This window comes from Rhinatrema bivittatum, chromosome 2, assembly GCF_901001135.1.
Source record: "Rhinatrema bivittatum chromosome 2, aRhiBiv1.1, whole genome shotgun sequence".
In the NCBI taxonomy this organism is placed as follows: Eukaryota; Metazoa; Chordata; class Amphibia; order Gymnophiona; family Rhinatrematidae; genus Rhinatrema; species Rhinatrema bivittatum.
In genome coordinates, this window is record NC_042616.1 from 608,429,005 (window position 1) to 608,501,093 (window position 72,089).

The window sequence follows — 72,089 nt, forward strand, 5'->3', positions numbered from 1 at the left end:
CTGATAAAATACCAAAAAAAGACATTGGATAAAGGTATAGTGTTCCAAAAATAGTATTTAATGAAATGTGTGAAAATGGAAAAATTACAGTTGGAATAGCATTTGTTTGATAAGTTCCAATACATGTATAAAAAAAAGTATAGTTAGTTACTGTCTCTTGCCAAGTTACCCTCCTGTGTTCCCCTCAGTCCATTAGTGTTTAAGGATTCCCATGCAAATTGGTGGGCTCCCTGCTTCCCAAGGACCCTTGTTGTACCGATTTGCTCTGATGCTTGAATGAATTCTTTATTTCTACTCCTCACCTCCACCTTGCCTCCAATAGAATCCTGGATTTCTAGAAATAGAGCAATGGATGGGTGGTTCACTTCTTCTCCCACATGTCTGTTCACTTCTACATGTTAGGGTTTTGAGGTGCTGGAGTGGATTCTTGAGTACTGCGGTGATGGCCACTCCCAAAGGGAGGAGCCCCGTGAGGAACCGCAGTACTAGGCTAGACTCAATGCACAGAAACACAGTGAATTCGTATTTATTGTACAGCTTGGTGGTACTGCCCAGGGGTGGCAGCAGTGAGGTAACCCAGGAGGTAGTCCAGGTTCGTGTAGATAGTAAGCAGTGCAGAGTAGAAGAGAGAGCCCGGATGTAGACTCCCAGCACTGAAGCTGTAGATGACACAAGCTGAGAAGTTAAGTTACTCACTGAAGTAGATAGCTGTATTGATGATAATCCTGGCAGGCAGAAGTAGTAGAGCTGTAGGTACCAAGGTAAGGAGAGCAGGCCCTCAAGGAGCGAGTACCCGGTATCCCAGATAGGTACCTGAAAGAAAGCACAAGGGCCTCCAAGGAGCGGGTACCCAGGTTAGAGTTGACCCCGAAGGGTAGAGAGCTTCCAGCGGCAGCTGGGAGTGGCAGAGCAGCTTAGACCGGTGCAAGACTAGTCTGAATCCAAGTCCTTGCTAACTTGATTTGTTAGCAATGAAGGAAAGGCTAAATACACAGATGGCGTGGCGTCACTCAGAGGGGACGCCCCTGAGGTTCCCGCCATGATGTGGATAATGATGTGGGTGATGTGCACGCACGTGAGCACCCTAGGAGGCCCTCAGGAAATCCATGGTGAACACCGTTGCCTTTGCCGTTGCAGGGATACCAGAGACAGCAGCTTGAAGACGCAGCAGCAGCAGCCATCTTCCCAAGGCTTGAGGAGAGAGAATGAAGAAAAGTGAGGCACACAGGTCGAAGCCGTCTGAGACCGACGGACGCAACACTACATGGGCACCTAACACTTTCTCACTGGCTTTTGTAGAGATCTTTTCTCACCATGAACTTGGATCATGGTCTTTTTCCTCCAATAGGGTGAGAGATTTATCACCTCAAAATATGGATATACTCCACCACACAGGTGAAAACAATAAGAACAATTACCTTCAGACGCACCATCATAGTGATCAATCTGTGTGGTCTTTTTCCTTACTAAAGAGACTATGGAACATACTAGGATAAAGGAAGCTTTTACCCCTTCTCAAACTCCATACTGCTACAGAGAGGTAAGAGACTGACTTTCTTTCTACAACTGCTGTTACCTATCTGAATAGAATATCCTTGGCTTGCTCTAACCAAACTCAATACTACACCACCATAGCCATACCTAGAGGGCACTGCCATAGAAAATGATTTGGTCCATCATATTACTCTGACATTCACAATATGTTCTCCACTGAGAGGACCATATAACTAGTGAAGGGGCCTGTTAAGGAGTGAGTGCCCACATCACTACTACCCATCCTTAACCTGTGTGACCAGACTAGATGTCTAGTACATCTTAAATAACTTACAGGCCGATACAGTACAGTGCGCTCCGGTGAAGCACACTGTTAACCCGCGATTGGGCGCACGTTTTCGATGTGCTAGCTTTACCCCTTATTCAGTATGGGGTAGTAGCGCATCAAAAACACGCGTCCAAACCACCCGAACCTAATAGCACCTGCAACATGCAAATGCATGTTGATGGCCCTATTAGGTATTCCCGCGCGATACAGTAAGTAAAATGTGCAGCCAAGCCGCAAATTTTGATTTAAGAAATTAGCACCTACCCAAAGGTAGGCGGTAATTTCTGCCGGCACCGGGGAAGTGCACAGAAAAGAAGTAAAAACTGCTTTTCTGTGCACCCTCCGACTTAATATCATGGTGATATTAAGTCAGAGGCCCCAAAGGTTAAAAAATGTAAAAAAAAAAAAAATGTTAAATGGGCCCGCGGCTTGCGGGTTGAAAACCGGACGCTCAATTTTGCTGGCGTCCGGTTTCTGAACCCGTGGCTGTCAGCGCCTCTTTTTGCTGCGGACCCTAATTTAAATAAATTATTTTACTGTATTGCGCGCACAGGAGAGTGTCCTGTGCACGCGCAGGGAGAGCGGGCACTCGCCCGCTCTCCTGCGATTTTTACTGTATCAGCCCGTTAAAGGGCAAGAGCTTTTTGAGTGGGATCCTGCTGGGCAGGTTAAGTGGCAGAGCCCACCTCAGAACAGGAGGCCCCGTGTCTCCAGAAGATGCTAGCTCCTGATCCATCTCTGGTAGAAGCTAATAGAGTGACTACACTACTGGAAGGTAGGCAGTCCACTATTGTATATGTTGATATGTATAATAAAGCTGAAAGTTGCAAGAAGAAAGGCTGGAGTCAGTGTGGTTCCTGCCTGTAGCCTATGAAAGTTACTCGGCTATCCCACATATAGGGGCAGATTTTTAAAAAGTATGCCGGATTTTAAAAGATACATGCGTAGCGGCGGCTGTCAGCGAGTTTGACAGCCAATGCTTAATTTTGCCGGCATCGGTTCTCAAACCCGCTGCAGCCACGGGTTCAGAAACCGGACGCCTACAAAATTGAGCGTCCGGTTTTCAACCTGAGATCCGTGGGCCGATTTGAAATTTTTATTTTTTTTTAAATTATTTTAAACTTTTAGGACCTCCAACTTAATATTGCCATGATATTAAGTCGGAGGGTGCACAGAAAAGCAGTTTTTACTGGAGCACACTGTACTGTATTGGCCAGAGAGTTAGTTAGTTGCTGGGAAGCAGGGTATTTTTTTTTCCTTTTACCTTTTTCACAGAGAAAAAAATAGGGGTAAATAGTTGTTCAGACTGTACTGGAACAGAAGTAGCACCTGCAGAAATGTAAAGCTGCCAGAATTGCTAAGTGTTTGAACAAGGAATGGCCCTCACAAAGCAAGCAAGTTGCTTTGCACTAGTGCTCAAGAAAGTCAGCTTTGTCTGTGGAAAAGCATGACTGAGCAAGAAATGCAAACTGATATTCAAATCCTCCTGGTAGGACAAAGACAGCTGTAAAAGTATGCTATGAAGTTCCTAAAAAGAACAGGAAGCAAGCTGGGCACTTATAACTGCCAGTCTGGCAGAAGTAAAGCTGGAAGCAGAGGAAGCACAACAGTAATATGAATCACAGGATTGGTGCTTTACCCTCCAAACATACAAACGTGCAGAGAAAGTTAATAGAAGCAAGTATGCTGAAGCAAGAGCAGACCCTGTGGATGGTGTAACAGGAAAATCTGGCATGGAACCAGTAAACACACTGCTAAAACAGGTAACAAAAGAAAAGCCTGAGTTGTAAGGACAGGCAAAGCTTAGTGAGAGAAAGGAGATTGGAACCCTGGTGAATGAAACTACAATGACTGTGACTGAAATGCAAGAGAGATCATGGTAGAGCTTTATAGCCTGCCTTAAAGGGTCGGCACACGCAGGGGGGTGCACAATTGTGCAACCTGCGCACCAAGCCGAGCAGCCTGCCTCCGTTCCCTCTGAGGCCGCTCCGAAATTGGAGCAGCCTCGGAGGGAACTTTTTTCCTGGCCCCCCCACCTTCCCCTACCTAACCCACCCCCCAGCCCTACCCTAACTCCCACCCCCCCCCCCCCCCCCCACACACCTTTGTTCAGAAAGCTACGCCTGCCCAAGGCAGGCATAACTTGTGCGCACCAGCCAGCTGCTGGCCGCCATTCCCCGACCCGGGTGATGGTTCGGAGGCCTCGGCCATGCACCCGGAATGCCCCCAGGCCGGCACCACGTCCATGGCCCCGCCCCCAGAACACCCCCAAATGCCGCACCACCCCCGACACGCCCCCCAGCACGCCCCCGACACCTCCCCCCGAGCAAAGCCCCGGGACTTACGCGCATCCCGGGGTTAGCGCGCGCCGGCGGCCTATGCAAAATAGGTGCACCGGCGCGCAGGGCTTTTAAAATCTGCCCCTTAAAGTTTAACAGGATACATGCTGTCACAGGTGCTTGTCACATTAAGGGTGTGAATGGGCTCACTGATCTTCAGCCTCTGTCCCTTGAGTATGGCCAGCAAAAATGACTTTCCCAAAGAAACAGGGTGAAGACAGTTCCTTCCAAAAACAGAACTTTCTAGCCTTCAAAATTTCTTGCAGCAGGATCCATCACTGCTGCTTGCCTACCTAGAGTTTAGAGATATCAGGCTCAAAAATCTATCTCTCTATAACTTAATATAAAAAGAACCCTCTGGCAGAGAGTGCAAAATGAGGTATCCCCCTCAAGCAAAACTCCTTAGGGCAACGCCAGGAGGCCCTACCAGAGTCTGGAGAAAATATATCTTTACTCTCTGACTGCTTCCTCAAACTGAACCCACGGTGTCTTAAAATGGCTGGCCTAATAGCAATAAAGCATCCAATCCAGAAGGACTGAGGGATATGGATGGCTTCTTTTAAAAAACGTATTAAGGGAGGGTCTGCCACATATGTTACTGAAGAATTGCAATTTGTTCCCCTGAAGAAGCTTGATTAAGTGAAACATATTCCGGCGGATTTTAAATGCCCTGCGCGCGTAAATCCGGCCAGATTTATGCGCGCCGGCGGCCTATTTTGCATAGGCTGCCGGCGCGCGCAGAGCCCCGGGACGCGCGTAAGTCCCGGGGCTTCCTGAAAGGGGCATGTCGGGGCGTGTCAGGGGCGTCGCCGAATGATGCGGCGTTTGGAGGGGCGTGACGCCGCATTTGGGGGGCGGGCCCGGGGGCGTGGCACCAGCCCGGGGGCACGGTCGAGGCCTCCGGACCAGCCCCCGGGTCGGATGATGGCGCGCCAGCAGTCCGCTGGCGCGTGTCGATTTACGTCTGCTTTAGGCAGGCGTAAATCGTGAAATAAAGGTAGGGGGGGTTTAGATAGGGCCGGGGGGGTGGGTTAGGCAGGGGAAGGCAGAGGAAGGGGAGGGGAGGCGAAAAGAAAGTTCCCTCCGAGGCCGCTCCGATTTCGGAGCGGCCTCGGAGGGAACCGAGGCAGGCTGCGCGGCTCGGCGCGCACAGGCTGCCCAAAATCGTCAGCCTTGCGCGCGCCGATCCCGGATTTTATAAGATACGCGCGTATCTTATAAAATCCAGCGTACTTTTGTTTGTGCCTGGTGCGCGAACAAAAGTACGCGATCGCTCTATTTTTTAAAATCTACCCCATTGGGAATAATGATATTTTAAGGAATAGGAGTGGTTTAGTGAATGTTAGGTCCTTATGGATATGAATGTGTTACAGTGATTATATAAGATCTGTGAATGTGTGATGTGTTTTATCATATTTTATTGATAAGATGTGGTGATTTATGTAATGGTAGGTACATTATTTTGGAATAAATCTTTATTGATTTTTTATTTAAGTTTGTTAATGTGTCATTTATTTTTTGATGTATTAGTTTGTTGATATATTATTTGCCATTTTGTATTTATCTGTAGTACATTCTAAATTGGTATGATATACTGTATGAGGTCTATATTCAGCCACTTGCTGAATAAACTTAGGTTAATTTAGCTGGGATATTCGGCATCAAGGGCCTTCTGTTGAATATAACCAGCTATCTTAAAGTTTGCTGGATAAGTTTATTGCGCTAACTTTAGGACAGTTCTTCAGCTGTCTTAAATTTATCGGGTTACCTTATCCGGATAACACAGAAAATCAGGGTTATTTGGCTAACTTACCTGGATAACAGCACTCTGCCACAGAATACTCCTAATCAGCCCCTGACATAGCCAGCCAGGTTTTTAGATAACAAGTTACCCAGTTTTGTCAGGGGTAGTCAGACCAGCAGGATGTTTAAATTCCAGCATTTGCCCAGCTAAGTACAAAGCTTAGATAGATATATGTACCAAATATGGATCTCCATTTTATATTCTAAGATCCCTTGATCTGAGTGAACCAGAGTTTAACAAGTGAAAAGCAATTTTGAAATGGCAGCTTTCTGGAATTAAATCAAATGTGGATCAGATATGTTCAGTTTTCCTGCAAGTGATCGTGACATTCACCTTTTAACTGCTGGGCCTACCTTAGCACCTCCATTTCCCTGTACAACTTGTAAACCATATCTATTATCCTCACAGAAGTATACTTCCACATCCATTCACTGGCATGTTCAGGTCCCTAGGTCTCTCATGAGTCTGCGGTTAGCAAGGGCCACAAAATCCACCCAGCCCTTCACTTGGAATTGACTGGTGTCCACAGAATAAGAGCAGAACAGGAGTCAGGTCAGTCAGGGTTGGTTTAGATCATGGGGCAACAGCTTCCCAATCCTATGTGCACTTCTCACACCATTTCCTTTACTCTGCTAGTCTTTCCCCCACACCTATCTCCCTGCTCCTATCACCTGGCAGTAGGAAGAGGTGAATGGTGGGGCATGAAGCCATGATCTCTTCCGCTGCTGCCCAACTCAGAATTTGAACTGAAGGCAGTATGGTATCCTTCACTGTTTAAACCACATGTTGAGCCCTGGGTGGCAGAGGAGGAGAATGAGACTTAAATGATCACTGCTGTCCTACTACTACCATCTGATCAATCAAGTTATTTTGGCAAGATTTTCCCCTTATGACTATAATCCTTTAACCCATTGATTTCATGGTGCTGCACTATGCTATCCTTCAGAGATTCGTCTATTGTCTTGCCCACCACTAATATTTAATTATCTGTAGTTTTCTGCCTCTTTCTTGTTCTGATCCTGGTGGACAAGTTCTGTATCTGATTTCATCCGGCCTCTTGGAACCTCTCTTGTTTCAAGTGATAAGATGCCACCATTATTTTCAGAAAAATCCATGAACAGTCATCATAAATCTGATATTCATAACACAGAGATAAAGTCATCAAAGCCTGCTAATACAGAATGAACATGATTCGGTGGTATTTATTTATATTCTGCTTTTTGGCCCTTCAAAGTGGATTACATATAGGTACTATAGGTATTTCCCTATCCAAAGAGCCCTAAGGGCCTGATTTATTAAGGCTTTTCTCCTATTTTTTTTCTTATGGGAAAACTGGTTAGTAAATGAGTCCCTAGGTTTGTACCTGAGGCAATTGAGTGTAAAGTGACTTGCCCAAGGCCAAGAGGATCAATAGTGGGAGTTTCCCTGATGTGTAGCTCACTGCTCTAACCACTAGACTAATTTGTGACTCTTAGTGAAAGTAAGAGCAATTAGAGAAAGACTATATATTTAATCTATACCTATCTATATCTGTATCTATATATCTATTTCTATATTTACACACTTAAAATTGGGTTTTACACATGTAAATGCACTTTACCATGTGAGTGGGCTTTTGAAAAGTGCTACCATATATGCCATTGAATTATCAAAGGTTATACACATAAATGTGCATGTTACATGTGTAAATGTTTTTTTTTTTTAATTGCTACAATAATATGCCACATTTATGTGCATAACTCCTTTTAAAATTACCTCCATACACATTGAAGGTAATTTTAAAAGTAGTCACACATATGAAACCCCCTCCCAAGGAAGGGTGTAAAGAACATGATACCATTTAAGTGAACTACAGCAAAGAAAAAAAGAGGACAATGCAGCTATGTAATATGAGCCACCAGCCCAGATAACTCAAAATGAAAATGAAAAGGCTGCCAGACCTCTTACTGTGAAGGTGCTTAAATGACCACTGAATAGATAATCAGAGACTCAGATAGGGGAATTTCATGCCACAGACCCCTGGACTACTAAAAAAGGCCTGCATTGGATAATTCTGAATGAGAGAGGGATTTGTGAGAGAAATGTAGTGAAAACCATTCCTAGAAATCAAACAGATATTTACCCTAACAAGGAAAATCATACCCTTGGGTACACAGTTCTCAGAAAACAAAGAAAAAGTCCAGGTAGGATGGAAGAATGTGCACATATTCTCTTTCCATGGTCATGCCTGGGTCTTGGCTTTTTAGCTGAGAGAAAGTGATCTAGCCAGTTTGGGTAACAGCAAATGACTGGCCATGAGCATAGTGGAGCTAAATTCACTGAAAGCTGAGACTGCAGAGGGCCTGAATGATCGAATGTTAAACAAGCCATGAGCCTAGTGGAGCCAGGGAAAACCCTCCTACTGACGAAGAAGAACTGAAGGACATCGGCAGCTCCTGAGGTAGAGTTGGGTCCCCCATGAGGAAGGGGTTCCCAGTGGCAAATTGGGAGATGACTCTGGTTCCCCCTTGAGCAAGGGGACATCAGCAGCAGATTGAACAGTCCCCCAGGAGGAAGGGGACCCAGTGGCAGATTGAGTGGCCCTCAGAAGGCTGTAGGCCCCGGCAGCAGACTGAGAGTTGACCCCAGGTCCCCTTTCAGCAAGGGAACCCTAGCGGCAGATGGTGCAGACCCCCAAAAGTAAGAGGAAACCCACAGTAGATCAAGCTGACCCTCAGGAGGGTATGGACCCTATCAGAAGATTAAGTGGTCCCCCAGGATGGTGTGGACCCCAGTGGTAGACTGAGAGGTGACCCCAGGTCCTCCTTTATGTGATGGGTGGTGAAAGGCTAATGCACATGGACTGGAGAGGGACCTTGGTATGATAGTGCTGATGATCTAAAGGCTGCAAAGCAAAATGACAAGGCACTAGCTAAAGCCAGAAGAATACCGGGTTGCATAGAGCGAGGAATAACTAGTGAGAAAAAATAGGTGATAATGCCCTTCTACAGGTTGTTGGTGATGCCTCACCTGGAGTACTGCATTCAGTAGTGGTGCCCATATCTCAAAAAGGAAAAAGACAGGATAGAGGTAGTACAAAGAAGAATGAACAAAATAGTGAGGGGTCAGCATTGGAAGACTAATGAAGAGATGTTGAAGGATCTGAATATGTATACCCTGGAAGAGAGGAGGTGCAGGGGAGATATGATACAGACCTTCAGATAATTGAAAGGTTTTAATTATGCACAAGTCAAACTTTTTCCATTGGAAAGAAATCAATAGAACTAGAGGTCATGAAATGAAACTCCAGGGAGGATGACTGAGAACCAGTTTCAGGAAATATTTTTTCACAGAGAGGGTGGTGAATGGCTGGAATGCCCTTCTGAAAGAGGTAGTGAAGACAAAAGCAGTGAAGGAATTCAAAGGCATGGGATAAACACTGTGGATCCCTAAAGGCTAGAGGTTGGAAATAAAGAAAGGTTTACATGAGTGCAACTGGGGGTAACTTGCTGGTGTGGCAGTTGCTAGCCTTAACAAATAAGCCATGATAGTTTTAATGTAACTCTATCAATGCTCTCTGCTTTTATATCAGTGGGAATAGGAGAACTGGATTCAGCCAGCGACCGAGGGCTCTGACTTTTATGGTTTGGGAAACAAGTAAATGTGGGTGTAACTTTCTGAAGAGGTGCTTATTATTAATCACTAAGCCTGACACTTTTGATACAACTTTAACATTGCTCTCTGCTTCTACAGCAAAGGTAAAGAAAAACGTGTTTCAAAATCATCTGAGTGCCCTGATTTTTACAGTCTGGGAAACTGATAAGCATGGGGGTAACCTGCACAATGCAGCAGATACTGGCATAAGCTTGCTGGATCTTTTGGTCCTTTTCTGTTGTCATTTCTATGTTTCTATATTTCTATGATGTGAAAGAGGAACAAAGCATCAGAATGAGCGGTCCCTCAGGAGGAAGGGGACCAAGGCGGCAGATCGAGTGGTCCCCCAGGAGGGTATGTACACCAGTGGCAGATCAAGTGGTATCCCAGGTGGGTGTGGGATACAGCAGCAGACTGAGAGGTGACCCTGGAACTCTCACATGGAAGAGGACCCCAGAGGCAGACTCAGAGGTCATGGACCCCAGTGGAATTTTGTCAGGTGAAGTCAGGTCCAGCAGGAGGGTGGGGACCCCATCGTTGGATAGGGAGTTGGAGTCAAGACCTCTAAAGCGGACATGGACCTTTCAGTGGAGTGAAAGTGGTACAGAGATGATGGCAGCGGTTTAGACAGAACGGACTCCCCAGACCAGCACTTCGTGCTAGCCTAGTCACATTTTTTTGCATGGGTGAGACTTGGGATAAATGGGGAGTATAATAATCATATTTAATTAAGCAAGAATGTAAGATGTCCCTTCTATTCTATATGGTGGTATACTGTGGGGGCAAACAATCCCAATTTGCCAAATATTAAATATTCTTGCTATCTTGTAGAAATATATATTGTTGCATTGCCTGAGACTACTAGCCACAAGTAGATAAGTGTGCTGCTGATACCCTATTAGTGATGTACATAGTCATGTAGAAATGTATATACTTATATAGTCTAATAAAACTATATAAATTTGTACATACTGCCAGCCTTGTTCACAGTCCCATTTGTTTTCCTGTGGTAGAGGGAGGGAAATCCCACCCACTAATACCTTCTTCCCCAGGTGGAGGCACCAGGCACAAAGAATGTGAGGACCAATGGAGTCTGCCCTGGGGGGGGGCTCCGGCCAGGTCGGTCCTGGGCCCAGGAACACCTCACAAGTTAAGCAGTCAAGGGGGCATTACATGAATAAATATAACAATTTTTAAAATATTTTAAAAGGGCTGTGCATGCACTCATCTCACCGTGTGCATTGATACATACTATTTTATAAACTATACATGTAGGTTATGAGAGAGGGAGAGAGAAACCTTTTATAAGGCTCAGTCCGATACTCTATATATGGACCATTGTAAGGGGGCACTTTTATTCGGGCTGAGTTTTCAGGAGGTGGGTTGGGGGGTGGTGTTACAGACACATTCAGAGATATTCATTGTAAAATTGGCATCATTAAATAATTTTAGACCTTATAAGTGATGAAAAGGAGTTGATTTGTAGAATGCAGCTGGCAGAGACTGTGGTATACAAATCAACTGCTAGCCTAACCTCTGGAATGCCTATGCCCTACCCCTTTTACACCTACTTATTCTGTACATCGATGTACAAGCACCCTTCCCAGTTATTTAAAATTTGTATAGCTCCCCTGTGGCCTACTTTTGCGCACAAGGCTTTTAAAATCTATCTCACAAAGTGCTCTTAGACATGGATATCCTATGGATAATTCAATAGCAAATATTGTAGCTATTTTCAAAAGCCCATTTACATGGGTAAAGTGCATTTACATTTTACTTTTGTAAAACCCAATTTTAAGCAGGTAAATGCTTTTTAAATTCAGGTCCTTTATGAATATTAATTGTGGATATCTGAAAATTCAAACCAGTTGATTGGTTAGTTGGTCCTATCTTTACAAAACTTGATAAAAATATGTTCCCCCAACTTGAAACTTAATGTAAACCATAACTATGGGTTTACATATTAAATCTTGAAAGAAATCATAAATCTCTAGGTAAAAGGCTCACAGAGATATGATTATGGATTGCGGGTCTTGAATTTTAGTTTGGCCCTTCTCTCCCATGCATTTTCACACCTTTAAAGTGAAAAATATTGTGAGGACTAAGAGATAATAAAATCAAAATCCTTCCTGGCTCACAAAACAATACTTTCATGAATCTTGCATCATTCCTTCAAATGATAACAAACACAATTCATTCCTGCATTACCAGTAATAAAACTTTAATGCCTAATGTACTATTGTCCCATGAATTTTCCAAATTTGTAATTGAAAATGATTTTATCCAACATCCAGCCTGCACCTCTGATTCTTTAATGTAATGAAATTTTAGCTTGTTCTTGATTCTGATTCCATTAGACACAAATCTTTAAGCTTTTGACACTTCTTTTTTTCCTCAGACTTTATTATCCATTTTACAAAGATTCTGCCTGATTCACTAAAGCGTTTCTGCCATGCTGGGTTTATGAGAAAAATACCTTGATCAATCAGGCCCCATATTTGCAATTTCCAGATTTTCTATATTCCCTTATTTCTTTAGGTTGCTTCTCTGTCATCTGGATATTTCTCACACTGTCAGTTGAATAATTGCATTGCCTAGTTGTTGGAACTATTTTATTTTTTAGTTATTAGGAGGACTATTTTCAAAGGGTTCTAGGTAACAGCTAATTTAATTTAATATAAAACTTATTTTCAGCAGAATCCAAAGAGACACAGTCATTTTGGGAGTAAATTTCAAAGGAGTTACGCATGTAAATATAATATACCATCGTAGCAATTTTCGAAAGCCATTTATTCAAGTAACATGCACTTACTCAAGTAAATCCAATGGATAATTCAATGCAATATATTGTATCAGGCCCTACATGAGGAGTACAATAGTACAATATTATATTATATACTTTGCATCCTTTAAAACCAATTTAACAATATACCCCATCTACCCAAAAGATAAGAAAAACACATAGGTTTCATCAAATATCCCTCATTTGTTACAATATGTAAACAAATTCATTAAATACCAATCTTCCTTTTCTTGCCTCCACCCTGTGCCCTTTACTCAACCACAACTAAAATAAATGCCTATTCCTATCCATACCCTAGATTATCCTATGTCACTTCCCACTCAAGATAATTATATTTTTCCACTCTGGCCTCCCAATTATCTAAAAAATGTCACAGATTAAACCACATTGCAAACAGAAGCACTACTGCACGCAGATAATCACAGCAACCAACGAAAAATGTGCAGAATAAATTCAATGTCCACACAGACTTCTTTGTGGTATCATAACTTTCATTTTATACGGCAACTCCACAGTGTATAAATAGCAGCAGTTACAAAGGGGTCCCCCGACACGGACCCATGTTTCACTGCCAGGCTGCGTCAGGAGGGACAGGCAGAGAATTTTTGTTGTTCTTAGTGCGATTCAAACAATGGCATCCCAGATTAAACCACCACATGGTTTTTTCAATATGAGGGGTTAGAGAGGAACTGTGGCCTGCATCATATTTTTAATTCTTTTGGGGGGCTTAGAGGAAGAGGGGTACTGGATGCTAGGCCCCATCATCATCTTTACTTACTATGGGTGTTGAGGCCTGCTGTTCTGGAGGGCTATTTGTTTTTTTGTACATAGCCAGTGTGATGAGGTGCATAGTGTATCTAAGTCGAAAAACCCAGACCGGATCACTTCCAGAAAAGCCCAGGGCAGAGCCAAGAAACAGAGACTACAGGGGAAGACTACATTTCCCAGGTTCTTTGAGCCAAGGACAAGCCAATGGGAGAAAGGAAAGAGGCTTGATTATACACCTGGGAATGGCACCCAGGAAATGCACACACCTGAACCCATGATGACGGAGGAGGAAGGCACTGGGGATACGTTGGAGTTTAAAAGGGAGCTCAGCTCCTCAGAGGAGGAGGAAGCCATGGAAGTGGAGGTCCCTGCAGTGGAAACTACTAGCACCGACATGGAAACAGAGACAGAGCTCACATGGACCTGCTATGGGGGACATTAAAGCAATTGGCTGAACGTGTGTGAACGCACCAGAGGACACTTTTGAGCTGGAGGACCTTAGTGTAGGCGTGGAGTCCTACAGGGTGAAACTGCCTGGGGAAGTTTGATCAGTGGACGGCTGAGCTGAGGATTACCCCCTGATCGGTGCCTCAGGACACCAGCTATATTTTGAATATAACTTTAGAATTGATCTGAGGCAGTCCTAAACATTAGGGATGTGAATCGTGTCCTCGATCGTCTTAACGATCGATTTCGGCTGGGAGGGGGAGGGAATCGTATTGTTGCCGTTTGGGGGGGGTAAAATATCGTGAAAAATCGTGAAAAATCGTTAAAAAATCGAAAAATCGAAAAACCGGCACATTAAAACCCCCTAAAACCCACCCCCAACCCTTTAAATTAAATCCCCCACCCCCAAATAACTTAAATAACCTGCGGGTCCAGCGGCGGTCCGGAACGGCAGCGGTCCGGAACGGGCTCCTGCTCCTGCATCTTGTCGTCTTCGGCCGGCGCCATTTTCCAAAATGGCGCCGAAAAATGGCGGCGGCCATAGACGAAAAAGATTGGACGGCAGGAGGTCCTTCCGGACCCCCGCTGGACTTTTGGCAAGTCTCGTGGGGGTCAGGAGGCCCCCCACAAGCTGGCCAAAAGTTCCTGGAGGTCCAGCGGGGGTCAGGGAGCGATTTCCCGCCGCGAATCGTTTTCGTACGGAAAATGGCGCCGGCAGGAGATCGACTGCAGGAGGTCGTTCAGCGAGGCGCCGGAACCCTCGCTGAACGACCTCCTGCAGTCGATCTCCTGCCGGCGCCATTTTCCGTACGAAAACGATTCGCGGCGGGAAATCGCTCCCTGACCCCCGCTGGACCTCCAGGAACTTTTGGCCAGCTTGTGGGGGGCCTCCTGACCCCCACGAGACTTGCCAAAAGTCCAGCGGGGGTCCGGAAGGACCTCCTGCCGTCCAATCTTTTTCGTCTATGGCCGCCGCCATTTTTCGGCGCCATTTTGGAAAATGGCGCCGGCCGAAGACGACAAGATGCAGGAGCAGGAGCCCGTTCCGGACCGCTGCCGTTCCGGACCGCCGCTGGACCCGCAGGTTATTTAAGTTATTTGGGGGGGGTTCGGGAGGGTGGGGGATTTAATTTAAAGGGTCGGGGGTGGGTTTTAGGGGGTTTTAGTGTGCCGGCTCACGATTCTAACGATTTATAACGATAAATCGTTAGAATCTGTATTGTATTGTGTTCCATAACGGTTTAAGACGATATTAAAATTATCGGACGATAATTTTAATCGTCCTAAAACGATTCACATCCCTACTAAACATATCCGGATAACTTAATTGGATAAAGCTGAATATTGGTATTATCCAGCTAACTTACACAGATAAGTGTATCCTACCCTTCAATCCTCAGACTAATTATATTTCTTGCCTCAAAATGAACTCTACCTCTACTCTCTGTCATCTACTCTCTGTCATCTATCAGTCAACCAGATTCTAATCCAGTTCACCACAAAGACTTTTTCTGAACATCACAATTATTCTTCCATCCTATTTAAAACTAACTTCTATAAATCCCTTCCAGTCAGCCTATCATACACTGTCTCACTAATATAACTCAAAGATGCATTGTTTCAAAAGCAGCTTTATTTAGGTGCTGAAAAAAATGAGCATTATGGGAGGCAAGGTGGAGTCAGGGAAATGAAAATGTGTGTATATTTAATTTTCAGTTACATGTGCATATTTTCCAGCACATAATTGGCCCATAGATATATCCTGTGCAAGATACACGGGTTCTTTTTGTTAAAAATACCAGTTTCTCTTTGAAAATTAGGTACATAGTCGGTAATATTCAAAGGAGTTATGCATGTAAATGTAGCATACTATCATAGCAATTTTCAAAAGCTCACTTACACGCCTAAAGGTAAATTTTAAAAGCCCGGCTCTCACCAAAATCGGGAGATGTGTACATAATATGTAGGGCTTACAAATGCCCACCATATTCTAAAAGCTGGTTACGTGTGCCCAAATCTCCCACGGTGTGCACATCTCACTCAGAATCAAGTGAGTGAGATGGGCAGAGCATGGGTGTTATAGGGCAGGGCCAAGAAATGTTCACACAAATACTTACATGCCTGGATGTGGGACCAGGTCTAGTACTGTGTAATTTTATTTCTCTATGAGGGAGGTGTATGTTTAAAAAACAACAATAAAAAGCCCTTCAAGAGGGGTTTAAAGGGTCTGGGGTAACCAAGGGAGTGCAGGCTATTAAACCAGGGGGGGGGTTGGAAGACCTAGCTCTACATTGGGCAAACTGGTGGATGAACTGGTGAAACTGGTCTTGGTGTGGACAATGCCGGTTATAAAATTCCCTGACTTATGTGGCTGAAAGTTGATTTGCATGGTTGGGCACCCCTGTTAGGACCCAGACACGTACCTCCAGACTGCCACCCATCTCCCGGCGCGATCGGGACCATCTCCAATGGGGCCGTGCACCGCAGCTCGGTGCGCGAATCGACGCGGCCCTGCTCTCCCCTCACGTCGGCGCATATTCTGTGGCTCTAAAAGAAGATCACAATGGTTTACAATATCCACATTCATATTCATGGTCAATGATCACATATTGTGTCAACATTCACCTTCTAGTTCAACACCACAGCATAGACATATTCTAGTTCATAATCATAAATATTCTAGGATATCACACTAGCTACTATACAATCTAGTTCATGTTCATACATTTTCTTGGTCGACCTAGCAGTAAATACAAGTTCCATTTCTACTAACAATTCACTTCATTACTTATTGCTCACTCCACTAAATTATCTCTGTTACTGATGCTGAAATTATCAATATATAGGTATTTTACGTTAAATAGTAAGCATTTCTAAAGAGCCATGTTTTCAGTTCACGCTTGAAACTTTTTCTTTCTGTTATCTGACTTATTTACTTGAAACTGAGTTCCACAACTTGGGGCCTGCTATGGAAAACATTCGGTCTCTTATTTGCGTTAGGTGTGTGTTCCGAGTGGAAGGTACCATTAGAAGTCCTTTGTTATGTGATTTTAGGTCTCTTTGTGGTGTGATAATAGCAGATATCACCTCATTGTATACAAGCATTCCCCAAGGGGAAGCTTTAAACATCATTAGAATGGAGTTAACAAAAATGGATATTTCTGAGCGTAGATTACATTTTTTAATCACTATTGCTGAAATAGCTTTGACATGTAATTGGTTCAGTTATAAATCTCAAATCTTTTTACAAATCAAAGGAATTCTGATGGGGTCCTCCATGGCGCCTAGTGTGGCATGTTTGTATGTCTTATATTTTGAAGACAAAAGGTATCGCTAAAAAGGTATACAATTTTTCACACCGTCTAATCAAGATAATACAAACATTTTTTGAAAAACATTGTTTTGAAATAAATTATTATGAAAAACAGGACTGCATCAGCAAGCCTTTGTCAACGTGCTCAATGCATTCATACAGAGCCGTCCGGTCTTATCAATCATTTGCAGCCTGTAGATATTCAACTTACACGTTACAGTGTTCTCTGAATGTACACAACTGTATAAATGGGTTAGAGCACTCTCTTATAATTCTTTAATGTCTCAGTACTACAGAGCTCTAGCAGGAGGAGATATATCAAAATTCACACACGCTGGTCCATTCCATTCACATGCTTTGCCAAAATAAAAGTTCAGAATATGCATCTGATGCTGACTCAATGCATCAGATGTCAACTCGAGTCGAGTTGACAAAGGGTTTTTCAAAAAAATTTTGTATTATCTTGATTAGACGGTGTGAAAAATTGTATACCTTTTTAGCGATACCTTTTGTATTGATTGCTTGGTTTCGACAGGTTCGTGAATTTTTGCTCTTTGTGTTGTTATATTTTGAAGAAACATTTTTCTATACCTCTGCATTGTTCCAACAGGTTGTATACTGGAAAAGATACATTGATGATTTATTTTTCATTTGGCGAGGGAATGATGAGGAATTGGATTTGTTTGTGGCATTATTAAACTCTAGTGATCAGAATTTAAGATTTACATTCATCAAGGATAAACAAACAGTGACATTTTTGGATATGCGGGTATATATCCATAACAAACGATTGGTTACAAGTGTTTACAGGAAAGCCACTGATAAAAATACCCTGCTACATATTTGAAGTTTTCATCCTAAACAACTAAAGGACAATATACCCATTGCAATAAAGATTAATTAGATGTAATTAATTGAAAGGAAATTTTGTAATAGAGATTTTGTATGCCAAAAATATTGTGCAATATCTTCTGTGTTTTAAATGGTATGTATGGAATGTCTGTGTGTGCTATTAAGTTTTTAATTGTTTAGATAGGTGATGATATAAATTGTGTTGAATAAATATAAAAGAATATTGTTGGTATACGGTATCTCTATGTGTGTTGCTATTAATGGAAAAAGACATCAATACCTTTCTCATCATCAACAAAGCCACAACTTGCCAAAAATAACCTTGCCTCTCTTAGAGAATCAAACAGGCAAAAACTAGACTTCTTGATGTAGTGGATGGAAGGATGGAGGTTTTTGCCTCGTAGTCTGGATCACGTAATTGCATTAAGAAAATAACGACACCTGACTACAGCTTATGTGAAAGTATAAAAAGTTATAATTCTCTGTATAATATGCACAATACTGATGCTTATAAGAATACCTGTGACAATATAAACAGGATATATAGATAGAGAGAAATAGAGAGCTATAGATATATTCAATAAGGGGCGGATTTTCAATGCCCTGCGCGCATAAATCCGGCTGGATTTACGCGCGCAGAGCCCTCGCGCACCGGCGTGCCTATTTTGCATAGGCCGCCGATGTGCGCAGAGCCCCGGGACATGCGTAAGTCCCGGGGTTTCGTAAAAGGGGCGGGAGGGGGCGTGTTGGGGGCGTGGCAGAATGACGCGGCATTTCGGGGGCGTGACGCGGCATTTTGGGGGCAGCGACGTGGGCGTGGTTTCAGCCCGGGGGCATTCCAGGGTTGTGGCCGCGGCCTCCAGACCAGCCCCCGGGACCGGAACACGGAGCGGGGCAGCCGGCCGGCACGCGCAGATTTACGTCTGCTTTTAGCAGGCGTAAATCATGAAACAAAGGTAAGGGGGGGTTTAGATAGGGCCGGGGGGGTGGGTTAGGTAGGGGAAGGGAGGGGAAGGTGGGGGGGAGGGTGAAGGAAAGTTTCCTCCGAGGCCACTCCGAAATCGGAGCGGCCTCGGAGGGAACAGGCAGCGCGCGCTGGGCTCGGCACGCACAGGTTGCACAAATGTGCACCCCTTGCGTGCGCCGACCCCGGATTTTATAAGATACATGAGGCTACGCGTGTATCTTATAAAATCCAGCGTACTTTTGTTCGCTCCTGGTGCGCGAACAAAAGTACAAGATCGCGCAATTTAGAAAATCTACCCCTCAGCATGATAAATATTCTCCTTCAACTAAAATAGATAAGTATGTATACAAATGGCCTAGCAATAAGCTGCCACTTTCCTGATAGAATTTCTCCTCATTCTTTTCCCAAACAGTGGCTTGCTAAGCAGGATCTCTTTTGAGGAGACTGGACTATATAGGGGACCATTTAACATTGCTGAGATTTGTCTTGCTACTCTGTTCGGACTCAGCTCCCACAGGAATATGTTTGCCCCACCGTGTGTTGGTATTTTTATGTCCTTTTGAACTGCACATATGCTGAACAGTTTCTTTGTCTCCTAACTCTCCTGAAATAGTGCCAAGCTACTAATAAGAGTAACTAGTGTGTGTGTGTGTGTGTGTGTGCACTCTGAAAATGGTGGATTCCTATAAGTTTTACTACCTCTGCTATCATTTTGACTAGACCTTCTCTCTCACATATGAGCCCACTATTTTTGTACTTCTAAATAAAACACATTCTGTTGGACATCCCAAAATAATAACAAAAATTAACAAAAATATCATTGTCATTGTCATAAAATCATATAAAGCAAATCATATAAATATTAATTCAGATAAAAAATAATCACTATTCTGAAACCAATAAGAATGTGCGTGCTCCAAAAGCTAATAGTGCATTTGTATCCATAAGGTCTATAAAACTGTAAATCTTATGTCCAGTTTATACTTTGTCTATAATCCATTACTTAACATAGTAATATAGTAACATAATAATGATTGCAGAAAAGGACCAGATAGCCCATCCAGTCTGCCCATCAAACTTCTTATGGTAGTATTTGCCGCTCCGTGCAGGATACCCCCATGTTTCTCTCAAGGTTAGTAATTGCCACTCTGCAATTACAGCCGAGTCTTACAATAAGGATAGTAATATTTACACTCAATCCAAACCAAGCAATTGTCAAACTTATAAATTACTATTAGAAACATGTTTACTGGGTGAGGAGCCTTCTTGACAATTCAGACAAAGCTGCATGATGTTCTTTGCCTTGAGACTTGGCCGTAGAAGCTGTTCTGTGCTTTTTCCCTTATGTCTTCTTGATAATTCAGACAATGCTGCTTGATGTTCTTTGCTTTGGTACTTGGCCGTAGAAACCATTCTGTGCTTTTTTCTTTGTGTCTGTTTGTCAGTACTGTAGACCATAAAAGTCAGGACCCACATTGGTTCTTGACAGTATCCAGTTCTCTTCACCTCCCCCCCCTCCCCCCCAGTTAAGCAATGTTGCAGTTGTGTCAAAAGCATCAAGGCTATTGACTGAAGGCCAAATTTTCAAAGGCCTACGCACATAAACCCCAGTATGCATACAATTGCAGGGCCCTGAAAAGGAGCGGGCCCAGGGCATGGTCTGGGTGAGGCGGGATGAGGTGGGATGGAAACCAGGCAGTAGAGTGGCCATTAGCAGTTGTTCTGAAGAAGTGCACATCAGCAACTGGTGCATGTTATAAAATCGGAGCATCCATGTGCATGCACTGGGAACCGCGTGCACATGGATGTGCGTGCACAGCTTTGAAAATCTACCCCTGAGGTAGTAATCCCCATGCCATTTGTAAAGGGTAGTAACTGCCAATCCCATACAGGTTACCCTCATGCACCCTCTTCTTTATTTCCATCTTCTAGCCTTTAGGGATCCACAGTGTTATCCCATGACTCTTTGAATTTGTTTACTGTTTTTCTTCACTATCTCTTCCAGAAGAACATTCCAAGCATCCACCATCCTCTCTGTGAAGAAATATTTCCTGATGTTGGTTCTGAGTCATTCCCCTGGAGTTTCATTTTATGACCTGAGGTTCTACTGTTTCCTTTCTGATGGAAAAGGTTCAAAGTTTGTGCATCATTAAAACATTTCAAACATCTGGATGTCAGTATCATATCTCCCTTGCACTCCTGTCTTCCAGTGTATACTAATTTAGATCCTTCAGTCTCTCCTCATATGTCTTTCAATATAAACCCGACACAACTTTGGTCACCCTTCTCTGGACTGCCTTCATCCTTCCTCTATTCATTTTGAGATACAGTCTAGAGAACTGAACACAGTACTCCATGTGAGGCCTCACCAAGGACCTGTACAAGGGCATTATTAACTTCTTTTTCCTGCTGATTATTCCTCTCTCTATGCAACCCAACATTATTCTGGCTTCAGCTATTGCCCTGTCATATTGCTATGCCATCATCAGAGAACCCGATAATATTACCCCAAGGGTCTCTCTCTTGGTCGGTGAACATCAATGTTTCACTCTCCATCATATACAGCTCTTTCAGATTCCTACACCACAGATACATGACTGTGCACATCTTGGCATTGAATCCCAGCTTCCATATTTCAACCACTCTTCAAGCTTTCCTAAATTACTTTTCATTCTCTCTACTCCTTCAGTCATGTCCTCTCTGTTACAGATCTTTACCTCCTATCACTTCCTCAATGTCACTTGCAAAGATATTAAACAGAACTGGTCCCAAAACTGATGCCTGTGGCACTCCACTTAATATAGTTCTGTCTTCAGAGCAGGTTCCATTTACCATTACATGCTGTCTTCTATCATTCTACCAGTTTGTAATTCATGCCACAACCTTGGCTTATTCCCAAGCTTCTCATTTTATTCACAAGCCACCTATGCAAGACCATATCATAGTCTTTGCTGAAATCTAAGTAGATCTCATTGAACACTCTTCCTTGATCCAATTCTTTAGTCACCCAAGCAAAAAAAATTAATAAGATTGGTCTGACAGGACCTTCCCTTGGTGAATCCATGCTGCCTCAGATCGAGCAAACCACCTGATTATAAATAATTCACTATCTTTTCCTTCAGCAATGTCTCCATTAATTTTCTCACCACTGAGGTGAGGCTAACCAGCCTGTAGTTTCCACTCCTCTCTGCTACCACCTTTGTAAAGAGGGACCACAATAACTCTTCTCTAATCTAGCAACACCACTTCCATTTCCAGGGATCTACTGAACAGGTCTTTCACGGGACCTGCCAGGATATGTCTGAACTCCCTCGGTATCCTGGGATGTACTTCATCTGGCCCCTTGGCCTTGTCCATTTTCATTTTACTAAACTCATTCATTACATTCTCTTCTATAAACAGGGCTTTGTCTACCCCATCCTCATCTACGGTCTTGTCAACCAGCAACGGTCCTTCTCCTGGGTCTTCTTTAATGAACACCAAACTGAAATATCTATTTAAAATTTCTGCCATTTTTTAATTTCTCTTCACACATTGCTCCTCGTCAGCTTTCAATTTCACTATACAACTTTGGACCTTCCTTCTTTCTCTGATATATCTGTAAAATGTTTTGTCACCTTGCTTTACCTCTTTGGCAAACCTTTCTTCTGCTTGATATTTTGCTTTCCTGATTTCTTTCTTCACCGATTTCAACTTCATCAGATATTCTTCCCTGTGTTCTTTTTTTTTTTTTTTTAAGGATCCTTTATACTTTTTGAACACTGTTCTTTTTGCCTTTATTTTGTCTGCCACGTCCTTTAAGAACCAAATCAGTTTCTTTTTCTCCTTATTTTTGATTACTTTTCTAACATTTAGATTTGTTGCCTTTATAATAGCTCCTTTTAATTTGGCCCAATGTTGTTCCACCTCACCCATTTTCTCCCAGTCTTCCAGTTCTTCCTCCAGGTATATCCACATTTTGAAAAAGTCTGTTTTTCTGAAATTCAAAACTCGAGTCTTTGTGTGACTTCTCTGTATCCTGTTCGTGATATCAAACCAAACCATCTAATGATTACTGGTGCTCAGGTGGGCACCTACCTGGACATTAGAGACATCCCCATTAATGAGCAATAGGTCAAGTATATCACCCTCCCCATGGGTTTCATTACCATTTGTTAGAGCAGAGCCCCTTGAAGGACATCCACTATCTCTCTACTTCTTGTAGATTCTGCATAAGGGCTACTCCAGTCCACATCCAGCAGATTAAAATCTTGAACAAGGAACACTTCTCACATCTTTCTCACCTTTCTAATGTCTTCAATCAGGCCTCTGTCCAGTTCTTCTGTTTGAGAAGGAGTCCTGTAGATCATTCCAGTAAAAATGGAAGCACCATCTTCTGTTTTTTAAGGAATAAACAGCTTCTCTTTGATTTGTAGCTCTACCTAGATTTTATTATTTCCATGGTATTACAGTCCCCACACTCACAAGTCTGCTAGGTACAGCCATGTAGTTAAAAACACACAGGGAATTAAAATAATAACTAGCAGAGATAATCCCATCCAGACAACAAAAGTAAGAATCGAGCAACACACAAGACAAAATAAGCAGCAGCAGAAATAAAGCACTATCTAATGAAGAAGATCTTTTTTGGGGGAGAGAAAGTTAATCAGCTCCACACCAGATAAAAAGCAACAGCAGAATAAAACCATATCTATTGGTAAAACAATAATCCAATCACTCACAAGAACAGAATCAAAATAGAAATAAAGCAGATGCTCAATTCACCCTGTGATTGGTCTTCACTCATAATGTTGCTGCCGAAGCCAGATGGGAGCATAAGGCTCTGCATTGACTTTAAAAAGGTCAACAACACAGTAGTCTACTAGTCACAGGTGAACTGACCATTGTCTGCTACAATTCCTTACTATGCCTTGAAAAGGTATTGCTGTTACTAGCCAGTCTCTCAGACTTCTCCCTCGCATAACGGCTTAAAGAAGTTTGATTTGAAAAACATTGTGCAGTTGCAATACATGGCAGTGTTTTAAAATTATTTTTTGGACTGCATCAGATTTGTTGGAAAAAGGTAGAATGAATAGTGGGTTGTCCATAGTGTAGCTGGTTGGGACTGTGTCTGTAGCAAAAGATCTCTGGGGCCGATGCAATATGGTGCGCTGAGCTGAGCACACTCTTAATGTGCAGTTGGATGTGGGTAGAACAGGCGCTAATCAATCCCCTAATGCAATAAGGGGATTAGCGCCTATTTAACTCGCGTCTAAAGCGGAGTGAATGCCTAATAGCCTCATTCACATGCAAATGCATGTGAATGAGGCTATTAGGCATTCACTCCCAATGCAAAAAGAAAAATGTGCGTCTCCGACGCACAATTAACTGTCATCTATTTACGCCTGCCAGGAGCAGGCGTTAATAGATGTGTGCATCGAAAAAAGAAGAAAAAGAAAAGAAATAAAAGAAAAAAAAATGAATGATCGGCCTATCACAAAAACTGACGCTGGGTTTAACGGCATCAGTTTTCATTACCTACGGACAGCCACAAAAACCAACGCTGAGCTTTTTCGTGACTAGGTCGCTGAAAACCAACGCCGAGCTTATCAGCATCGGTTTTCGTGGCTGTCTGCCATGAAGGAGAACCGATGCTGATTTCTCTGGAAATAAACTGCAATAACTGAAAAAGTCTTGCAGAAAGTTACATTCAGTTGCCGTTTTGCAAACGGGGAAACTTGTGTTGGCGCAAAGCTGACAGCAGTCAAGCGGGAGCAGGGAAGGAGGGAACCCTCCGAGCAAGCGGCCGCGCCTTACCTGGGGGATGTAGCGGGCTTCTCCCCCCCAGCCGCAGCTGGAAGTCATCCCGGGCCGGGCCCTCCCTGGCAGTCCAAGCATTGGACAAACGTCCTCCAGTCCTGATGCGCTGGGGCACTGCAGGAGGAGTGTTCAGTCCCTCCCTCCACCTCTTCTTCCCGAGCAGTGGGGGGGAGGGGTGATCAGGTGCTGCTGCGGCTCCCCTTCAGCTTCACAGCGAGTGAGCACACCCCCCCCCCCACCCGTTCGGCCGTCTGTGCAGGACACTTGCCGGCATCGTTTTTCATGACTGCCATATGCCGGTCATGAAAACCGAAGCTGATAAACCCGGCGTCGGTTTTCATGACCGCCGTACAGCAGTAAGGGAAACCAACACCGATAAACTTGGCATTGGTTTTTAGCGACTAAAACCAACGCCGGGTTTATCGGCATCAGATTCCCTTACTGCCTTACGGCGGCCACGAAAACCGACGCCGGGTTTATCGGCATTAGTTTTCGTGACCAGAGTAAGGCAGTCATGAAAACCGTTTGGGTTCACGTTAGCAAGGATGCGCTAGCGACCTTAGTGCATCCTTGCTAACGTGACCCCCTAATTTTAATATTGCATGGCACCCCCCCCTTTGGGGCGCCATGCACATGTTAAAAGAGCGGGTGCTGGCTGTTCAGTGCATGTGAAATGCTTGCTTCTTGTATTCATCTCTTGAATCACACAATCTTCTTAGCCTTAGAAACTGGCCAACTGGGATGTGCATGCAGAGATTTCAAGGGTGACAGCTGTCAAAGTGCAGCAGGGTGTTCTGTCACTTGGATTAGTAAAAATGGTTGTGGCAAGTTTATTATCATGTTTGTAAACAAGTAAATCCAAAAAAGATATCTGAGACTGATGGTAATAAATAGTGAATTGCAAGTTGTGGTCCTGAGTGTTTATCCAAGATTTAAGCAAAAACAGATTGTCTTCAGTTCCTATCCAAACAAAAATATGTGATGTATAAAATACACCCATACTTGAACTGACTGCCAAAAATTAAAAGGATTAATGTGGGTTTCTTCTAATGGGGCTACATAAAGACAGGCCACTGAGGGGGGGGGGGGGCATGGCTGCCCCCATTGTAGTGCCTTTTATTTGCCTGAAAAAGTTATTATAAAAAACAAAAAAAAAAATGTTGTAAATGCAATTCCGGCCAATTGAACAACAAAGTCACTGAACCCTACTGAAAATGCTTTTGTTCTCAGAGTATCATGGATAATTTGCATCTTATGGGACAATTGTGTACACAGTGGTATACATAGGGGGGGGGCAGGTGTGGGCCAATGCCCCAGGGCACAGGCCCATAGGGGGGATGCTCATGGATCTGCTCAGCCACTGGTGGACCTCATCCCACTGGTGGCTGAGCAGAGAAGTGTGCTGTTCCTGTGCTGTGTGCTGGCCACTGTTCCTTCCATGATACACGTGTGCATGGCCATGCACAAATTTTCTCATGGCCACATTCAGCAGAAAGATTGGCAGTGCTGTAGTGGAGCTCATTCCTTCATGGCCCGAAGAAAACAATTCTCCTCCAAACCTCCAGGTGCTCCTTCTCCTCCCTGCCTGCGTGCCCTGGAAGAAAAACATTGCTGGAGCTGTGTGGATAGGAAGGAGAAGGAGCATTGGATTGCATGCAGAAGAGGAGCAGTGTTTGCAGCAGGGCTGCTGTGGATCCTACCTCGTGGTGACCCAAGAAGAGGAGGCCTGCTAGCAGGGCTTCTGCAGATCCCACCTTGCTGCGGCGGCCTGAGAAGATCAGGGCCATCGTGGAGCCCATCTCACGGTGACCCACAAAGAGGAGGCCCAGAGGCCAGAGGGAGGCTGAAGCCCTGTAGAGAGTGTATGTGTATGAGAGTGAATTGAGAGATTGTAAGTGTTTGAGAGTGAGTGAGGTGAGGGAGTGAAAGCCTGTATATTTGGAGAGACAGCATGTGAGAGCCTCTGTATGTGTGTGAGAGACAGCATGTGAGAGTGAAAAAGCCTGTGTGTATGCTTGAGAGAGTGAGACAACATCTGAAAGAGAGCCAGTGTGTGCGTATGATAGAGAGACAACATGTGAGAATGAGAGCCTGAGTGTATGTTTGAGGAAGGAAGGGAAGAAGATAGGTGGAGAGAGAAGAAACAGAAAAAAAAAAAGGAATTGGCAAAAGACCAAGAAACGGAACATGGATAAAAAAGCCTGTGACCCACCAATGAAAAAATTAGGATCAGACAGCAAAGGTAAAAAAAAAATAATAATAATAATTTTTAGTTTATAGCATTTGTTATCATTGGGAATGTGCAACAGTAGCACTTTCTCTATGCTGATCTCGTGATGTACAAGATCAGAATGGAGGATCTGGAAGCCCTGCAAACGTTTTATACCACGGGGCCTGCACAGCAGAGGCAGCAGAATGGGCTTCAGTGCCAGTAGCAGCGATTGGAACCTTCCCAATAGCCACGGTGCAGCAGTGTCAGTGGCAGGAGAGAAATGAGAGAGGCTCTGAGGTTGCTGGCAAAAGAAAAAGAGAGGGGTCTGCCTTCAATGTGTGCTTGATTATGAATGAAAGTCTGCTTAGGAGGTGTGTATGTCAGTGGCGTAGCCACGGGTGGGCCTGGGTGGGCAGGTACCCACCCAACTTAGACCCAGGCCCACCCAACTAGCACCGGAACTGCAAGGCTGTCGCGGGATCCCATCCCCGCGACAGCGAACAAGAGAACCCACGCCTCGCGCGCCATCACGGCACACGTGGGGAAGCGCTGCTGCGGCCGTATGGCCAACCGGTCTTCCTGTTCGGGGGGGGGGAGGTGAAGCGCCGCGCGCAGCTTCTGCTTCCTCCCCCCAATGCAGGAAGATCAGCTGCCTCTCCTGCTGCCACCCGTTCTCCTGCTATCTTCGGACCAAATGGCCTGCCGAACTTCCTGTTTGGGGGAGCGGAAGCGCTGCGCACAGCTTCCGCTTTCTCCCCCAGAGCAGGAAGATCAGCTGCCTCTCGCCTCCTGCTATCTTCTTCGGGCGTCGGGCCGTATGGTCCGCCGATCTTCCTGCTTGGGGGGGGGGACGGAGGGAGGAAGCGGACGTTGTGCGCTGCGCTTCCGCTCCCCCCCCCCCGACAGGAAGTTCGGCGGGCAGTATGGCCCGACGCCCGAAGAAGATAGCAGGAGGCCGGTGGCAGCAGGAGAGGCAGCTGATCTTCCTGCTCTGGGGGAGAAAGCGGAAGCTGTGCACGTGCTTGAATGTGTATGTGTGGATGAGAATGGGAGTGTATGTGGGTGAGAATGGAAGCTTGAATATGTGGGTGAATGGGAGCTCGAATGTGTGTATGTGTGGTTGAGAATGGGAGCCTGGGTTTGTGGGTGGGTGAGAATGGGAGCTTGAATGTGTGTATATATGGGTGAGAATGAGAGCCTGGGTTTGTGTGGGTGGGTGAGAATGGAAGCTTGAATATGTGGATAAGAATGGGTGCTTGAATGTGTGTATGTGTGGGTGAGAATAGTACCTTAAATGTGTATATGTATGGATGAGAATGGGAGCTTGAATATATGTGGGTGAGACTGGGAGCATGGGTGTCTGGGTTTATGTGTGTGGGTGAGAATGGGTGCCTGGATGTGCGTAAGAATATAAGCCTGGGGAGGGGTGAGAAAGTGAGAACTTGAATGTGAGCTTGTGGGGTGGGGGGGGGAGAGCATATGAGAGTGACAGCTTGAGTGTGTGAGAGGGAGTCTGTGAGAGAAAGCGTGTATGTATGTGTGTGTGTGTGTGGAAGGGAAGAAGACAGTAATAGAAGAAAGACACTGAAAAGGAATTAGGAAATGAGCTATAAGGGAAAAAATGGGAAAAAGAGACCAGGACCAACTGATTAGAAAAATACAAAGATCAGACAAAGGTAAAAATATATAGCTATATTTTGAGATGTTAGCAATTTAAATATAAGCAACACAACCGCTCTCAAAATTTATGGACAGGTAGGAGCCGTGTATAAAATCGTAATAATAAGAAGGCTAAACTACCACAAATCACCTTGAATTATGTTTGTATCATTAAGTAAACCTCATACTTAGGCGTAGATGTGAATGCTATGCTGCATAATTTGGCATTATTTATCAGTAAAAAAAACAACTAGTAGACCTGCATGCCTACAGCCCACCCATGTTAACCTTGTGCCCACCCAAAAAATCAATTCTGACTACGCCACTGGTGTATGTGTGAATGAATGGGTGCCTTCCTGGGGTCTGTGTGAGAATGGGTGTCTGCCTGGGGGCGTGTATGGGTGTGTTTGAGAATTAATACTGACATAAAAACATTTTGCCTATTTCATCGACATTAGAAACAGAATATAAAGGAAATTAGACACAGAAAGATTAGAATGTTTTCAACAGGATTAAGAGCTATCTATAGGAATGATGTCTTCAGAGGAAGGATTTTACCTGTGAGGAAAAGGCACTGACAGTTTTAGAATGTAGGGAGAACTAAGCCAGATAGCATCAGAGCAGAGGGGCTATGCCTTAGCTCATCTCTGAGGCCTAGTGGAAAAAGTAAAACACAATTTTAAAGAAAGAACAGAGGGTATGACATAGTAGAGTGTGAATGAGAGAGTGTGAGTGAGATTTAGTTTATTAGGGATAACCAACAAAGTAAGAAAAAGATTTCCCTGAACTGTAGTTACCGTCAGAGGTGAGACAGACGGCAAAGACATTACTGCATTTCAAAAATGTATTTGAGAAACTTCCAGATTATATACAGCATCTGATTCAGCCCCGGAATTTGATAGGAATAGTCAGGTTTATATGGCAACAGACAGCATCATATTGTAGAAAACATTGACTCCATATTGAAGAATGGAAAGTGCATGAAAGTGAGCAAGAAATATGCTGGAGTGGGAAAGACCCCTATGCTTTCATTAGTGTAGGGCATGTTTAAGTTAATTTTATTTTTGATTAGTAAATAAACAGTTTCCAACAAGCTGTCGGAGTTATAACATTTAGGGAACTCTACAGACACATAAGCTTGTGGAAGAGATTTGGTGTGGGGAGTTAGACTCTTTTATTGATTTTGTATACGTATAGGTTAGTAAGAAGAAGCATTGTGGATGAGAAGAAGAAGTCATCTAGGGGCCGATGCAATAAAGTCGTGTAGAAAGCGGGCACTGAACAGTCAGCGCCCGCTCTCTTAACACGCTCCAGATGCCCTCAAGGGGGGCGCCATGCAATATTAAAATTAGGGGGTCGGCATCTGTTTTCCTTACTGGGGGAGAGCCATGAAAACTGACGCCGATAAACCCGGTGTCGGTTTCGCGACTACCATTCACCGGTAAGGAAAACTGATGCAGAGTTTATCGGTGTCAGTTTTCGTGGTTGTCTGCTGGTAAGGAAAACGGATGCAGATAAATTTGGCATCAGTTTTCATGATGGGTCTCAGTGTCAATTTTTTTTTTTTTTTTTTTACTTTTGTTTCTTTTATTTTTCATCTTACTTAATATTAAGTAGGAGGCAGTACAGAAAAGCAGTTTTTTTTCATGCATACAGCTGTTAACGCCTGCTCCAGGCAGGCGTTAATAGTTGACAGTTTAATGTGCATCTGAGACGCATATTTCTTTTTTGCATCAGGAGTGAATGCCTAATAGCCTCGTTCACATGCATTTGCATGTGATGAACGCTATTAGATTCACTGCGCGTTGCTCGCACGTTGAATATGCGCTAATCCCCTTATTGCGTTAGGGGATTGATTAGCGCCTATTCTACCTGCATCTGACTGCAGGTTAACAGTGCACTCAGCTGAGCGCACCGTATTGAGTTGGCCTCCAAGACTGAAGAGGAACGGCATATATGAATAACTAACTTCAATAGAATAGATAATCGCGTACCCCTTTTAGAGAAGGAGAATAGGCCTGCAACAGATAAAGACAGACAAATATAAATATAAAGAAAAAAAACTTAAGGGAATGAACATTAGAAAAGAACAAGAAGAGATATAATCTGATACTTATCAGAAAGGGAATTTCAGCTTTCGAAGTTTCAAGGGTATCAGGTGCTTAAACCTGAAAGACAGAAAAAGTATACACAAAGTATCAATTTTGGAGTTAAAGTTGAAACAGAAAAGTTTGAAAAGGGAATTACATAGTTAATAATATACTTATCTCATAGGAGATCTGTAGTTGATCTTCCTAAAATTGTTTACGTGCCATATCCTAGTTATAAAAAACAAAGATACTGTTAGGGAGGTAGACCCTTAGGCCGGCTGAGACTGATGGTGTTGCACCGTGGAGATCCACAGTGGACGTCACAGCGGGGAGGCAGTGCTGAAGAGGTACTCCGAAGAAGGCTTCACCACTGGAAGCCCGAGGTCCCCCCAGGAGGAGCCCGTAGGGACCCGGGCCTCTTGATCTTAGGTGGATCCTCTGTGACCAAGGATCAGAAGAGCAGCCTGCTGAGGTAGTCCGATGGTGAGATGGCGCCCAGGAGGTCAGAAGAGACTTCACCCTTCAAAGACTGCGGCCCCCCCCGGGAGGAGCCCATGAGGACCCGAGCTGCTGGGACTTAGGAGAAACCTCCGGGCGGGTGAAGAACTGGATATCTGCGTAGGCGGAGAGAGATGAAGCCGGAGTCCAGGAACAAGCCAAGGTCAGGAGCCAGAAGTCAGAAGTCTAAGCCAAAACCAGGAATGGAAGCTGAAGCCGGAGTCGATGAACGAAGCAAGGTCAGAAGCCAGAAGTCAGATGTCAGAAGCCAAAGCCAGGGAGGGAAGCTGAAGCCGGAGTTGAAGAACAAAGCAAGGTCAGGAGCCAGAAGTCAGACGTCAGTAACAAACAAGAACTGGGAAGCAGGAAGCACAACTAGCTACTCCGAAGAGTAAACCTTGTTGCAAGGTGAGGCTCAGCTGTTGATGCCGGGTTTAAATAACCCGGCAGCATCTGACGTCAGCAAGGAAGCTATCCTCTGTTTCCTGCGCTGGCCCCTTTAAATCTAGAGCCCCAGTGCGCGCGCGCCTAAGGGGGGAGCCAGCAGCGGATCGTCGACGGTGTCTCCCTCGCAGGGAGAATACCGCAGCAGGCCGCGTTTCGGGCCTGGATGGCCGAAGAAGGATTCCCGTGGCCAGGCCGGGCCGCGAGGTGAGTGGAGGTCCAGGACAGTAACAGTAGCCCCCCCTCCTATACCCCATTCCTAGAGGCCTGGGTTTAGCTGGGTGATCCACATGAAACTGGTGGAGAAGGGCCTTATCCAAGATGTTGGAGGCTGGCTCCCAGGAATTCTCTTCAGGACCGTAGCCTTCCCAAGAGAGGAGGTACTCCCAGCGTCTGAGGCGGAACCGTATGTCCAGTACTTCCTTAACTTGATAGACCATATCTTCGTGGGCCTCAGGAGTGGCCAGTGCAGGCGCCTTCCTATGGAAGGGAGAGAGAACCAGTGGCTTCAACAGGGAAACGTGGAAGACGTTGTGTACCCTGAGCATAGGCGGGAGACCGAGGCGGTAAGAAACTGCCCCTACCCGTTCCTTGATAGCAAACAGGCCAATGTACTTGGGAGCCAAATGCATTGAAGGAAGCCGTAAGTGGAGGTGTTTGGTGCTTAGGCACACCATCTCCCCGGGGAGAAATGACGGGGCTGGCTGTCACAGACGGTCTGCAAATTTCTTCGCAATAACAGCAGGTCACAGAAGTTTCTCCTGGGTGGATCTCCAGACCTGGCATAACTATTGGGCCGTGAGCTGCATGGCTGGAGATGGTACTTCCAATGGCAAGGGCAAAGGAGGTTGGAGGCGTCTCCCATATACAGTGTAGAAGGGAGAACTACCAGTGGTGAAATGCTTGTGGTGGTTGTATGAGAACTCCGCCCATGGGAGTAGAGGCACCCAATCATTCTGTAGGTCTCCTACGAAGGACTGGAGGAACGTCTTCAATGTTCGATTTGTACGTTCCATTTGGCCATTAGCTTGGGGGTGAAAGGCGGTCGTGAAGTTTAGCTGGATCCCAAACTTCTTGCAGAGCACCTTCCAATACTTCGCCGTGAATTGGGAGCCTCTGTCCGAGGCGATGTGTTGGGGAAGTCCATGGAGGCGAAAGATATGGCAGGTAAGCAGGGTCGCAAGTTCAGGTGCTGTGGGCAGTTTAGCGAGGGGAACAAAGTGAGCCATCTTAGAGAACCTGTCAGTCATAACCTAGATCACTGTCTTTCCTTCTGAAGCAGGTAAATCTACGATAAAATCCGTGGATAAATGGTCCACGGCTCAGTAGGAACCGGCAAAGGCTGAAGGAGGCCCCAGGGATGGCCGGTAGGAGTCTTCTGTTGGGCACAGGTCGGGCAGGAGCTGACATAGAGCCAGACTTCCTTCTTAAACTGAGGCCACCAGTAGAACTCAGAGAGTAACTCCTGGGTTCTAGCTACTTCCGGGTGACCGGCGGTCAGAGTGTCATGGGCCCAAGAGAGTACCTTTTTCTGGAGGCAGAGTGGTACCACCGTCTTCCCCATTGGGACCACGTCAAAGGCACAAGGAGCATTTTGGCTGGGTCAAGGATGTACTGCGGTGAATTAGGGGTGTCCGCCGTCTCCGCCGTACAAGAAAGGGCCTCCGCCTGTAGCGGAGAAGGAAGTCGAAGTGGCTAAAGAAGAGGGACCACCGGGTCTGCCGAGGGTTGAGGTGCTGGGCACGGCACAGGTATTCTAAGTTCTTGTGTTTCATATACACGATCACTGGGTGGTGGGCCCCTTCCAACTAGTAGCGCCATTCTTCGAAGGCCATTTTGATGGCCAGAAGTTCCTTGTCCCCGATCCCGTAATTTCTTTCTGCAGGTGAGAATTTCAAGGAAAAGTAGGAGCACGGCAGGGATTTGCCGTTGCTGGAGAGTTGGCTCAAAACAGCTCCGACCGCCATGTCGGAGGTGTCAACTTCCACAATAAACTGACGTTGGGGGTTCGGGTGATGGAGACAAGTGTCCTGCAGGAAGGCTGCCTTCAGTTCCTGGAACACTTGTGCTGCTGCAGCAGGCCAGTTCCTAGTGTCAGCCCTCTTCTTGGTGAGGGCCGTAAGCGGCGCCACCAACTTGGAGTAGTGTGGTATAAATTGCCTGTAGAAGCTGGCAAAGCCAAGAAAGCGCTGGAGAGCTTTAACCCCCACAGATTGAGGCCAGTCCTTGATGGCCATCACCTTCTCAGGATCCATGTGGAAACCCATGGAGGACACAATATACCCCAGAAAGTGTAAGGACTCCTGCTCAAATTGGCATTTTTCCAGCTTAGCAAAGAGCCGGTTATCTCGAAGCTTTTGCAGTACTCTGCAGACATCTCGTCGGTATATGTCCAAGTCCTTCGAATAAATCAGGATGTCATCTAGGTAGACAATGACCATCGTGTGTAACATGACCCTTAGTACCTCATTCATGAGGTTTTGGAAGACCGCAGGGGCACTACAGAGGCCAAAGGGCATGACCAGGTATTCATAATGGCCATCCCTTGTGTTGAAAGCGGTCTTCGATTCATCGCCTGGCCGAATCCTCACCAGGTTATATGCCCCACGGAGATCCAATTTAGTGAACACCTTGGCTCCTTGTAGCCTGTCCAGAAGCTCTGGAATTAAGGGTAAAGTGTATCGGTCATGCCAGATAATACTGTTTGGGCCGCGATAATCTATGCAGGGTCGGAGGGACCCGTCCTTCTTAGCTATGAAGAAGAACCCCACTCCAGATGGGGATTTGGATGGTCGAATGAACCCTCGGTCCAGGTTGTCCTGGATGTATGCAGACATGGCCTGCATCTCTGGGAGTGACAATGGGTACACCCGTCCTCATGATGGCATGGTACCCGGAAGCAAGTTGATAGCACAGTCGAAAGGGCAGTGCTCCAGAAGGAGCTTGGCTTTCTCCTTAGAGAAGACATCAAGGTAGTCTTGATAGTGTGGCGGCAGTGCCAACAAAGTCATCAGGAGAGGTATCGGTGGTCAGGGAATGGCGGTTAAACAGGAGTTGAAGCAGGAGGGCCCCCAGGATGCCACCTGGAGGGTCTCCCAACAGATTACAGGAGAGTGCTTCCGTAGCCAAAGTAGCCCCAAGATGACTGGATGCATGGACTTTTCCAGGATGAAGAACGAAATTTCCTCCACATACAGGAGACCAGTGTGTAGCGTGAGAGGCTTGGTATGAGTAGAGATGGTTCCTGGAAGGAGTCTCCCCTGAATGGAAGACACACGGATGGGGGGCATTTGGGGTTGGACCCCAATCTGGAGTTGTTGGACTAAGTCCTTGAGGATGAAGTTTCCCCCAGCTCCAGAGTCAATCAGGGTTAGCGTATCGAAATCCCCTTCGGGAAGGAGTAAGGTCACTGGAACGGTACACAGGGAGGCAGGAGTGGTGTGACCTAGGGTTAGCTCCCTGACTGTCCCGAGGTCCGTGCATTTTCCCGGACGCCTGCCAAAGCGGGCAAGGAAATGTCCCTTGCCACCACAATACAGGCACAGTCCCTGGGACCGACACCTTCTCCTCTCTTCTTGAGAAATTGGACCCCGACCCACCTGCATGGGTTCTGCATCTTGAGCCCCCGGAGAGGCAGAAGGGGAGTGCCCATTTCGGGAAGATGTGGTTCCAGAGCTCCTGGGTCTCTGAGCAGGCTTCCTCTCCCAGAACCGGCGTTGGATACGGCAATCTACACGACCCGCCAGGCTGATGAGGTCATTCAAGTCGTCCGGGAGATCCTTGGTCACCAACTCATCCTGAAGTCTCTGGGAGAGACCTTACAGAAAGATGCCATGCAGGCTATCACTTCCCCAGTCCAACTCGGCAGCAATAGTCTGAAACTCTACGGCATATTCGAACAATGGACGGTTACCCTGGCAAAGCTGGAGCAACTAGGATGCAGCTGTAGGTCGGCGGGAGGGCTCATCGAAGATCCACCGGAAAGTGGAAACAAATTGCCCCAGGTTGGCTAGTCGGGAGTCCTGTTGCTCCCAGAGTGAAGAAGCCCATGCCAGTGGTTTCCCATCCAACAACGAGATTATGTAGCTGGTCTTAATACGATCCGTGGGAAACTGAGCTGGCAATAGATTGAACTGGATGAAACATTGGTTCAGGAACCCTCGGCATAACTTTGCATCCCCAGAGTACCGCGATGGTGCTGGCAACTGTATGGGTGCAGTAGGTCCGGTGTCGACTGCTGCCACCGGTGCAGGGAACCCGGATGAGATGGCTCCGTCCATCCAGTCTGCTAATCTCTGCACGGTCGATATCAGAAAGACAATGCAGGGTTGTTGCTATTGCAACCTCTGTGCAATACCTGGAATGGCTTTCAGGCTCGCGAGATCCGCCGGGTCCATCGTCTTGCAAACTGTTAGAGAGGTGGACGCTTAGGCCGGCTGAGACTGATGGTGTTGCACCGTGGAGACCCACAGTGGATGTCGCAGCCAGGAGGCGGCGCTGAAGAGGTACTCTGAAGAAGGCTTCACCACTGGAAGCCCGAGGTCCCCCCAGAAGGAGCCCGTAGGGACCCGGTTCTCTTGGTCTTAGGTGGATCCTCTGCGACCAAGGATCAGAAGAGCGGCCTGCCAAGGTAGTCCGACGGTGAGATGGCACCCAGGAGGTCAGAAGAGACTTCACCCTTGGAAGCCCGCGGCCCCCCCGGGAGGAGCCCGTGAGGACCTGAGCTGCTGGGACTTAGGTGAAACCTCCAGGCGGGTGAAGAACCGGATACCTGCGTAGGCGGAGAGAGATGAAGCCGGAGTCCAGGAACAAGCCAAAGTTGGGAGCCAGAAGTCAGAAGTCTTAGCCAAAACCAGGAATGGAAGCTGAAGCCGGAGTCGATGAACGAAGCAAGGTCAGAAGACAGAAGTCAGATGTCAGAAGCCAAAGCCAGGGAGGGAAGCTGAAGCCGGAGTCGAAGAATGAAGCAAGGTCAGAAGCCAGAAGTCAGATGTCAGAAGCCAAAGCCAGGGATGGAAGCTGAAGCCGGAGTCGAAGAACGAAGCAAGGTCGGGAGCCAGAAGTCAGACGTCAGGAACAAACAGGAACCAGGAAGCAGGAAGCACAACTGGCTACTCCAAAGAGTGAACCTTGTTGCAAGGCAAGGCTCAGCTGTGGCTGCCGGGTTTAAATAACCCGGCAGCGTCTGACGTCAGCAAGGAGGCTGTCCTCCTTTTCCCGCGCTGGCCCCTTTAAATCTAGAGCCCTGGCGCGCGTGCACGCCTAGGGGGCGAGGCCAGCAGTGGATCGTCGACGGCGTCTCCCTCGCAGGGAGAACGCCGCAGCAGGCCGCATTTCGGGCCTGGATGGCTGAAGAGGGATTCCCGTGGCCAGGCCAGGCCGCAAGGTGAGTGAAGGTCCCGGGGCATGGCCCGGGACTGTAATAGATACATTGTTAAGAGTATAGGAATAATTATCATTTCATTGTTGAATTGTATTAAAGAAATACAATTCTTTAACTTTGTTTTGTTAAAAGGAAGAGAACTTTAGTGATTTTATCACTGCCTCTCTTTAAATTTTAATTAGAAGGTTTTGGATTGGAAGAAGGGCATTGTGCTGTGCTACCTGTGCAACATCAGAGAATCCCACCTGATAAAGCCACAACTAAGACTACACATACATATCAAAAGCCACAATAGCGGGGAGGTTTTTCACCACAGGTACCATAGTCCACAATTTGTTGAGTATGGACTTAGCCAACAGAAATCCATAAGTAAACTGAATAAAAAATTACAATATATTACAACTCCCAATCGAAAACAGCACTAACTCAAACAATAAAAACCCTTCCTAAGATAAAAACAACTGCAAATATTATATCAGGCCCTAAAACACCAATGCATCTTCTATGAAGAGAACAGAACAAGTCACACTAGCAGAATACCTCACCTTGGTTACACATACAGAACACATCAAATACAGAATAAAGAGACCATAATGTATAAATAGCAGCGTGCAGACAAAAACTGAAATGGAAACGTCTACAAGCCAGAATCTGTATATAGTGAAAACAGTGGAATACCTAAAGAATTTGGCACCTGGGGCGGATACTTCTTTGGCACCCTCTCCCCAAATATATAATTTTAAAATTTCCTAAACATCAATAAAATATTTCAAAGCAGCAGACACATTAAATAAAAGTCAATAATTAAAACTAATAAAGATTTAAAAAATCTTCTGCTCTCCATATCTGTCATCCTAAGACTGTTGTAGACTGGGGGCATGCACACACACACACACACGGGGCAAATGCAAAAAAAGTGCACTGAAATTGGGCGCTGAGTGTTCAGTGCCCGCTTTCCTAATGCACCCCCAGGCACCTCGCCTGGAGGCATGATGCAATATTTAAATTAGGGCTCATGCTGTCAAGGAGGTGCTAGGGGCAATTGTCAGGTCCACTGTCAGCAGCTGTCCACCAGTTAAGAAAACAGACGCTGACTTTATCAGCGTCTGTTTTCCTAACCGGCACACATCCATGGGTTAGGAAAACAGATGCTGATTCATTCAGTGTCCATTTTCTGAACCTGGCTGCCAGAACCCGAGTCTGACCTGCCCTAAGCTCCCTCCCCCTGAAGGAATTTAGGGCAGGTCAGAAGAAGTGAATAAATCAATATTAAAGTGTCCAGCACTTAATATTAATTTATTCACTCCTTCACTTATTGCCGATTGGTATGTTCACTGTCACATGTCAGTGAAGCCTTCTGAAAGGTGATTGGTCTTTTCACTGATATGTGACAGTGAAGGGACCAATTGCCGATTGGTCATTCACTGTCACATGTCAGTGAAAGGTCCAATCTTTTTCTCCCACATGCACACAAAAACTGAACTGGAAACCATAACAAGCCAGATTCTGTAGGCAGTGCAACAATGAAAAAGCAGAATATCACTATTCCTCAAAACAATACAATCAAGAAATATAAATCAATCAGAATAGTGAAACCATACTAAAAAAATATACATTTCAAAACAGCTGATGAATAGAATAACATTCAATAATTAGATGTTCCTGTACAAATTTTTAAAAATGTCTTAAATATCAATAAAATATTTCAAAACAGCAGACATCAAATAAAAACCAGTAATTATAACTAATAAGGATTTTCAAAATCATCCTCTTTCCATACCTGTCACCCTGAGATTGTCGTGAACAGGCAATACACACACACACAAAACAAAATATGCTCCCTCTGTCTCACACACACATACATACTAGGTGAGAGACAGAGGGAGCTTGAGTGTGTGTGTGTGTGAGACAGACTCACATGTTTCTGCCGTCTCTCTCACACACACATCCACTTCCTCTGTATTTCTCACACATGATTCCTGTCTCACACATGCATGCACACACACACACGTTTCCTCTCTTTCACCCCGATGCCCACTCCCGCACATAGGCACCTTCTTACACACACATACAAACACCTTCTCAAACATACGAACCTACAGGCACCCTATCACAAATATGCACCCACAGGCACCCCCTCATATACATACACAGGCACATATACACTCACTCTTATATACACTCACCATCTCATACACACACATACAGGAACCCTCTCATACACACACACATCCTTCTCATACACAGACATCTCTCTCATACACTGGCACTTACTCTCACAGGGCCAGTCTCTTGCTTCTTCGGCCCCTGGCTACACAACAGTGCCTTTTCTTCTCCCACTGGCTCCAAAAAACACCAGTGGTACCACAGGGCCTTGTCTTCTTCTGCTGGCTCCAGAAAATGCTGGTGGTACTGCAGGGCCTCATTTTCAGCCTCTGTCTTCTTCTTTTGCTTTTGGGGAGTGGGAACCCTGCCAGCAAATCACTGCTCCGAGCCACCACAGCACCTTCCTGCTGGCAGCATTGGCACCTCTACCCCTGTTGTTACCCAGGGCAAGATGCCCCCTCACCCCCACCCCCCCCCCCTTAGTATGCCACCGAGCACATAAACAGAAATATCCTTATTCCTCTGAAAACTTTAAACCAAGAAATATAAAGCATCATAATAGTGAAACCATATTAATAAAAAGAATACATATTTCAAAACAGTTCATGAATAGAATAATATCTAATAATTAATAGGGATGTGCATTCTTTTAAAACGAATGCACAAAATGTGGTGAATAAGGCCAATTAATTTCATTCAGAGGGCCCTGAAACTAACTGAAGGTCATTCCAAATGAAATGAACCTTACTCATTGTATTTGGTTTTGATTTTGTTTGAGTCATTATTTTCACAAAAATGAAATGAATCAAACATTCCACAAACAAATTCATGTGAAAAAAAAACTCCCAAAAAGAAAGCTAAAACAAATGTTTTATCCCTGCATACCCCTAATAAATAACTCAGATTAATAATTTTTTAAAATTTTAATAAACTTCAATAAAGTATTTGAAAACAGCTTACACATTAAATAAGGTCCAATAATTAAAACAAATATAGGTGAAAAATATCCCCCAGCTCGCCATACCAGGAACTGTTGATTTCCAATCACCCTGAGATATGTATGGATTAGTGGGGAAGAAGGAGGGTGCACAGTTTATCCTCTCTCTCTCTCTCTTTCATATACATAAACTCCCTAACACATACATATTCAATATTCATTCTTTCACACATGTTCACTCTCATGTACTCTCTCTCATGCACAAACATACAGGCTCTCTCAGATTCACTTTATCTCTCCCCCTCCATCACACATACATGCTCTTTCATATTCACTGGCTTTCTCTCCTTCCCTCTCATAAAACACACAGGCTCTCTCATACATATACCCAAAAACACAGAGACTTTCTCACAATCACTGGCTCTCTCCCTCACACATACAGAGGCCATCTCACACTCACTGGCCAACTCTTCCTCACACATACACATACACACAAGCTCTATCACACTCACTGGATCTCTCTCCCTCCACATACATTGGCTCTTAAACACTCATTGGCTGCATTTTCTTGATCCATAAGAACAAAAAAACATAAGAAATTGCCATACTGGGTTACACCAAGGGTCAATCAAGCCCAGCATCCTGTTTCCAACAGTGGCCAATCCAGGCTACAAGTCCTGGCAATTACCAAAACACTAAGTAGACCCCATGCTACTGATACCAGTAATAGCAGTTTCTATCTCTAAGACAACTTGATTAATAACAATTAATGGATTTTTCCTCCAAGAACGTATCCAAACCTTTTTTAAACCCAGCAACCCTAACTGAACTAACCACATCCTCTGGCAACAAATTCCAGAGCTTAATTGTATGTTGAGTGAAAAATAATTTTCTCCAATTAGTTTTAAATGTGTTTCTTGCTAATTTCAAGGCGTGTCCCCTAGTCCTTCTATTATCCGAAAGAGTAAATAACCAATTTATATTTACCCATTCTAGATGTCTCATGATTTTAAAGACCTCTATCATATCCCCCCTCAGCTTTCTCTTCTCCAAGCTGAATAGCCCTAACCTCTTTAGCCTTTCCACTAGGGGAGTTGTTCCATCCTCCTTATCATTTTGGTCACCCTTCTCTGTACCTTCTCCATCTCAACTATATCTTTTTTGAGATGTGGTGACCAGAATTGTACACAGTACTCAAGGTGTGGTTTCATCATGGAGCAATAAAGAGGGGTATTAAACAACTTTTGCACCAATGGCATCTTTTCCATCCCTGCATCAGACAGCCCTTCTTTGCATTTTCATTCAGTATCAGTAAAGCTCTCCGGAAATTGAATCAACATTCCTACAGCCAGTTGGCCTTCCAACTCCACTTTAAAGATGTTTATCCCTCCTTGAGAACTATGGGTTGTCCTCCTCTTTCTATCACTTGTCTTTCAGAGGTTTCTCATTCCACTTCATTATCATTCATTTCTTAAAATTGAACAATTTTTCCACCAATAGCATCTTGTCTATCTCTGCATTGGATGGTCCTTCAATACCAGCAATGGTCGCCAGAGAATCAAGCACAATTGCTACAGCTGGATATCCTTTCAATATCACTTTGAGGTCCCTAAAAAAGTAGAAGGTTTACAATCCACTTTTAGAACTGAAGAGTGTCCTCTTCTTTCTTTTACCTATCTTTCAGGGGTTTCATAGGGATCCATTTTTCAATGGGCATACATTTCAGCTTTTTTTAAAACTTTTCTGAGGCCTAGCTTATATTATGGCTCGACTGTTATCTTTCTCTATGTATGCAGTGCGGGTGCACCTCTGCCTTGTCCCCAGACCCTTCTGGTCATGTTCAGACTTGTCCACCCCAAGTCTTATCCATTTCACCACCAAAAGAAATAAAGGTATTCTTGGCCTTTTTGAGAATATTACTTAGGGGTCTTGTACCTTTACATATTTCTTACAGTCAACATTTACTCTTTGCACATTCCTAGTAGCCCAAAAAAATAGATTACAAATCAATAGTCACAGAAAACTCATTATGTCATTTGTGAAAGCCTGAAGGTTACAACAGTTCCCATTTAAAAATATAATACATTAGAACATTTCAGAAGAAAACAAGTGCTGAAAAGAAAGTATGTAATCCTTATTTTCTTTTAGATAATAGCAATGTTTTTCAGGGGTTTCATGCCAGTACTGAGTACTAACACTTTTTTCCTCCACTTGCTTGCATATTTCTTACAGTGAACATTTACTCTATATTCATGTTACTTGCAGCCTGAAAGCACTGATTACAAAACAATAGCCACAGAAAACACGTTATGTCATTTGTGAAAGGCTGAAGATTACAGCAGTTTTCATTTAGAAATATAATACATTTGAACATTTCAGAAGAAAGCAAGTGCTGAAAAGGAAGTGTGTAATCCATATTTTCCTTCAGATAATAGCAGAGCTTTTTTTCACGGTATATGTGCAGACACTGAGTACTGACACCTTTTCCCTCCACCTGCTTGATTTGTGTTTTGTAGTTCAGAAGCTCCAAAGATGGGGCTTGTTATGGGGACTCTGCTGTTAGTTCCTTTGCATATTTCTTACAGTCAACATTTACTCTATATACATTTTTTTTAAAACATTTGTTATTCGCCCTTTATTTGTTCAGGGCAGGGTACAAAACACATACATAATAATTAAACTTTGTAATAAAACAAGACAGGATAAGAATAAAACAATAAAATAAAACAATTAGCACAAAATAATAATCTTCGTCGTAGTGGATATCATGTTATCAAGAAGAATAAGATTACAAAAGAACAGATTACAAAACAATAAAAGGTTATGGTTACAAAAAGTGTCTAAGGATTTGGTGGTGATCCATTATTGTCCCTGGTCAGTGCACTTCACTGCAGAACATTCAGAAAAGATTCTTTGGACTTCTACTTCAGAAAAGCAGAGAGGAAAGGAAAGAACGCATATTGTATAAAATCTTCTGTCTTTGATTTACTTGTACTAGAATGGTGATTTTTCATTTTGGTAAATGATAAAAGTACATCACTTTGCAATTTTAAAAACAAGAGGATCATATGCGAAAGCCATTTAGATGGATAAATCAAAAGTTATCCATCTAAATGGAAAAATATACACTTATCCGGCTATAATTTTGGAGGATAGAAAAGGGGCATTCCAGGGAGGGGTTGAGGTTTCTGGCTAACATAGCCAGATATCACACATGTCCACCTAAGTAAACTGGATAATTTTAGGGCTGCTTCCTAAAGTTATGCTGCCTTGTATGGCTGGGTAACATGATATTTATCTTAATATCTTCAAATCAGCCCAGAAAAGATAATATATTAATGGTCCAGTGAAAAGATCTTCAATATTCATGAAAAATATGTTCTGGTCCATTACAACCACTCAAATACCTCAAGCAACCCTTCCCAGATTATTTTAAAAAGGGGCCGGATTCCCCAATCCCACTCCTCCCCCCATTCATTCATAAAAGAATGTTCTGAGAACCCCGACCCACCCACCAGCAGCTATCAGAAACTATCAGAGGCTGCGCTAGAAGCATAAACCATGGGGTAGCTTTCACTTTGAGTGCTACCACTGAGCGGCTGTGGTCAAAGTGCCGGGATTGAGGATCTGGACACCTCACTTTCGGGTGCAGATTTGAGGGGTTCTGGGGGTATCTGTGGGGGGGAGCAGGCAGCTTTCTACAAGCAGCATGCAGGTGGGAAGGTCAGGGGGGCAAATAGTTATTTTATGAATGAACAAGGGTGAAAGGAGGGGAAGCAGGATTGGAGAACCCGGCCCCTTTTTTAATATTCTGTGGAGGGGAGGGGTGGTAGAGGAGCAACCTGACAGGACAAGAAGATATTTTATTATGACTTTTGAAGATCAGACCACAGGACCTTTAATATCTTAGCTTTTTTCTGCTTCAGTAGCAATGTTATTTATCCACATATCTTTTGAAGATATCTTTAAACACTAACATAGGCAATAGTGATCATAATATGATCAAATTTGAATTAATGACTGGAAGAGGGACAGCAAGCAAATCCACGGCTCTTGTGCAAAACTTTCAAAAGGGAAACTTTGAGAAAATGAGAAAAATAGTTAGAAAAAATGGAAAGGAGCAGCTACAAAGGTAAAAAGTGTGCAACAGTCTAGATATATTTTCTTTCATCCTTTACAGTTAAAAATGTACTTAGATTCACACTCCCGAGATAGCACCACAGGGATGTAGCGCATAAATGAGTAATTGCATGAGTCACACTCTAAATGGGCTATATTGTTATTTGTATATGAATATTACTTGTGAAAACTGCTCTATTAGTCTTGGACTCCCAAGTTACCTATTATTTCTCAGATAAGAGACGTTTATGTTATATTTAAGATGTATTAATTTCCTTTAAATAAGGGTTATTTCTGAATTATCTGTTATGCTTGGAACAATTATGTTTCTGTAAGATTTGTTTAAATTTCAATAAAAATAAAATAAATAAATATAAAGTGTGCAAGAGGCGTGGTCATTGTTAAAAAATACCATGCTAGAAACACAGTCCACATGTATTCCACACATTAAGAAAGGTGGAAAGAAGGCAAAACGATCACCGGCATGGTTGAAAGGGGAGGTGAAAGAGGATATTTTAACCAAAAGTTCTTCATTCAAAAATTAGTAGAAGGATCCAAGAGAAGAAAATAGGATAATGCATAAGAGTTGGCAAGTTAAACGTAAGACAATGATAAGACAGGCTAAGAGAGAATTTGAAAAGAAGTTGGCTGTAGAGGCATAAGAGCATGCCATACTGGGTCAGACCAAGGGTCCATCAAGCCCAGCATCCTGTTTCCAACAGTGGCCAATCTAGGCCATAAGAAGCTGGCAAGTACCCAAAAACTAAGGGGTAGATTTTCAAAGGGGTACGTGCGTACACCCCGAAAACCTACACCAACCCCCCCATGCGCGCACCGAGCCTATTTTGCATAGGCTCGGCGGTGCGCACAAGCCCCGGGACGCACGTAAGTCCCGGGGCTTGCATGAAGGGGCGTGTCGGGGGCGTGTTGGGGGCACGGAGCGAGTGACATGGAATTTCGTGGGCGTGCCACGAGTGACGTGGCGTTTCGGGGGTGGGCCCAGGGGCGTGGCACCGGCCCGGGGTCGAGGCATCTGGACCAGCCCCCGGGTCGGGTGATGGCGCGCCAGCAGCCCGCTGGCGCGCGCAGATTTATGCCTGCTTTCCGCAGGCGTAAATCTGCCAACAAAGGTAGGGGGGGTTTAGATAGGGCTGGGGGGGTGGATTAGAAAGGGGAAGGGAGGGGAAGGTGAGGGGAGGCGGAAGGAAAGTTCCCTCCGAGGCCGCTCCGATTTCGGAGCGGCCTCGGAGGGAACAGGCTCGGCACGCGTAGGTTGCACAATGGCGCCAGCCATCCAGTGCTTCCTCCATGTGACAGGGCCGGCCAATGGCACGGATACCCTGTCACATGGTAAGGGCAAAGGGCCATCGGCACCATTTTGATTAGTGGCAGACGACGGCCCAGGAGCGGGAGATCGTTCCCGGGACCCCCAATGGACCACCAGGTACCTGTAAAAAGTTTTTGGGGGGGTCGGGAGGGTGGGGGAAGCTAAGGGATTCGTTTTAAAGGATCGAGGTGGGTTTAGATGTTATTTTTGTGTGCCGTTTTTCCCGCACTCCCCCAAAACGATAAGAGAACCCCCACGAACAATTTTGTGTGGTTTTCCAATCGGTATCGGGGAGCCCCCGATTTCTGACGATTTTGAAAATATCGTACAATATTTTCAATCGTCAGAAGCCCGATTCACATCCCTATTATCCAATCCTTTTTTAAACATAACTATACTAACTGCACTAACCACATCCTCTGGCAACAAATTCCAGAGTTTAATTGTGGTTGAGTAAAAAAGAACTTTTTCCAATTAGTTTTAAATGTGCCACATGCTAACTTCATGAAGTGCCCCCTAGTCTTTCTATTATCCGAAAGAGTAAATAACCGATTCACAGCTTCCCGTTCTAGACCTCTCATGATTTTAAACACCTATATCATATCCCCCCTCAGCCGTCTCTTCTCCAAGCTGAAAAGTCCTAACCTCTTTAGTCTTTCCTTATAGGGGAGCTGTTCCATTCCCCTTATCATTTTGGTAGCCCTTCTCTGTACCTTCTCCATCGCAATTATATCTTTTTTGAGATGCGGCAACCAGAATTGTACACAGTATTCAAGGTGCGGACTCACCATGGAGCGAGACAGAGGCATTATGACATTTTCTGTTGTATTCACCATTCCCTTTCTAATAATTCCCAACATTCTGTCTGCTTTTTTGACTGCCGCAGCACACTGAACTGATGATTTCAATGTGTTATCCACTATGACGCCTAGATCTCTTTCTTGGGTTGTAGCACCTAATATGGAACCTAACATTGTGTAACTATAGCATGGGTTATTTTTCCCTATATGCATCACCTTGCACTTATCCACATTGAATTTCATCTGCCATTTTGATGCCCAATTTTCCAGTCTCACAAGGTCTTCCTGCAATTTATCACAATCTGCTTGTGATTTAACTACTCTGAACAATTTTGTATCATCTGGAAATTTGATTATCTCACTTGTCATATTTCTTTCCAGATCATTTATAAATATATTGAAAAATAAGGGTCCCAATACAGATCCCGGAGAAAGCCAAGGCAAGTTAAAAATTCAAGAGTTGTTACACATTTCACCAAGCATTAATATAGACTTCAATTGTCATTAGAACCATATAGGACCAATCAACAAGTTATTCTTTCATTACACATTTCCTCACAACATATCCTATATCTATTGCTATCCCAAAACGCCAATCATTGGTCTGATCTTCAATCCCCTTACCCAATTATATAATGAATTTATCATTCAATAGTGTAATGCTAAAGCATACCCCTTCTATGTCAACCATTTTAGGTTTAAGGCCACGTACTTCTTCTGTCTCCACCTTACAGACAGGCATCTTATGATGTTTTTCTACATCCTTAAACTAGTGACATTTCACCATCTCCATAAACAGCAAGCATTGCAGTTTCACTGTGAATAAGGTTCCAAGTGTAAATCTAGGCTCCACTTTATTTGTAAGAAGGATCTTTTTCTGATCTAATTCCACAAAGGCATCTAGGCATATTCTTTTTCATCCTGAGAATCAAATTAAAATATTATGTTACAAATCTGAGAATTAGATTGTCATGCTTATTGCTTATCTCATAAGATATACATAATCTACAAAGAAATACACTGAAACTATTAGTCTATTTTTTCAGCTGTCAGCGTGTCTTGTTTTAATAATAGAAGTAATAGAAGGTCAACAAAATGTCAGCCTTGCTGTCAATTTTATGTATGCTTGGAGAAGAGAAAACACCTAAAAAAAAGATTTTTTTTTTATTATGGATAGTTTCCAAAACGTACACAGATTTTCAATAAACTGCTTAGTTTATGAAATACATCTTGGGTCACTTCAATAGTCATTATTTTCTTTAATGGATTTTATTAGTATTGCTCTAAACTTTCATACTTCTCTATATGGTAATATTTACTTGTGCATTTAAGATTGATTTGGAGGCAAATAATTCAGGAGCTTGTTTGCAGTCATTGTCACAATCCCAGTGTCTCCCACTTGTTATTAAAGGTAAGCTCCCATATTTATACTACATTTTGCAAGTAAAATCCCACTTAATTCCATGGAACTTTATTATTGTCATTCTTTGGTGCTAGTTTCTCATATCTATTATTTGTAAAAGGATTTGATAGAATTAATTTGAAATAGTGAGTTGGCTTTGCTGTAGAATTCTAAGAGTTTCTGTGTTCTCACAATGACTCTCTTAAAAAAAAAAAGGATAATGCTTGGTGCTGAGTAAAATACAATAGTTGCAACATGTTTACTTAAGAGTAAATGGAGGGTGTTTCTAGCTAAGTGTAGTGGGAATGTTTTAATTTGTGAAAATGGTAAAATATGTAAAACGTCTGCTTTTGTAAAGTAAAACATCAAGAACTCTTAGGGCCATCAATATGGGTGGGCTAGATGGGATCCCACCCAGAGCACAAGCCAGGGGCAGGGTCTCTTCCAAATCCTTCCATCCTTCTTACCCCAAATTGGCCTGTGTGGACCCTGAGCTGGTCAATAGCAGTCCAGCCTGCCCTAAAATGGTTGTAGACAGTGGATCTATGCAGCCTGCTGGGAAACATAAAGCTTTGCTGGAAGGGGAATAGCAGGGGGAATTGATGGCAACCCTTGACCAGGGTGACATGTTCCCTAGCCAAGGTTTTGCCTGCTTTAATCAAGATCATATATTGTCATTCCCAAACCTTTCCTTCTGACCCCTCAATTAGTCAGGTTTGGGAATCACTGTTTTAAGTTAAAGGGAAACTGAAAAAAATATCTTTAAATCTCAATTCATATGAATATTAACAATGATGGGATATTTTCCGTATTTTAATATATTTTTTGTGACATGGTTCTGAAGCCTGTTTGCAAACATTCATACAGTCCCTGAATCTCATGCTTGCTATTACAGATTCATGCTGCTGCATGTTGCTTGTATCATGGCTCATTCCAGTGGCATGTGGTCAGGACCTTCTAGGGATTCATTGAATCACCAAGAGCCTCAGCCCCTAAAGCAGAGGTCTCTAGTGCCAGCAAACAGTTTGCAGAAAGCAGAGCGGGCCAGGCAGAGCTACTGGCCAAGAGAAGAGGAGGAGCCAGAGCTGCCGTCACCCCCAGCAACATCTTTTTCTTTCCTCCTTATCGTTGGCAGGAGTCAGTGAGCAGTGCTTCTTACGTGCTCCTCCTCTTTTTTCTGGGTTCCCTCTGAAACTGGAAATGTGTGGAACCACATAGTCTTACAAAACCCCATGCGGCTATGATTTCAGATGGAAGCCAGCAGAGGTGAAGGCAGCAGCAGCAGCAGAAGATAAGAACTGCTCAATCACTCCTGTATACACAAAGAGCTTGTTCATAGACAGGATGAGAGGACTCAGGATGATTACACTGGGGATAGAAGTTTATTTATTTTATTTGCATTTCTTATATACCGGCATTCGCGATGGGAGTCTCATCATGCCGGTTTACAATTAACAGGGTGTGACAAAAGAAGAAATACTTAGAACATTAACATGTGATAGAAGAGGAAATAGCAGTTACAATAAAACAATAAAAAATAAAAAAGTTGATGAAGAAAATTGATGATTGCATAGGGGTTTGGGTGAAGAAGAGGACAGGTGATTAGGCCAAATTGTGTGTGGGATGGGGGTGTGGGGGGCGGGGAATGATGATTGTGCCAGGGAGTTCAGAGGAAAGGAAAAAATAGATGATTGTGGAAGCATACAAAAATTGATGACTGTGTGGGGTTTGATTGAGGAGAGGAGGAGAGAAGATTGGGTAGATAGGAGGACAGTATGTTGAAGAGTACTGATGATTTGGCCAGGGATAAAGAAAGGAAGAAGTTTAATGATTGCACTGGAGAAAGGAAGGGGTGAGGAGAAGGGCAGATGATAGGGCTGGGAGAGGAGATTATGGGGAAACAATTGCACCAAAACCCAGGCAGAAGACACAATTACAGTGTCAGGATCACAGTCAGAAAGATGGAAAGAGTGCTGGAAGTAAGGAAGGAGAGGTATCTGGAGGGAGGGGAAGGAAACAAGAGATTTCCTGGTAAGGGTGTGCTAAAAGCAGGGAAAGATGGGGATAATGCATGACAAGAGGGGTGGCAAGGAAAATAATTTAAAAAAGGAAAATAAAGAAACAAGCCAAAACTAAAACAAAAGACAAAGAAAAGAGCAAAACAAGAAAAATATCTCAAAAGAAAAGGTAAAAAAAACAAGCCTAGAATCAAAGCAAATTAAGTGTTGCTCCTGGGAAGGGGGTTGGGCAGAGGTGGTAGTGAGGTGTGATTGAGTGGGCTGTGGGGGTGAGAACACTTACGGGGTAGGTGGGTATGTAATGGGATATGGAGGGGTAAGTGAAAGAAAGAGACACTGTATGTATGAGTGTGGGAGGACTGTGCCTTTGTGATTGAAAATCTATACAGGGTACATCAAGTGCACATCCTCCACTGACCTGGTAAGTTTATGTTATTAGCATAGATTATTTATTTATTTTTTAAATTACAATATAGTTATGGTTGATACAATCTAATAATTTATTATATTCAATCCAATGTACAAATAGGGAATATCAATTTCAAAACTGCTCACGTGCTGCCATGAATGCATATATATTGGCACATGCAACATTGATACTGTATTTTATAACCTGCGTAGCTATGATATGTGCAGGTTATAAAATACAATTACATATGCACCCAAATGCATGGGCCACGCAAGTTCAGATTTATCCAGATAAGTCTAAGCAGTAGTACTTGTCTGTCTAAGTAGGGCTTTTCAGACTTATCTGTGTATGTAAGATAGCTAGATAAGTCAAACAAAAAGCACTACTTATCCAGATAAGTTCCAATTTGTCCAACTAGTAGCAAAGGAGCTATTTAGCCAGATAAGTCAGAATTTAGCAGATAAGTGTGCACAAATGATATACTGAACAAAAATATACTTTGTGAGAGGAAAAGACCTCAGTACTGGTAGGAAGCGTGAAACACTGAATCCAGATCCAGTTGATACAGTCACTGGTCTGAAAAACCTCTCTTTTTTTATTATATTTTAAAAATCCAATTTTCTTCTTTAATTCTTCAATTCAGTTTGTATCTCTTTGAGTTCACATTAAGCAAATATGTGCCCAGCAGAGAAAACCTGATATTTATGTGAATCAAGAAAATCAGCATTTACTTATCTCAAATGTCCCATTACCTTTTTTTCTTGCTCAACTGCCATGGGATCTTTGCAACACTGATGATCAAAGTTCTGAAAAACGCTGATGTTGCCAACATTTCACAGATGATGCGTTTTGGCAATGTATATGTCTGTTTTATAAATCACAAATTCATGTTTCTTTCTTTCTCCATAAGCAGACCCAAATGACCCTTTGCTTAATGTGAGCTTGAAGAGATATTAACTGAATTGAAGAATTAAAGAAGAAAATTGGATTTTTAAAATATAATTTAAAAAAGAGAAGTTTTTTAGATCAGTGACTGTACCAACTGGATCTGGATTCAGTATTTCACGCTTCCTACCAGTACTGAGGTCTCTTCCTCTCACAAAAAATATTTTTTGTTCAGTATTACAGAAAGAAGTTAAATAAAGCACAGGTAGTATGAATTGAGTACACCAACTAGTTTTTGTTATTGGTTATAATTTGATACTAATATTTCCCTTAGTGACTGACGGATTACACAAATGATATAGCCGCATATTTGTACTTCCAATTTTAAAGGAATATGTGAGTAGATTTTACTTGTGTTATTTAGATGCATTTACCATCCCACAAGTCAGCTTTTACACATGTAAGTCAGGGGATTTATTGACATGCACGTGGTAATGGAATAACTAGTTTTAGCAATTGGTCTACCAGTTTGCCCAGTTAATTTGCAACTCATGAAGACCCTGCTGGCTCTTCAGCATGAAGTCCCCTCATTTCACCCAGACCCCCTACCCAGTCATTTTTTCACTTTTAAAATGTTTATGAGCACATATGCCAGTAAATGACCAGGTGTAAATATATGCAAGTAAAAGACTTATTTGTGTAACTTTGGCAGGTTGTAAAATAGTAACTTATTCGCATCAATGTTGTCCCTGCCCAGAATTCCCCTGGCCCATCCCTTTTTACACATGCAAATTTACTCACGGACCATGATTTATGCATGTAGGTTATGATTTTTAAAATAGCATATACTTGAGTGTACACTATTTTACGCAGGCGAGTGCTATTTTTTACACGAGCCGCTTTTGAAAATTCACCTTATATTTTGTAATATTTTTAGTTTTTGCTTTTATTTTTGACTACTTTTATATTTACTTTGATTTTTTAAATTAAAATGTATTAATTTTGATGTTCAGCAATGAAGTGACCCCCAAAGCTAGGTACGCTGTGACATGAAAAAAGATGGGAACCACTGTTCTAAGCTCTATAATACTGATATCATTTGCTAACAAGCAGCTTGTGAATACAAAAAGAAATGAAATTACAAATAAAAAACATACTTTAAAATGTCTGTATGAGAATGTCAAAAGTCTTAACAGTAAGATCAGTGAGTTATAATGTATGGCATTATATGAGGATATGAACGTTGTAGGCATTTCCAAGATATAGTGGAAGGAGAATAACTAATGGGATACTGTGATACCAAAATATATTCAATGTGATAAAGCAGATCAAATTGGTGGAGAGGTGGCACTACATGTAAAAGATGCATGAGTAATGTTTAAAACTTTAGCAGTGGGTGTGTATACTACTGGCCACCTAGCCAAAATGAAAAAAATAGGCTATGAAATGCTAGCTGAAATTTAAAAAGCAAATAAATTTAGCAACACAATGATAATGGGAGATTTCTATTACCCCAATAGTGACAGGATCAATGTCTCATTGGGACAAACTAGAGAGGTTAAGTATCTAGATACCATAAATGATTGCGTCAAGGAACAGCTGGTCCTAGAACCAATGAGAGGGACAGCTATATTAGTTCTAGTCCTCAGTGGAAAGCATGACCTGGTACAAAGAAATACTGTGATGGAGCCGCTAAGCAATACTGATCATAACTGAAACAAATTTAACATAATCACTGGAGAGAAAACATTAAGGGCCAGATTTTCAAATCTACGCCCGATTTTATAATATGCGTGTGCAGCTACGCACATGTTATAAAATCCGGGGTCGGCGCGTGCAAGGGGGTGCACACTTGTGCACATTGCATGCGCCGAGCCCTAGGGGAGCCCCGATGACTTTCCCCATTCCCTCTGAGGCTGCTCTGAAATCGGAGGGAACTTTCCTTTTGCATCCCCCCCTACCTTTATTATTTAAGTTGCGCCTGCTTCCGGGCAGGCGTAGGTTGCACATGCCGGCCAAGTTCCAGCGTGCAATCCCCCGGCCTAGCAGGCCTTCACAGGCCTCTGGAAACTATCCCACCCCGCCCCAGACCACCCACATCCCGCCCCTTTTTTCAAGCCCCGGGACATACGCACGTCCCGGTAGCATATAACTTTAAAAAGAGACTTTGGAGGTGAGGAGACATTACCTGCTGATCTCGTTCAGATTTCCTGCTTCCCAGCGGCTGCCTACCTGAATTAAGGTTTTTACCTTCACTTTCCAACTGAAACGGGACTTCTGGGGGTAGACGCGAGCCTGCCCCGACGGTATCCAGTACAGCCAACCATCGGCTGCAACGTCAATAGGAGGGGCCAAAAATTTACATAAATTGATTTCTTGACGGCGCGTAGCTGCCGACGGCGCGCGGCTCTGACCGGCTCCGACCAGATCCGCCAGATTCGCCGGATACGCAGGTAAAGCTTTTTTATAAGAAATATTCTGATAAAAGTTATCTTTCTTTAATCAGGAGAAACAGCAGCAAGTAAGATAATTTGTATTGTAAGATAACTCCTCAACCACCTTAAAGAGAAGTGTATTGATAAATAAGTAAGCATAGCCGCTGCCCGTCTGGAACAGAGTTTCGCTTAATAGTTATATTTATGCCGCATACGAAACGTAAGGCCAAAATCAGGCCAATTTCAAGCACTCCAACAGTGAACTCTGCTCAAAGGACTGTGACAGACTGGCTTAGTTCCCCACAAAATACCCCTGTTGAGGGGGCCGTTGTGGGGACTGATATGGAGCATATTATATCCCCACTGGCCGAGGACATCTCTCTAAGTCCAGGGGCCCCGCGCACACCAACACCTCCAGGCAAAGAAGGGATAATATCCCTCAATAAGCCAATAAATCCCCAAGGAGAAACTGGGAGTATGGAAGAAAGTGAAGTAACAAATGGAGACGAACTGGAGATTTTGAATGTAAAGACTGTATCCCCCACAAGTACAGATACAAAAACTGAACGAGACCAAACATCTGAAAAGGGTACAAAAGGAAAAAAGGAGGTTGCAAATGAGAAGAAAATATTACATGAATTGACTGTGAGACCTAAAAGTATAACACTAGAAACGTTATGGACATTTTTGACTAAATTGGACTCTTCCATAAATAATTTAACACAGGCAGTAAATGAGACTAATTCAGTTGTGAAAAGCAATGCAGAGGTAATGATAGCACAACAGAAAGATATGAAAGTTATGGAACAAAGGGTATCACAAATAGAGAAAATTCAGGTACATCAGATAAAAGGAGAGACTGAGATGTTGAGGAAGTTAGAGAATATAGAGAATTATTCCCGGATATTGAACTTAAGGATTATAAATTTCCCAATTACTAGCAAGGTAAATCCAATTGAACTGTTTAGATCTTATGTTCTACAAATATTACAGATACCGGAGGCACTTATGCCAACAATAGTTAAAGCTTTCTATATTAATACTAAAACAAATACTGGTACCGTAGTAAAAGAGCAAACACAAGTAGTTGAACAACAAACAATAGGAAAAGCTGAGGAACAAAAGAATAATGCTGAGCTATCACTAGACTTATCAGAACTTTTAGAAAAATCTCAGGATGAATTAGTAATTGAGAAGAGAGGTAACATGTTAGTCACATTAGCCTTTATTTCGGATAAAGAAAACATATTAAGATACTTTTTTCGAAATAGATTGAAAACTTTCTACGGTTATAAAATCTGGATATATCCAGACATAGTTAAATCAACGCAACTTAAGAGGAAAAGATTTCTCGCTCTGAGACAAACTGTACTTGAAAGAGGAGGGCAGTTTTTGCTTCGTTATCCCTGTAAATGTATAGTCAAAATGAAAGGGCAGACTTATCACTACACTGATCCTGAACATCTCAGTACACTTGTGGGATTAGATAAGTCGGGGGAGAAATAGATAGGAAGGGAAACTAGCTTACGTTTACTTATAAAAAGTGTTTTCATTGTAGTTTGCTCCAATATATTACACTGTCTCTTTATTTTTCTTGCAATAGATTACAGAAAAATGGAAAAATAGATATACATAGTTTAATAATTTGCATTGATAATTTTCTTGTTCCTGTTCTGTATTTTACAAATACAATAGTTATATTTATGTATTGTATTCAAAAATCAATAAATAAAGAATTAAAAAAAAAAAAAAAAAAAAAAAGAGACTTTGATAGAATGAGGAAATTAGTGAGAAAAAAACTGAAAGGAGATGTTGCAAAGGTTAAAAGTTTGCATGGAGCAAAGACATTGGTTAAAAATTCAATTTTGGAAGCCCATATTAAATGTATTTCATGCATTAAAAAAGGTCAAAGGAAAGCCAAATGACTGCCAGCATGGTTTAAACATGAGATAAAGAAGGCAGTTATATCTAAATGGGCATTGTTCAAAAAATGGAAAGCATACCCATATTATAAAAATAGGCAAGAGCCTAAGGATTGGAAAGTTAGATGTAAAATGGTAGTTAAACATGCCAAGACAGACTTTGAGAAAAAGCTTGTCAATGAGGCAAAAATTAATTTTAAAAAACTTTTTCAACTGCATTTGAATCAAAAAGCCTTTGAGGGAAGCAGTTGGACCTCTAGTGACTAAAGAGCAAAAGGAAAGCTCAGAGAAGACAAGGAAAAAGCAGAAAAACTGGGAACAGAAGGCATCTACCCCAGAAATCTAAATGAACAAAACATGAAATTGCTAACCTGTTACTAGTAATTTGTAACTTATCAATTAAAACACACATGATTCCTGAAGAGTGGAAGGTGGCCAATGTAGTGCCAATTTCTTAAAAAGGCGCTGGGGTGATCCAGGAAACTATATAGAAACATAGAAACATAGAAATGACGGCAGAAGAAGACCGAATGGCCCATCCAGTCTGCCCAGCAAGCCTCACACATTTTTTCTCTCATTCTTATCTGTTACTCTTAGCTCCTTGTTCTATTCCCCTTCCACCCCCACCATTAATGTAGAGAGCAGTGATGGAGCTGCATGCAAGTGAAATATCTAGCTTGATTAGTTAGGGGTAGTAGGGGCAGTAACCGCCGCGATAAGCAAGCTACACCCATGCTTATTTGTTTTACCTAGACTATGTTGTACAGCTCTTGTTGGTTTTTTTTTTTCTTCTCCCCTGCTGTAGAAGCAGAGAGCCATGCTGGATATGCATTGAAAGTGAAGTATCAGGCACATTTGGTTGGGGTAGTAACCGCCGTAACAAGCCAGCTACTCCTCGCTTTGTGATTGCGAATCCTTTTTTTTTCTTCACCCCTGTCGTTGAAGCTATGCAGGATATGCGTGAAGCATCAGTTTTTTTGTTTTTGTTTTTGTTTTTTTTTTTTTTTCCCCCTGCAGTTGAAGCAGAGAGCTATGCTGGAAATGCGTGATGTATCAGTCTTTCTCCCATGCCGATGCAGCAGAGAACCATGCTGGATATGCATGGAAAGTGAAGTATCAGGCACATTTGGTTTGGGGTAGTAACCGCCGTAACAAGCCAGCTACTCCCCGCGTTTTGAGTGCGAACCCTTTTTCTTCTCCTTTGCCGTTGTAGCAGAGAGCTCTGCTGGATGTGTGAAGTATCAGTTATTCTTCTCCCCTGTCATTGAAGCAGAGAGCTATGCTGTATATGCATTGAAAGTGAAGTATCAGGCATATTTGGTTTGGGGTAGTAACCGCCGTAACAAGCCAGCTACTCCCCTCTTTGTGAGTGCAAATCCTTTTTTCCATTACCTCTTGCTGTTGAAGCTTAGAGCGATGTAGGAGTCACAGTAAGCATGTGTATGTTTATTTAATAAGGGTATTGTGTCAATAGCCATCATTCTGGCGAGTCACCCACTCTTCATTGGCGGCCTCTTGACTTTATGGATCCGCAGTGTTTATCCCACGCCCCTTTGAAGTCTTTCACAGTTCTGGTCTTCACCACTTCCTCCGGAAGGGCATTCCAGGCATCCACCACCCTCTCCGTGAAGAAATACTTCCTGACATTGGTTCTGAATCTTCCTCCCTGGAGCCTCAAATCGTGACCCCTGGTTCTGCTGATTATTTTCCTACGGAAGAGGTTTGTCGTTGTTTTTGGATCATTAAAACCTTTCAAGTATCTGAAAGTCTGTATCATATCACCTCTGCTCCTCCTCTCCTCCAGGGTGTACATATTTAGATTCTTCAATCTCTCCTCGTACGTCATCCTATGAAGATCCTCCACCTTCCTGGTCGCCCTTCTCTGTACCGCTTCCATCTTGTCTTTGTCTTTTTGTAGATACGGTCTCCAGAACTGAACACAGTACTCCAGGTGAGGCCTCACCAAGGACCTGTACAAGGGAATAATCACTTCCCTTTTCTTACTCGATATTCCTCTCTCTATGCAGCCCAGCATTCTTCTGGCTTTTGCTATCGCCTTGTCGCATTGTTTCGCTGTCTTCACATCATTAGACACTATCACCCCAAGGTCCCTCTCCTGCTCCGTGCACATCAGCCTTTCCCCCCCCATCGAGTACAGTTCATTCGGATTTCCACTCCCCATATGCATGACTTTGCACTTCTTGGCATTGAATCTCAGCTGCCATATCTTCGACCACTCTTCCAGTTTCCTTAGATCTCGTCTCATTCTCTCCACTCCTTCCGGCGTGTCCACTCTGTTGCAGATCTTAGTGTCATCCGCAAAAAGACAAACCTTACCTTCTATCCCGTCTGCAATGTCGCTCACAAAGATATTGAACAGGACCGGTCCCAACACCGATCCTTGCGGCACACCACTTAAAACCGCTCTCTCTTCAGAGAAGGCTCCATTTACCATCACACATTGTTTTCTGTCCGTCAACCAATTTGCAACCCAGGTCACCACATCGGCACTCACTCCCAAGCTTCTCGTTTTATTCACCAGTCTCCTGTGCGGAACCGTATCAAAAGCTTTGCTGAAATCCAAGTAGATGACATCTAGTGCTCTTCCTTGATCCAATTCCTTGGTTACCCAGTCAAAAAAGTCAATCAAATTTGTCTGACAGGATCTTCCCCTGGTGAATCCATGCTGCCTCTGGTCCATCAATTCTCCAGACTGTAGATAGTTGACTATTCTCTCTTTCAGCAGTGACTCCATTACTTTTCCCACCACCGAAGTGAGGCTAACCGGTCTGTAGTTGCCTGCCTCTTCCCTGTTCCCACTCTTGTGAAGCGGGACCACCACCGCTTCACAATCACTCGGCACCACTCCCGTTTCTAGGGATCTATTGAACAGGTCACACAGCGGACCCGCCAGAACCTCTCTGAGTTCCCTCAATATCCTTGGATGAATCCCATCAGGCCCCATGGCTTTGTCCACTTTCAGGTTCTTTAGTTCTTCCCACACATTTTCTACTGTAAAAGGATTTTCATCTATTCCCCTTCCCTCCAGTTTCTTGTTGTTTAGAGATGGTCCTTCTCCAGGGTCTTCTTTAGTGAACACAGAGCTGAAGTATTCGTTTAATATTTCTGCCATTTCTTCGTCTCTCTCTACACATTGATCATTACCACCTTTCAATTTCACTATACCACTTTGGACCTTTCTCTTTTCGCTGATGTATCTGAAAAATGTTTTGTCACCATTTTTTATCTCCTTGGCAATCCTCTCTTCCGCTTGACTCTTTGCCAACTTGATTAATTTCTTTGTCTCCCTCAGTTGATACAAATATTCTTCTTTGTGCTCCTCCCTTTGGGATCCTTTATATTTCTTGAATGCTGTTCTTTTAGCTTTAATTTTGTCAGCCACCTCCATTGAGAACCAGATAGGTTTCAGTTTTCTTTTGCTTTTCTTTACATTTCTAACATATAGAGCAGTTGCCTTGGTGATTGCTCCTTTTAGATTGGTCCACTGCTGATCCACATCTCTCTCGTTCTCCCATCCTTTAAGTTCTTCCTCCAGGTAGTTCCCCATTTCCTCAAAGTCTGTGTTTTTGAACTGTAAAACTCGGGTCTTTGTGGTTCTTTTCCCTATTCTTTTAGTGATATTAAACCATACCGTTTGATGATCACTGCTGCTGAGGTGGGCGCCCACCTGGACATCTGAGACATTATCTGCATTAGTGAGCACTAAGTCGAGTATAGCTCCTTCTCTCGTGGGTTCCAACACCATTTGTTTGAACAAAGATACTTGCATGGCATCCACTATCGCTCTACTATTTTTAGTTTCTGCAGATGGGATTTTCCAGTCCACATCTGGCATATTAAAGTCACCCACGATCACCACTTCTCCCTTCTTACCTATCTTATGGATGTCTTTAACCAGATCTCTGTCCAGCTCTTCCTTTTGGTTTGGAGGCCTGTAAACCACTCCAATATAAATGGATGCTCCGTCATCGTTTTTTAGGTCGACCCATAGAGCTTCTTCAATACCCCAACTTCCTTGTAGCTCAGTTGCTTGGATGTTGTTTCTGACATAAAGAGCCACACCTCCCCCTTTTCTATCCTCTCTGTCCTTCCTTAACAAGTTGTAGCCTGGTATTGTTGTATCCCATTCATGAGATTCTGTGAACCATGTTTCTGTGATAGCAACAATGTCCAATTCTGCCTCAGCCATTAGGGCCTGCAGATCTGGGATTTTATTTCCCAAACTATGAGCATTTGTGGTCATAGCCTTCCAGGTACTCTCTTTACGGTTATTGCATTTCCTGGACTCCTTGTGAGATATTTGTTGAGATTTGTTATTCACTTCACTATTTCTTTTTGCGGTAGTGCCACTGTTGACAGAGTTTTCCATCTCAATTAGATTTTTTTTTTGCTTATGGATATTTAAATACTGCATGCATTGTGTTTTCTCTCTCTTTTCTGGTAATACTGCAATGCTTTTCTCAAGAACTTCTTCAGTTTTTATTTTAGAGAAGGCTTGTTCTTTTTGCATTTGGTACATTGTGTGTCTCCTCATCACAGGTCTAATTCTACCAGAGCCAACTGTATTCCTGGTTTTTAAAGAATTTCCTGATGACCTGTTTGAGTGGGGCGGTATACCTGTTGGCTGCTCTTTTGTCAAGAATGGGTGACTGTGGGTCCTACCTGAGCCTAATGGATCTCCTTTTCTTGACTCCTGGTTTGTTTGTGGTATTGGGGAATTATTTTCTGAGTAATGCAATGTGGGTGTAATTCTATAGACCAGTGAGTCTGATGTCAGTGCCGAGAAAAATGTTAAAAGCCATTTTTTTTAAATAAAATCTGTCCATAAAGATAGACGTGGCTTAATATAGAAGAGTCAATATGATTACAGTAAAGGGAAGTCTTGCCTTACCAATCTTTTAGAATTGTTTGACGGTGTAAATAAATAAAGTAAAGGTGAATTAGTTGATAGAGTGTATTTGGATTTTCAGAAGGCACTTGACAAAGTCCCCCATGGGACTTTATTATAAAGTCGTTGGACAGAAGGCAGTGTTCTGTTGTGGATTGGAAACAGAGGGTAGGACTAAATGGTCCATTTTCCAAACAGAAAAGGATCATTTGAGGAGTACCACATGGACTGGTACTGGCACCTATGCTGTTTAACATTTTCATAAATGATCTGGAGAAGGGAACAACAATTGTGTTGATCAAATTTGCAGATGACACAAAATTATTCAAATTTGTTAAAATGGCTGTGGATTGCAAAGAACAGCAGAAAGACCTTGTGAAACTAGGAGAGTGAATGGCAGAGGAAATTTCATGTGGAAAAGAGTAAAGTGATGCAATTAGGGAAGCATAATCCCGACTTGTACAGGTACTCAATACTGGGTTCTGTATTGGAAGTCACTGCCCAGGAAAAGAACCCTGGAACCTTGTGGATAATACATTGAAATCCTTGGTTCAGTGCACAGCAATGGTCAAGAAAGCAAACAGAATGTTAAGAATGATCCAAAATGAATAGAGAATAAAATAGAAAATGTCATATTGCAGCGCGCATGTTATAAAATACAGGATCGGCGCACGCGCAAGGCTGTGCAAAATCGGCAGCCTGCGCGCGCCGAGCCATGCAGCCATCCTCCGTTCCCTCCGAGGCCGCTCCAAAATCGGAGCGGCCTCGGAAGGAACTTTCCTTCCGGCCCCCCCCATCTTCCCCTCCCTTCCCCTATTTAACCCACCCCCCAGCCCTAACTAATTCCCCCCACTACCTTTATTTTACAAGTTTCGCCTGCCCAAGGCAGGCGTAACTTGGGCGCGCTGGCCAGCTGCCGGCTCGCCATGTTCCAGTCAGGGTGCTGGTCCGGAGGCCATGGCCACGCCCCTGGAATGCCCCTGGGCCGGAACCATGTCACCAGCCCCGCCCCCGGAACACCCCCGATGATGCGCCAGCTGCAACACGCCCCCCCCCCCCCCCCGACATGCCCCCCAGTAAAGCCCCGGGACTTACGAGCTTCCTGGGGCTTGCGCGCGCCATCAAGCCTATGCAAGATAGGCTCGGCGCATGCAGGGGGTGGAAGGGGAAGCTTTTCGGGGGTTACGACCGTATCTTACGTGTGTAACCCTTTGAAAATCTGCCCCTATATATTTAACGCTTCCTGGAAGATTTTTAAATGGTCAAAATTTAATATGATAGTTATTAGTTTCAGATATATACAATATATCTAGAGTGAATCTCTCTCTATATATATATATTTCTATTTGTATATTTATGCATTATTTATTATTATTAAATAAGCTTCATAGAGATGACATTTATCAGCCAATGCTCCACTAATGTGCATGAAGCAAAACCCTCTTCTCCTTCCCCACAGCTGCCATGAAGCGTAGAAAATTGAGATATAAAACAGTGTAATTTATTATCCTAGACATACTGCAAAGACTCTGATTTACAGCATAGATACTGTGCTGCACTCCACTGTTTCTGAGAAAATATAGTTACAATACTAGCCAATTGCCTTTAACATTTCTCCCTGAGCTTTAAGTTTCCACAGTTTCTGGATGGATTCCTTTGAATATAAAACTTACATTATTCATTTTACCAAATTAAACCTTATTTTACTAGCACTAGAAATCTGACATCTAAAACTGGTGTTCATGAATGTAAATCAATGCAATATTATTAGTTCTTTCAACCTGGTTCTGGATGCAGAGTTTGTGAATTGGGAGTAGAGCTTAGTACCATACACATGTACGAGCTATAAGAGCATATTTTGCAAGAAGATCCTTATTAATATAAACAGTGCTTTTCTTACCATGACAAAGGATATCTAGTCGGATGTCTTAAGATCTGCATGTTGAAAGAACTATGTGATTGATTTTCTAAAGGTCACTAAGATGATCGCGTGCCAAACAGATTAAGTGTGCATGATGGTGTCATATTTACCAAAGACTTAGGAGTGAACTTTAAAAGGAGTTACATGCGTAAAAGTAGCATATATCATAGCAATTTTCAAAAGCCCATTTTTGTGTGTGAAGTCCATTTACATGCATAAAACCTTTTGAAAATAAAGCCCTAGGGAGCAAATTTTCAAAGAATTTATGTATGTAAAAGTAGCAATTTTTAAAAACCCATTTATGAGTGTAAAACCTTTTGAAAATTACCTCCTTAGAGGTGAATTTCAAAAGCCTGACACACTGATTAATTAGGGGATGTGTGAAGAATTCAGGCTCGTGTGCACCAAGCGGTTTTTAAAAGCTGCCAAGATATGCGCATATCTCCTGCAGTACACAGCTCTCAAAGGTTTTCAAAAAGGGGTGGGGAATGGGCTTTTTGGAACATGAACCAGAGATTTGTGCATAAATACTGATGCGACCCAGCATGTGCTGAGGTTACCTGTTGCATAACTTTACTTCTGCTATGGATGATGTGTAATTTAGAAAAGAAATTCTGTGGGGTTTTAAGGATTGGGTAAACTGGGGTGAGTGAAGGCTTGGAGGACCTCTCTCTAAACTTGGTGAACTGGGGATGAATTGGTAAAACAACTGGGAATGGCATCAATGCATGCCCCTTTTAAAATCCCCCAATTTACGTGGTAGAAGCGGGATTTGCGTGCAAATGAGCACGCCCTCTTAAAATTTGGGGCATTTTATACATGCGTGCATATGCCTGTGTATGTTATAAAATGACTGTATTCCTAGGTGCGGGCTGAAGTATACACACAAATGTGTGCATGCAAGCAGGTTTTAAGGTTACAGTCCCTGTGTGGACTGTTTACTGCTGTGCCTGCTAATGCTTTACTGAATGTATGATAAAACATATCATTTAGATGTGTACAAATGAGCACAATGAGATGTAAATACATATATAAGAACTGGAGGCTATTTTGAGACTGACCACAAGGCTTGCAAGCCTGCAGGGACATTTCAAAGGGAAGCCCTGTTCAATGTTTGATTTTGAAAATGCATCTATCTGTCAAATGGCGTTCCAGTTTCATTGCATACATTAGCACCATTATTTCACCAGATAAAAGGCACATAATTCAGGGGTCTAAATTTAGAACCTCAGAATTTTTGGAATTTTGGACTCAGTTAATTTCTTCTCTCTAACAGATTATCTGATGAAAACAGAATTTTATAAAAATTTGGTGCATCTTAAAAATTAAGGAAACTTTGATTACAGTAGAGAGCCCTAACAGTTGAATCAGGGTAGACAATTTTCCTTTTCTAGTTAAGAAGATATCCTTCTTATCCTGTGATAGGTAATTACACAGAAGCAGAAGCAGCAAAATCTTCCTCAATCTTTTTTCTAGGAAACAGAAGTTAAGTTTTCTATTACTGTTATTTTTCCTTGATTTTTTCCCCAGTAGATATTGCTTTTACTTTTGCTGTTTTAGATTATGTCTTGTTTGTGGCTGGATTATTGCCTTTCATGTTTTTTTTCTAGGTAGTAGTTACATTGCTAGACTTTATGTTAAATTCCCTGAGTGCTTTTAAAGAGAGAAAATCAGAGGCTTTTATCTACAAGAGAATATATTGGAGGCTAGGGCCATATATTGTGCAATAAAAGGTTATACCATAAGGATGTCTTACATTTATTTGTCAGTGGAAGGAAAGAAGATCCTAAGTGAGAAATTCAGGTCATACAACACCAGACATTTAAACTAGAGGATGGGGGTGGCAGACAGAGGCCAATGTAATTGGAAAGTTATCTCAAAACAACACAGAGAAGAAAATAACAAATCATTTAATTCAATATTCCACACTTACGCAAAGGACCACAAAAGATGGCTAGGAAGACCAGCAAGTCAAGGGAAAAAAGTTGGAAAGCTATGAACAGAAATGCTTATAGTTTGGGCAAACAAATTCCAGACCTGCAGGCCCTAATGGTAGAGATGGACCTAGACATTGTTGCTATTATAGTGACATAGTTCAATGATTGGAGTATGGTCATCCCGAGCTATAACTTGTTAAGAAATGATATAGAGGACAGAAAAGGGGAAGGAGTAGCACTTTGTATCAAAAACAGTATCCAAGCAACTGAAATGCAAGGGATGTGAGATAGGGAAGAAGCTTTATGAGCCGTCTTAAAAAATGAAGATAATTCTTCTATTTATACTAGTATGGTCTACAGGCCTTTGACTCAAACAAACTGGACAGAGATCTGATCAAAGACATCCAAAAGGTGGGAAAGAATGGAGGTGTTGCTCCTTGGTTATTTTAATCTGCCAGATGTGGATTGGAGTATCCCTACTGCAGAATCTGCAAGAAGTAGAGAGATAGTGGATGTCCTTGAAGGGGCTTTGCTCAAACAAATGACAAGGCAACCCACGAGAGGAGTGGCAGTTGACTAGTGCTCACAAACAGGAATAATGTCTCTAGAGTCCGGGTGGGAGATCACCTGAGCACCAGTGATCATCTAAAGCAGGGGTCCCCAACCACCGGTCTGCAGACCGGGCCCGGGCTGTTGGGAGTTTTTTGCCGGTCCGTGGCGCCACTCTCCCCGGCTGCCGTTCATTGGCTGCTGCGGGGAGGCGGGGCGAGGCTTGAGACCCGCCTCCTCCAACCCCAAAAGGGAGGAGGCACGACCCGAAAAAACAATCACGTCTAAACGTGCAGGTGCTCCTCCTCCTTCCTGCCCACGCGGCCCCGGAAGAAAAACGTTGCCAGACCCAACACAGGCAGGAAGGAGGAGGAGCATCAGCGCGTGCAGAAGAGGGACAGCGCTTATGGGCCGCCGAGAATCCCAAGTTGCAGCGGCCCGAGAAGAGGAAGAGGTGCGGTAGCAGGGCCGCTGCAGAGCCCATCCTACAGCGGCCCATGAAGAGGAAGCCCAGAGGTGAGCGAGAGGCTGAGGGTTTGTAGAGTGTGTGTGCGTGCGTGTATGAGATGAGTTGAGAGATTGTGTGTGAGAATGAGGACCTGAATGTTTGCAGAGACAGCATGTGAGAGCCTGTGTCTGTGTGAGAGAGACAGCATGTGACAGTGAGAGCCTGTGCTTGAGCAAGACAGCATGTGGGAGTGAGAGAGAGCCTGTGTGTGTGAGTCAGACAGCATGTGCCAGTGAGAGATTGTGTGTATGAATGATTGTATGAGAGAGAGCATGTGACAGTGAGAGCCTGTGCTTGAGCAAGACAGCATGTGGGAGTGAGAGAGAGCCTGTGTGTGTGAGTCAGACAGCATGTGCCAGTGAGAGATTGTGTGTATGAATGATTGTATGAGAGAGAGCATGTGACAGTGAGAGCCTGTGCTTGAGCAAGACAGCATGTGGGAGTGAGAGAGTCTGGGTGTGTGAGACTCAGACAGCATGTGCCAGTGAGAGACTGTGTGTTTGAATGATTGTATGAGAGAGAACATGTGAGAGTGAGAGCATGTGTGTGTGTGTGCGTGTGCGTGTGTGAGAGAGAGAGAGAGAAAGCATGTGAGAATGAGAACCTGACTGTGTGTTTTGGGAAGAAGACAGATGGAGAGAAAAGAAATAGAAAAAAAGGCAATATAAAAGGAATTGGCAAAAAAATAAGAAAGGGAAGGTGGGAAAAAAAAGCCTGTGACCAACCGATTAGAAAACTAAGATCAGACAGCAAAGGTAAAAAAAAAAAAAAAACTTTTTACTGATTGGCACATGTAATCTTTGGGAATGTGCAAGAGTAGCACTTTCTCTATGCGGATCTCACAATGTACGAGATCAGCATGGAGGAACTGGAAGCCCATGGGGCCTGCACAAAGGAGGCAGCAGAATGGGCTTCAGTGCCAATAGCAGCAATCAGCACCTCCCCAATAGCCATGCGGCAGCAGTGACAGTGGCAGCAGAGGAATGAGAAAGGCTCTGAGGTTGTGAGGGAGCAAGTGAGAGTGAGAGCATGAGTGTGTATGAGAAAATCCAGGGGAGTAAGAGTGTGTTTGTGTGTGGGAGGGGTGTGTGAGGAGGGGGAGAGAATATCTTACAGCCTGAGAGTGTGTCAGTGTCTGTGAGAGCGAGAGGTTATGGTGGCTATAAGAGCATGAATGTGTAAGTATGTGACAGTGTATGTGTGAGAGAGAATGGACATGTGAGTATGTGTGAGAGAGGATAACCTCCTAATCCTCGACAATATCAGGGTGACTGGAAATCAAGAGCTCCCATGTATGGACAGCAGGGGCTTTTTAAAATCCTTATTAGTTTTAATTATTGTGTGTTATTTGATATATGTGCTGTTTTGAAATATTTTATTGGTGTTTGGGAAATTGTAAAAAATGTATATGATTTTAATTAATAGAAATTCTATTTAGCGGTAGTTTTAAATATTATTTTATTAGTATGATTTTACTATTATAAACTGATGCTTTATGTTTCTTGATTTTATTTGTTTTATGAGGAATGGTGGTTCTGTTTTTCCATTGTTAATACACAGAGTCTGGCTTCTTGGAGTTTCCATTTCAGTTTTTTCTAATTTGTGCTCCTTTATTTTGTATTCTGTATTTGATGAGGGTCTGTCTCTGCTCTGTGTGTGTGACCATGATGAGAGATTCTGCTAGCATGTAGTGTCTGTATAGTGTCTATAGCAATCGGGTTTGTTTTGTTTCCTCAGTAGGTGGTGTATTGTTATCCTAGGACCCAGTGTAATATTTACCCTTGCTTATTCACAGGTAGGGTTTTTGTTTGTGTCCTTGGTGTTATTACTGTTATGTTACGATGGGATTGCAGTATAGATTTTGAGTATCTTTTTTGTGGGGTTTTGTGTTAGTTCACAATATGTTTGGCAGTGGAAGGTGTTTGTGCGGCTGTTACTGTGAGGTTACACCAGATTTTGAAAATATCTTTTAGTATGATGAGCTGTAAGGGAAACATCCAAGCTCCATTGTTTGGGGGAATTTCAGTGGATGAACAGAGTTAGAGAACTGGAGGTGCAGGATTTATAAATGTCATAATTAAATAAGTATGCACTAAAATCCAACCCACCCCGCCCTGCCGGGCCATGGAAAAATGGTCTTGCTTGAAGCCGGTCCCGGGTGCAAAAAAGGTTGGGGACCACTGATCTAAAGGTATGGTTCAATATCTCAAGCAGGAGAGAGATAAGTAAAAAGAAGATGCAAGTATTGAATTTTAAAAAAGCAGACTTTGTCAGAATGAGAACATATGTGGAGACTAAACTAGAAGACTGGGAGGAAATGGGTGAGAGGGAACTACAGTGTGCCAAACTAAAAGGAGCTATTACCAAGGCAACAAATCTATAACGGGCCGATACAGTAAAAGTCGCGGGAAAGCGGGCGAGTGCCCACTCTCCTGTGCGCACAATTTAGTATCGGCCCACATGCAAATGAGGGCCCGTGGTAAAAAGAGGCGCTAGGGACACTAGCGCGTCCCTAGCACCTCTTTTTTGACAGGAGCGGTGGCTGTCAGCGAGTTTGACAGCCGACGCTCAATTTTGCCAGCGTCGGTTCTCAAACCCGCTGACAGCCACGGGTTCGGAAACTGGACACCGGCAAAATTGAACATCCGGTTTTCAAGCCGCGAGCCGATTTTAAATTTTTTATTTTTAATTATTTTTAACTTTTGGGACCTCTGACTTAATATCGCCATGATATTAAGTCGGATGGTGTACAGAAAAGCAGTTTTCACTGCTTTTCTGTGCACTTTCCCGGTGCCGGCAGAAATTAATACCTACCTTAATTAATGCCTACTTAATGAATCACGCAGGAATAACTAATAGGGCCATCAACACGCATTTACCTGAATAAGGGGTAAAGCTAGCGTGTCAAAAACAAGCGTCCAAACGCAGGTTAACAGCACACTCCGCCAGAGCGCACTGTATTGTATCGGCCTGCATGTTAGAAAAGTAAACAAAAGTAAGAGGATAAAGAAAGAAATCTGGTTCTCAAAGGAGGTTGCTGAAAAAATAAAGGAAAAAAGAACAGCATTCAAGAACTGCAAAGGATCCAAAACAGAGGAACACAAGGAAGAATACCTGATGAAGCTGAGAGAGATGAATAGAGAAATCAGGAAAGCAAAATGTCAAGCAGAAGAAAGGATAGTCGAGAGGTAAAGTGAGGTGACAAAATATTTTTCATATGTACCAGAGAAAGGGGGAAGGACTGAGACAGCATAGTAAAATTGAAGGGTAACAAGGAGCAATGTATGGAAAAAGATGAAGAAATAGCAGAAATATTAAACAAATATTTTAGTTGTTGTTCACTAAAGAAGACCCTGAAGAAGCATCATTGCTGGTTGACACGACCATGGATGTGAGTGGGAATGATGCAACCCCATTCACCGAAGAGAATGTATGAAAAGAGCTAAGAAAGCTGAAAATAGACAAAGACATGGGGTCAGATGAGGTACATCCCAGGTTACAAATGGAAGCTCAGAGATGTGAAAGACATATTCAATAGATCCCTGGAAACGAAAGTGGTGCAAAAGGACTGGAGAAGAACGGTTCTGGTCCTGCTTCTCAAAAGCAGTAGCAGAGAGGAGGCTGGAAACTACAGGTTGGTTGGCCTCTCTTCAATGGTGGTAAAATTAATGAAGGTTCTGCTGAAGGAAAAATAGTAAACTATCTACAAACTAGTGTGCTGCTGGACCTGAGGCAGCATGGATTCACTAAAGAAAAGTCCTGTCAGGTAAATCTGATTTTTTTTCTGTTGTGTTTGTGGTATTGTGGACCCTTGGTCACTGTGGAGATGACTCCGTCCACGGGGAGGGGCCCTGTGGGGAACCACAGTGATAAGCTAAACTCAGATAGCAGACATGGAATGAATGGAAGGCTTTATTGTACTGCTGTAGATAGATGGTATGAAGCAGGAAGGTAAGGCACTGAGGTCCGCGAGGTGCCAATACGTTCAACAGTCTCAGATGTAGAATCTCACCCAGATGTTCAAGAGAGGTGGGGACCCGCGGTGCGGGCAATGCCGAGCCTGGTGGGTGGAGTTGGAGCACTGGATCGTAGAGGTACTCACAGGAGTGTAGGCGTCTTCCTGGTAGTGAAATGTAGGACCGAAGGTCCGTGATACAGGATACATAGACTCGTAGGCCCTTGAGGAATGAGTACCTGATAGTCCAGAGATCCTGAAAAGAATAAGAGAGAGAGAGACCCCCGAGGAGCAGTTGTCTCAGTTAGTAGAGGCCCCGAAGGGTGATGGAAGCAAGAGACCCCCGAGGAACAGGTGTCTTGAACTTCTAAAGGAGCAAGGCCTTTGGCGTGTACAGCGGCGTCTAACGTGCAGCTTAGAGCGGTCAGAGTAGCTTAAACCAATGTCCTTGCTAACTCAAAGGTGGTAGCGAAACAGAGGCTTTAAATGCCCGGAGGTATTGATGTCATGCGGTGGGGACGCCCCCAAGGTTCCCACCATGACATGTATTTGAGCGTAGGAGATGTGCCCGCGTGCACCTTAGGAGGCCACGGGAGTGAGCATGGCAGACTGGGACGCCCATGCTGAGCTGGAGACGCCGAGGCCCTTGGCACTCAGCACTAGGGATGTGAATCGGTCCCGGTCTCGTTTCCAAGTAGATCATATTAAGCACTCTTCCTTGATCCAGTTATCTAGTTACCCAATAGAAATTGTTGCGTCCGTCGGTCGCACATGGCTGCGACCGCTCTGCCTTACCTCTTTTCTTCCCTTTTCCTTCTCCGTGGCAAGATGGCTGCCTCTGGTGCCGAGTAGGGATGTGAATTGTTTATCTGATGATTGAAAATATTGGACGATATTTTCAATCTCGTCAGATATCGGGGGGTCCTTGAACCCGATAGGAAAACCCCACAAAATTTTTCGTGGGGTTCTCTTATCGTTTTTTTTTTGGGGGGGGGGGGGGCGGGAAGAAAGGGCACTTAAAAATAAACCCCAAATCCACCCCGACCCTTTAAATTTAATTCTTTCACATCCCCCACCCTCCTGACCCCCCCAAAATTTTTAAAGTACCTGGTGTTCCAGTGGGGGTCCCGGGAGCGATCTCCCGCTCTCGGGCCCTCGGCTGCCACTAATCAAAATGGGGCCAATGGCCCTTTGCCCTTAGCATGTGACAGGGTATCCGTGCCATTGGCCGGCCCCGTTACATGGTAGGAGCAATGGACGGCCGGCGCCATCTTTAAAAATGGCGCGGGCCATCCAGTGCTCCTACCATGTGACAATATTGTCCGATATTTTCAATCATCAGATAAACGATTCACATCCCTACTCGGCACCGGAGGCAGCCATCTTGCCCAAGGAGGAGGAAAAGGGAAGAAAAGAGGTAAGGCAGAGCGGTTGCAGCCATGTGCGACCGATGGACGCAACAATTTCTATTGGTTAACTAGATGACTGGATCAAGGAAGAGCACTTAATATGATCTACTTGGATTTCAGCAAAGCATCTGAAATGGTTCTGCATAGAAGGTTCATGAATAGAATGAAAAGCTTGGGAGTGGGCATCAAGATGATGGAGTGGATTGCAAACTGTGGGCATCAAGATGATGGAGTGGATTGCAAACTGTGGGCATCAAGATGATGGAGTGGATTGCAAACTGGTTGATAGGTGTAATGAAAAATGGAACCTACTCTGAAAAGAGAACTGTGTAAAGTGGAGTGCCTCAAGGATCAGTTTTAGGATTGGTCCTATTCAATATCTTAGTAAGTGACATTGCAGAGCAGATTGAAGGTAAAATTTATCTATTTTGGATGATACTAACATCTGCAACAGAGTGGACATGCCTGAAGGAGTAGAGAGAATGAAAATTGATTTAAGAAAACTTGAAGAATGGTCAAAGGTTTGGCAGCTGGGATTCAATGCTAAGTAGCACAAAGTCATGCATATGAGGTCCAAAAGAGCCATATATGATCGTGGGTGAAAGATTAATATACAATGATCAGGAGAATGACTCTGGGGTAATTCATTTATTTATGTATTTGTTTAAAATTACTTGTATGCCATGCCTTCCAAAGTTCCGGGCGGGTAACATAAAAACACTCATAAAATTGCATAAACAACATACAAAATAAAGAGTTACAATGGACTGGTGATCTAAAGGCGGTAAAACAATGTGGCAAGGCAATTTCTAAAGCCAGAAGGATGCTGAGCTGCATAACCCGTAAATAATAATAAAAAACCTGGTTATACAAAAAAGCCTACTATTCTTGAACTGAGTCCTTTGCTTTGCGTTCTAGTTTAGTCCCACAGACACTCATATTCTGATATTTATTTTCATTATTCAAAGTTTTACATGGATTTGTATTCTTTCAGTTATAATGTTATATTGTAAAGCACTATGCTGAATTAATGTTTGAATGTAAACCGAGGTGATGTTACTTACGTGCCCCGGTATATAAAAAACCCGTAAATAATAGAGAGAGGAGTAACCAGTAAGAAAAAGGAAGTGACAATTCCCGCTTGCACATGCATGTGTGGGCGGGTGTCATGTCACACATGCAATGGGGGGAATTCTAAAAAAATACACACAGCGACGTGAGTAGGCCCTTTCCCAGTTCTCACCCAGTCTGCATCAATTAAGGAGTGGACTGGGAGGGAACTTCCCTATCCCTCAGAATGTTTTTAGACTTGTAATTATTTTATTTTGGATTTTATGGGTATTGTTACATTTCCATTAGTTTCAATGGGTTTTTCTCTTTTCATAGAAATTAATGGGAGTTGAGGTGAAAACACCTCAACGTTTCTTGTAAAGCTAGTTTAATCTGAACATTCTGAAGCCTTCACTATAGTAGCTCCATGGTTACTGGATGTTTACACCAAGTGGGAGTTGAACAAGCTGCAGAACAGTACTAATTTTCAGGCAAAGCACCAAATCGTTTTAAAAATTAATTCTATTTAGAAAGATTCTGATGGCCCCTAAAATTTCTTTTATTTACATTTGTGTGTATCAGAGGGTTTTTGAGCAGAAATTAAAGTTATATACCATATTTCAATCGCTCTAGCATTATTTTTACTAACATCATGTAA